A 72,089-nucleotide genomic window follows, 5' to 3' on the forward strand; every position below is an offset into this window, starting at 1 on the left:
ATTTGCACCAACACATGAAATAAACTTCTGTTTCTTAGAAGACCTTGTGAAATACACCTGGTAGGACCCTTTGCTGCAAGTTCCAAATACCCAACTAAGTAACTAAAACAATAAAGATCCTTTGCGCGGGAATGCAAGGTCTAGGGATGGAGGAGTCTCAGACACAACTGAGTAGGATGTAAGAAGCAAGAACAAAGCACTGGGAGATTGAAGGGGGTGGAGCTGAGGACCTGTGACCTGCACAAATAGAAAATGCAGAGGTAAGTTGAGGTTTGGAACCTTAATAATGCCAGTAAGAACTTGGGTTCTTTTATCTTTTCTACTCAGAGTCATCTGAAAGCTATTTCCCTCAGGGTGGCAAAATAGCTACTGTGGCTCTAGTCCTTACATCTTTATAACATACCATCCCTTCTAAGCAACAATCCTGACATTCCCCCTTGATGAGGCCAGCGTGGGTCATGTGCCCACACTTGAACCAGGAAATGGAGTGTAGTGATTGGCCCCTCGACCTGGGAGTGAGGTTCCCAGAAGCATCTGGGTTTTGTGGGGAAGAAAAAAACAAAATGAAAATCTCGGTGCGGTTAGGGAGGGAGAAGGCATGTGATTGGATGTCCCTGAAAGTCAAAATGCATGATATGACTTTCTGCACCTAGGACATATCCTCAGACCTTTGGTCTGTCCACTTAGAGAGAGAGATTTATAACCCCCACAGATCAGTGATGATGGGAACGACCTGGGCACGTGTTAAAGATGCAGCTCCTCTCATTCCTCCCCGGAGCTTCCAGTCAGTGGGTCAGGGATAGGGCCTGGGAGTTTGTAACTCAATGTGTTCTCCAGGTGATGCTTGTGAGACCACCTCACCCCCACAGCCCACCCCAGCCCATGCTCTCCTTGGTCCTACAAGCAGGGGAGTACATGGGGGCTGCAAAGATCTTCAAGCTGAGGGGAACATGCTCAAATGGTATGCGTTCTGGATATAGAAGAGATTTCTGGAAGGTGCTTCTGGACCTGGCCATTGTGAGTACTGGTCAAAAGTCTGTGGATAATAAAGAAAATAGTTGCAGGCCCTTGTTGGGCATGAGTTCTGCCAAGGGTACCGAGCTGAAGCGCTTTCCATGGGATGTGCCCTGTGAGTGATACATCTCCTTCTGCAGATTTTCTGGGAAAACCAGAGAACACCATCCTTCTAAAACATTCTTTTGAAGTAAAGAAACTTTATAATATGTCAAAATCCCCACATAGTGTTTTATTTGGTATCTATATATTTAGTATCTATATAATATCCAGAAGTCATTATTTTGTCAAAGTTTCTTCAGTTGAAGTCACCTTAAGCAGTTTCAATGTACTTAAGGAAGGATCCCTGAGGTAGCCAGAGCCTCCACACCTCTCCGAGGCCAACAGCAGAAGCTGGAGGGTGGTCAGGGTCCCAGCAGGACTCCCTGGGTTTGTGCTCCTCTCCAAACGTGCCCAGCTCTTCCCCCAACTTCACACGCGCGCTCTCCCTGCCTCACCCAAGAAGACACCGCCACCTCCATGGCTCCCAGTTACATCGCACCTCTGGCCAGTCACCTGCACCCAAAGACGATTTTTGCATCACAGCTGCAAATTCTAAAAGGGAGACTCCGGTCAGCTAAGCAAAAGGCAAGACGGCAGCCTCGTGTCCAGTTAGCTGTGACGGGGAAGAAGAGGGCTCAGTTGTACCAACACAGGACCAGAGCCAGTTTCTACTGGAAGAAGGAACTTCATTCTCAGGGGAAAAAAAGTCATTGGAGGTTGAGATGATGCCCCCCAAAAGGCCATTGACGCAATTACCGTAAATCCCATAGCTCTTAAGTGAATTTTTATTGTCTTCATCCCAGAGGCATCTGGAAACATTTAAAAAAACCAAAAAAAACCTTGTGGTGCGTATGTACAGAGCTGGACACACTCATGGCTGTTCCAACTGACTGCACTAACCCCTCTGTGCTCCCAGGTCCAAGGCCAGCACGTGGGAGCCAGTGCTCTAGAGGAAGAGAGAGAAACTAGTTGCTTCTTGGGAGTCCTTGACCTCTCTGGTGGCATCCTTGCAAAGAAATGGGAGGAGGTATGGTTGCTTGTTAGAGGTGATTAGAGAAAGAGACTGGCTTCTTCCCCCTTGGCATCTCTCCGGGACCACCCGGTCCCTCCCTGGCAGGGCCTTGGAGCCCACCGGCCACCGAGCCTGCGTGGCTCCTGGTACCATTTCAGCATTTCAGCCTTCGCAGGCAGCGGACGGCCTACTTCCTGGCAGCTCCAAGCTGCAGGAGACTAATAAAATGAGCCCTGATGAATGGATGGCTCTGCAGTCATATTGAGCTCTTGGATTTATTCTTGTTGATAATTTGAGTGGAGGAGACCACAGGGACTCTTACTGGTATATGGAGGAGATAAAATTCTGATGAATGAACCTTTACCTCGTTGCTTAAGGATTAATGCATAATTAAGAGGGCTGTTGACCCTAATTGAAATGATGTTGCCAAGGTGAGCCAAATGGTAGTTCTGGACCAGAGAGATAGAGTTTCCTGCCCACAGCAACTCTTCTGCAAGCAGAGGAGCTCACTGTGGTTTGGGCGAAGTTTAGAAATGTGCTTCACTCATGAAGGCTCTGTAACCTGGATTTGGAACTAGATCTGAGGAAGGGTGCCGATCAGATTCTGTCTTCCATAGGCCTCCTGGCTAAGCAGACGGGACCAAGAGAGACTCAGGAGGTCCATGCATTCCAGGCCTCCATGCAAGGTCTCTTCGCTGGGCACCTAGGCGAAGAAATTCCAGAAACTCCCAGGAAAAGGTAGCATGAAAAAAATATAGACTTGGGGGCCAGCCCTAGCTCTGCTTCTCAAGCCCTTATGGGACCTTAGATAAGTCACTTAATCTTTCTGGCTCTTAGGTCATCCAGAAAATGATATTCCTCACCTGGCCTCTCTGAAGGTCACATGAAATGTTAAAATGCTTCATAAATGTTGAAAACCTGTACAGGCACATAGGGAGGGCCCTGTTACTGGAAGAGTCATATGCAAGTGCCTGGAATCAAAGCAAAAGGTTTTAGAGCATAAAAACATTCACTACCGAAGTGTATAGTATGTATGATATCAGGCGTCGGTCCAGACCTCCTTACAATTTGTTAATACTCCTTTCCACCAAAAGCAAAAGGCTGCCCTTTCCTAATAGTCTGACCTCCGCAATATCTGGCCACATTTGCAAACCCAGTGCGAATGGATGGCAAAATGAAATTGCAGATCATGCAAAAAAAATGAGGGATTTCATGAGGTCAGTGGAAGTGATGTTGAAGAGTTCTAAATTCAGTCAACTAAGTCACTGACCCAGGAACAAGGCAGAGGTAGCCAATAACCAAATTAAGAGAGAAAAGCAAAGTTAGTGTTGCTTCGAAGAACACAATTTGAAGAGGAAAGATTTTCAAGTGGCACTTGGAGGACGTGATAAAACCCTTAAGTATTTTTTAAAAATTACTCCTTTTTTTTTTTTTTTGATTGTGCTACAAAGATTAAGTGGAAAAAATTTAATGTTAACAACCAGGCAGTTTTGTTGGAAAATTTTCACATGCAAGAAGTTTATTTCATTTATTCTTTAAGAAGTACCCGGTAGCTGGTATTGTTAAAGTTCAACTTATTTTTATAAAAAGCTTTTAAAGAAAGTTTATTTCTAGGCAAAATCACAAACCAGGCTGTGTGGCGTGTGTGGTTTGTTTGGCGTTCTTCCCTTCTGCCCCTCACCTTTATCTTTATTCTCAGATAAGTAGGACTTTTTATAATTGTTGAGTTATTACGGCTAATTTAACTATTTCCCCATCTCCCTCAAATGGAAATGGTGTTGACCGTCTTTTTCAGCTAAAGGGAGGGAAAGGAATGACTTTCGAAGCTCTTTGGAAACGGGAAGGCCCAGGGTGTTGCTCTTTCAGGGATGAAACCAAAATGGCTTGGAAACAATACAGTGAGAAGTGAGCCCAATTTTCTGGGCAGAATGGATGCTGGCGAGCCAAGCTTCGGGCCCAGAGACAGGATGTGGCGGGGACTGGCTGAGCGGTATGAGTGCCATGGCCTTCGTGCCCCTCCCGCAGCCAGCCTGCACTTGGCTACTCCGGCTGGCCAGGCAGATGGCCCACCGTGTTTCCTCCAGCAGCTCCACCTCTCCCTCCCCAAACTGAAGAGGACCAAACTTCAGCCGGAAGAGTCAGGGTTGGCGGGGGTGGGTGCTGGGTGTCTCAGTAGGTTAAGAGGTTAAGTGTCTGCCTTCGGCTGAGGTCATGATCCCGAGGTCTGGGGTCGGGCTCTGTGTTGGGCTCCCTGCTCGTCGGGGAGCCTGCTTCTCCTTCTTCCTCTGCCCCTTCTGCTGCTTGTGTTTTCTCTCTCTCTGTCAAATAAATAAAATCTTTTTTTTTTAAGGGTTTTTTTTGTTTGTTTGTTTGGTTTTTTAATTCACTAGTCAGAGAGATAGTAGAGAAGCAGGGGGAGTGGCAGGCAGAGGGAGAAAGAGAAGCAGACTCCCCACTGAGCAGGGAGCCTGACATGGGACTCAATACCAGGACTCTGGGATCATGACCTGAACCGAAGGCAGACACTTAACCCACTGAGCTACCCAGCTACCCAGGCATCCCATAAATAAAATCTTTTTAAAAAGGTTTTTTTGTTTGTTTCGTTTTGTTTTTTAAAGAGTCAGGGTTTCAGGACACCCTGGTTGACCCTTCACTGAGAATTTAACTTAGCTGTTCTCATCAGTATCCCTTGGAAATGAGCCCCTTCCTTACCAGTAAATTGGCTAAGGAATTTAACTTGCCAGAATCCTTGGTACCTACCCCTGCAGGTTCTGGGCCATTTGAAGATATGCAGCTGGAAGGGAAGATCTCAGGGTGCTGCCAGGAAGACCTGGGTTCAAATCACAATTCTAAAACCTTCCTAGTTGTGTGACCTCAGGCAAATTACTTGATCTGCCTAAACTTCGATTTTCCCTTCTGCAAAATGGGAAGGGGTTTCCTAATAGGTCTGCCTCATGGGTTTTGGGGTGTATTTGAGGTCAGACTTCCCAGAAGGGGAAAAAGAGAGGAGGACTCATGTACCGGTGATTTATTTAGTTGAGGAAGCAGGCAGGGACCGGGAAGTGTCAAAGTAGGAGATGGTTTCCCAGCCTGATCCTCCCGGGCACGTGGGAGGATGTTTGTACATTGGTTTGTCCTGCTCACAAGCAAACTGGGCTTTCGTGCACCTGCATTTGTTGCTCAGGGGCTGAGGGCCACAAAGGGAGGTAAACTCGAGGCACTCTGCACTATGGGCAAAGGATCTCCAGGCAACCTTTGCTGAGAGTCATATGTGTAAACCGTTGGCAGCAGCATTATGGCGGAAGGCCCAGGGATCTAGGTGGAGGACACATGGCATCTGACATAGCAGGGGTTAAATGAGATGATGCGTGTACAGCACCTAGCACAATTACCATTGCTGTTGCCCCCATAGTTCCAATGATGAAAATTTGATTGCCACCCTCTTGGGCATTCTGCTAGGGGATGTGCCCTCCGGGCCCATGTCGAGGAGCTGGTGGTGAAGCCTCCATGCAGGTAAATAATACGTTTAACTCACAGGAAAGAGAAAGGGCACTAACATTTATCAAACACCTGCTGTTCAAATGTCAGGCACTGGGCTGAGTGCTTTACATGAACTGTCTCTTCTACTTCTTACAACACCCCCATCAGATAGGATTCGTATCTTCATTTTTATGGTTAAAGAAACAGATTCAGGAAATCAAAATGAATTATTCACTGTCACGTGGCTAAAAGGCAATGGAGCCAGGAGCCAAATGTGGTTACGTCTAGGGGATAAAGCAATATGCTTTTCACCCAAGCTACAGAAGCTACCCCTAAAAGGGGGATATGAAGGAGCCTACCTGTTGCCTGCCCCATATATTCTAAGCAGCAATGTGCCCAGCTAAAACAATACATAGCTCAGTTTCCCTTGCAACTAAGGCTGGCCAATAAAAGTAAATGAAGTCATTGTGTGTGGCTCCTTTAAGTAAAATGGATCCTATCGGGAAGCATTCTTTTTTCGCTTCTCCCTTCATTCTCCTTCTCAGAACACAGATGTAATGGCTGGTGCTCCAGAAGCCATCTTGGGCTATGGAAGCTGGAGGCCTGTAGATGAACTCTAGGTATCTGGTCTCATTTTATGCCAAAGAAAATAAACCTCTATGTGACTGAAGTCACTTTTATTTCTGTTGTTGATTTCTAGCAGCTGGCCCTAATCTTAACAGATTCCGATTATAAGATAGCAATGAGTTCTTTTAAGAAAGACTCTACTATCTTGAATCAAAGTAAACCACCCACTTGCTCCAGGCCCTCTTTCCTGGATAAATGATACATTTTTGTGTCACGTTTTTTTGACATACTATGAAACTGAGCCCATTACGCCCCAAACCACATGTGGCTTTCTTAAGCACAACAGATAATGTCAGATAAACCAAAAGCAGCCTGAGGTTTCAGAATTTCCAGGGTAGGTATGATTTCCTACCTGTTGAAACTGGGGAAACTGGGCATATGCTGGGAGATAAGCCCTGAGCTGAGGGTTCTCAGAAAGCCTGGAACCATGCCCACTGCCACCTGAATTTCTGTACTTCCCCACACATCCCCCTTTTTTTGTTCTCTCATAGAAGCAGCAACTGGCTTCTCCCTGGGGAAGTGTTTGGCCCTGCATCTCCCAGCCTCCTACACTTCCCACTTTTGACACCTTTTTTCTCTGATTGTAGTCCCAGGAAATGGTGTGTGCCCGATGACCTGACGATGGCTTCAATCTATATTCTGCCATTTGCGGAAAGAGTTGACCAGAAGCTTCTGTCAATAATGGAAGCTCCTTGGTCTGGGGCCCAGCGGAAGGCTTACCTAATCAGGGATGGTTTGTCAAAGTAAATTTCACATGCAACTGATTCCAGCACCTTGGGACGGGCTGTTGGAATAAATAATCACCATACACATATTGTTAGCTATGCCTCGTTAGAGATGGATTTTTGGAAATGGCATCCTGAAGGCTGCTTATCTGTCAATGCTCCTTTTAAGCATGGTAAGTGGTCCAGATTGGCTTTTCTAAAAAAATGAGACTGTTGCCATGGCCAGGTGCAATTCATCATGGTCACTGATGTCGCCGGGGCCAAAGGGAGGGCTGTGAAGGCCCGAGTTCAACTTCGGAACTTGCAGCTTCAAGTGCTGGAGGAAATCGGGGAAGGTGTTTCTCTGCAAAGTGAAGGCTTGATCAGAACTCTTCCAAAGGAGGATATTGATGTCAGCGTGACGACATGCCAGCTTCGAGTCATTGTGACTTCCCACACCTCCTCTATGTGTCTCTTGCCTCCCCTACTCTTCAAGCTGTGTTTGACTAACTCTATGGGGCCCACCTTAATACAACAAAGATATACTGGCTGGAAAACTGCTCTGTCCCCATGGATGGACCAAAGAAGGTAGAGAGTTCCTCTTTATTGTCTCCAGGCAGGACAGTGACAGGGGCGCTCCCTCAGGGCGCTTTTTTTTTGCTCCCCCATCCCACCCCATGATGGCAAGGACTGACCACCGAGCTCTCCATTCCTTGGGCACAATACAGCCCTGGTTCATAGTAGATGCTCCAGACACAAATCAAGTTGAACTGGGATGGGCACACCCTCTGTTTGGGCTTCTTTTAACCGTGAGTAGTTTCTCTACCATGAGAATTACTAGCCAGGCCCTCTCACACACCCCAACCCAGCCTCATTGCTGCAGAAGACAAGCATTTCAGCTAACTTCGGCACGAGGCTGCAGGGGGATTGGAAGCTGCTGTCAATACTGTACTAAGGCAGGACTAATATCTCCTTGAGAGCCTAGCAAGTTAAAACCTCACAGCTGTCCTGTCAGGGGATGCTGAGGAACATCCCGATTCTGTTATTGGTGAGAAAACAAAGACACAGAGAGGTTACTTGATTCATATCTAAGAAAATATCCAAATATAGAGATTCTCATGAACTGTGAAAATCTAGATTTATCAGAAAGGCAAGTTAAACACTAACTGAAAAAAAGGAAGAAATGTTAACTTACTTTGCAAAAGGATTCCTTTGTATTTCCTTAAACCTGGCAGGTGTCTTCGTGTTCGTAAAATGTAGCTGTTAACCAAAAAAATTGCGAGAGACAACTTTCAGCATGATGTTTGGTCCACAAAGCAAGGATCGTGTGTCCACTGGAGGTTGGCCTTAGTCGATCTGTATCCGAGAGGTCAGTGTAGAGCTCATGGTCACATTTCCACAGAGGAGTCTGGGGGGGGGGGGGGTCACTAGAGTATGTCATCAAACGGTCTTCACCCAGTTTCACTGAGTGAAAAAAGGACACCAATCCCGAGTCGTTTTGGGAATGGCCCTGCCTTCAAGGGGCCCAAATTAGCCACAGCTGTGATGCTAAACTGAATAACTATTGGCTATTTTGTTCACCCTTCCGGGGGCTTGTTTTCCCAGGGAGGAAAAAAATCTAAGGGGTAAGATAAGGCAATTTTATGTTCTTGTCAGACCTGATATTCTAGGATTCTAAATCAGGAGGAACAGAGGCAGAGGGGTGGGAAAGGTTAGAATGGGCAGGAATGGTTATCGGGTAAAAAATAAAGAGGATGAAGACCTTTTATTCAAATTCCCACCAGTGCCCTATGAGTGGCTGCAGCATTACTCCTAAGAACACACTGGCCAAATGCATCCCATCCAGGCTTGCCTTGAATTTGGGAAGGGTGGTGTTCGCAAAGGGTCCATTGCTTAACAGCCCCCAGGGAAGTGTTTCCATTACCTGTTTGGTTTCTAAAGCACCAAAAGGAGAGGTTCCTCTTTCAAGGGAATTCGCACCGAGGCTGGGAATCGGGAGAGCTTTCAAGTTCTCTCCAAAAGGGAAGTTGCCCTCGTTAATGGTTTTCTCTGCAGAGACCACCCTGCTGGCATTCAGCGAGATGAACAGTGGGCACAGGGACACAGGGACAGTGTGTGGTGCTCGAGGATCCGGGATCCACTGAAACAGCCCTTGACTTACGTTCTCTCCCCTTAAAAAACAAAGGCCTGAAGTTTATGGATGTGTTCATGAATGTCCGCTGGAAAGAAAGATTCTAGGAAGTAAGTAATGGCCGGTGACACTAGGGTCTTCAGGGATTCCTAACAAATTAGTGCTCCCTGCATTTCAATCTGTCTGCTCAGCCCACGGCCGGCTGCCCAGACCTGTTCAGATTCTCTAGGAACAGAGAGAGAGAGAGAGAGAGAGAGAGCTGAGTTACCCCCAAGCCTCCACTCCTCAGTCCTCCCAGGAAGGAATTAGATGTGCTGGTTTGTTCAGGGGTTAGCCTGGGGGCTTTCCTCTCTGTAGAGAGTACCTTTTTCTGGTTCCTTGTGAGGACTAAGCATCCATTGTGTCTTGATTAGGAGTCCAACGAATGGAATGCAGGGCGATCAATCTCTCCCGTTCTAACCTGCTCTCCATGTTTCTGTGAATCCAAGGGATGTGGTGCGGCTACCATATTGCACAGCTCCAAAGGGCTCCATTCCCATGACGATCCCAAGCTGCGGTTTGGGATTATTTTTAACCCCACTTGGTACCTAGTACATCATTGAACCACAATCTACATTCTTGTTTTGTTTTTTGTTTTAAAGATGTTTATTTATTTACTTATTTGACAGAGAGAGATCACAAGTAGGCAGAGAGGCAGGCTCCCTGCTGAGCAGAGAACCTGATGCAGGGCTCAATCCCAGGACCTTGAGATCATGACCCGAGCTGAAGGCAGAGGTTTAACCCACTGAGCCACCCAGGCGCCCCCCACAACCTACATTCTTAAACTTAAACCTAGATCTATGTGTTTCCTGTCTACCTGGTCATTTTTTCTGCTTAAATTCTGAGACTATTGTGTACAGTTCTTGTTTCCTTGTTTCTTGTTACCAACCTCGAGAAGAATCAAGCTCTGGGGCTAATTAACAAGGTCACTGGCTCCAGACCGCACTCAATTTTGTGAACAGGCTAACAACCTTTACCTCACCTTCAAGTCATGCCTCCACCCCCCTGATGTCATATGAAGACCTTTGTCAGCCCTAGACTCCTCCTAAATCATGTAAGATACATTAAAACATGCCCACAGCTTTCATGGAGAGCTAGATAAAGAAAGAGGAGAAAGTGACTCACATATATAATTTTTATATATAATATTGTTATTTATGTTATATGTTAATTTTGCTGTAACTTTTTGAAAGGATGTTTCATTTTCATAAATTTGAGTGTATAAAAATAAATTTTTGTATGATCCAAACTTCGTATTTATTATAACTATATGAGAACTATACATAATCCATTATTAGATGACCTAATGTTACATTTTACCTACATTTCTTCATTTATTCTTTTAGCCTTGAAATATTCTGGCTATATTTATAGCGGACAAATATTTTTATGAAACCTGAAAAGCTTGTAGGCCTAGATGTAAGGACTCTAGGATAAACAGCCCTGCACTGCTTCCCACATCCCCGCACTACCCCAGCCAGCCCAAATCTCCTTCTGGTGAATCCCAAGTAACTTCTGCTCCCATATGGTGCCTCGTAGGTGGATATTGTTGCTAGGTTCACACTTCTGCTGTTCCAGGTTCCATGGTTACCTGAGATGACCCCACCCCAGAGAGTTGCTGATCTTTCTTCTCTTTCAAGGACTGAGGCTCCCTCCTATGGATAATTCATACTACCTTCCCTAAACATTGGGCCACGGGGTTACTCAAGTGGCTTCTCTCTGTGCCCCTCCCCTCCCCTCGTTGCCCAGAACCCATGTCTCAAGAGGGACCCCAGAGCTTGAACTGCTCCTACACTGGGGTGAATTCCTGACTCCCTGGGAAGTCTTTACCACCTCACTTTGCGTTGTAAGTAACCCCAGTATCTGGTGGCCTCACTAAAGACCGATGTACTTACTTTCCGAAGGGCCTTAGAAATTGGTCTTGGCATCCCACAATGACGTGCATTCGCACCCTAACATCATTTTATTTTATTTAATATTTTCTTTAAAAATAGCTTTATTGAGGGGCACCTTAACAGCATTTTACACTTTTCAAAGAATCATTAATAAATATAAAAAATGTTTAAACATCATGTGCCAACCAGACTCAAAAATAAAAGATGTTTTGACTCAGGAAGAGGTTCGTTCCTGAGAATATTTTGACTCCTAAGAGTACAACCATTTAAACCACAATTAATTCATCATGGACACATTTTTGTATCGAAGCTACTTTCTTGAACAAACTCCATTAAGTCAACTTAATTCCTTAATCAATTTTTTAAAATAGCCCAGTTAAAGTCTTTACAATTCTTTCCACCTTTATTGGTATTGAATTTTACAGAAGTTATTTTTCATCGGGATTGCTTCTTTCCCATGCAAATTTTATAATAAAGCTTTGGCCATTGATCAGGGTGATTTGTTTATATCAAATATTAGAATTGTAACTTCTGCCCTTGAACATATGTGTTGCAGACCTTATTTCTACAAAGTTTGGTTGTTCCCAAACCAGGCTTCACAGACTGGAGTTCCACATTGTAGCAGATTTTAAACACTATCAACTTTAATTTCTGTTGATCATTTCTCCCAGTGATATTCATTAGGAATGGTATAGAAAATGGAGAGTGGTATTTCTTTTCTTTTCTTTTTTTTTCCCTTCAAGGTTATTTATTTATTTATTTACTAGAGAGAGAGAGCATAAGCAGGGGGAATAGCAGGCAGAGGGAGAAGCAGTAGCTCCCCACCTGGGCAAGCAGCCAGATGAGAGACTGGATCCCAGGACCCCAGATCGTGACCTGAGTGGAAGGCACACCCTTTGCTGACTGAGCCACCCAGGCGCCCCTCTTTCACAGCAAAACCACAGACTGCTGTGGGCTCCTGCCCTTCCAGCCACCGGAGCAGGCCTCTTGTTTGGGGCTGGCTTGTGTGCAATGAGTAGCTAAAGCATGAGCTCTGGAATCAAATCATTTGGGTTAAATTGGGCAAGTTATTTAATCTCTCATTTTCCCCACTGGTAGAATGGGGTCGACAGTAATACCGAAAGGGAGGGTTCCTTGCAAAAATCAGAGCACGATGCACGAAGAGTGCTTCATGCGGTCCATGGCACGGAATCCGTGTAGGAATTGACAGCCCTTATCACCGCAGTTACCTGAAAAACTCTCTCCGTTTTCTGTTACCTTCCCCAAACCTAATGGCTTAAAATAACAGTCATTTACGGCTGAATAACAGTAACTCTGGCTGAATTATATTCTGTTGTATGTATATACCAGATTCTCTTTATCCCTTCAGTGGCTGATAGACATTTGGGCTGTTTTCACCTTTGGGCTACTGCGAACCCTGCCGCTGTGAACATCGGCGTTTCTTACAACTGTTTGTGGGAATGAAATGAAGTCCTGGTACCTGCCACCGCACGGGTGACTACATTATGCTAAATGAAAGAAGCCAGTCAGGAAAGGTCTGTCTCCATAGAGACAGAAAGCAGATTGGTGGTTGCCGGGAGCTAGAGGGAGGTGGGGAAGGGGCACGGAGGGCTTGATGGGGACAGGGTTTGCTTTTGGGGTGATGCTTTTGGGGCTTTGGAACTAGAAAGGGGTGGTGATTGCACAACACTGAATATACGAGATGCCACTGAATTGCACTCTTTAAAAGGGTTAATTTTATGTTGTGTGAATTTAATGTCAATTAAAAATTATAATAACAGTAATTTATTATTCCTCCTGATCCTGTGGGACATCTGGGAGGCTCTACAGACTTCTTCAGACTTCCATTTGGTGGGAGGGCTGCCTGGGAGGGCAGGACCTCTCCTTACCCCCCCCCCCCCCCCCGACTCCCCACTCTCCTCACCCACCCACTTCAACCCTCCCCCCCACCCCAGCCCCTCCTGCTTTCATCCTCGAAAAGCGCAGGCAGCCCAAACCTCAGGAACTCCCAGTGCTCAAGCACTTACTAAGCTTCTTGACTGTGTTACATTTGCTGACGTCCCATTGGCCAAAACAAGTCACATGGCCAAGCCCACAGCCAATAGGCGAGAGGACCAGACAAACACGTGACCACCAGGAGGGTTGACTCCCTGGGAGTCGGCCCTGTGGCAGTCGTCCGGGTCATCATTCTCATCCTCTACCCCACCTCAGACTCTGACCTGAAATGCCTCTTGGTTCCTGACACCAAGTGGAAAACTGGGGCCTTTTTATGCAAGGCTTGAGAATGGGGGGATGCAAGCCTTCAGTATATTCAGAGATCATCAAATGGAGTGAAACCCAGCTTTCTTTAACATTCTTTTTTCCTGACTTCTCCGTATTTAATGTCACTGGTCCTAATCAGAAGCCATGGTGCTCTGAACTCAGACTGCCATTTAATGTGGAGCAGCAGAGACGACAAAAGGATGGGCTTCCCAGCGCTCAACCTGGAGGGTTCTGGATTTCCCACGCTGACCTTCTCAGAGAGTATCCTATCAGAAGGGGCTGGTGTCGGCTTTACCCAGTCGCTTCTCCGAGGGAGGCTCCGCCAGGGAGAGCCCGCGTCTACATCCAGGGGTGCCCGGCAGGGGCCGTGCCTAGAGCCCACGGAGACAGCGGCTGTCCGTTTACAAAGGCTGTGCACGCACCCATGATCCAGCTTTGGCCCTGAGGAACTCTACTGTTATTAGCCCCATTTCGCAGATGAAGAATGTGGTGGAGCAGGAGGTGCACTGCCCAGACACCACTTCGGGGAAGGACTTCCAGCTCCTTCCCAGCGTGCCTGGCTACAGAGAGTTGCTTCATCTAAGGGCATGCCCTTTCCTTTCTGGACAGCCCATGTACAACAGCTGAAAGTGGCGGGGACACAAAGGCCCAGGCCTTCCGACCCAGGACTGGGCAGCTCTGATGGGCAGCATAGGCTCCAGAACCTCCCACGGGGGTTGCTGATCACCCTCTCCCCTGTCCAGTTCTATTACTTCTGCCTTCCAGGTCGCACATGTTTTGGTCCACAATAAACATCCCGGACCCCAAGTTCCATCTCTGTGTTTCTGCTTCCAGAAGTCCCACCTGCTGCAAAGAACCTGAGGCTTCTCAACACCCAACATCCAGAATCTGAGACGCAGGGCTGCTGCTGCCAAAGCCTGGGCTCCTTTTACCAAATCCTCCTGCCTCGTAAACCCTAGCCCTCTGGCCAGGAAGCCCATGTCACTGCAGAGAGTGTGGTTCACTCTCGGTGTGGTTTCTCAGTAAAAGGTTTAGACACAGCAGGGAAGTTGCCCTGAGATACTTTCGTATCCTCCAAACGCATGACCTCTCACTGACAGGGTTTGTAGGCTGTAATTCTGGCCTCTGTGAGAATGATAGGCCGGAAGACCCTTTCCCCAGGCAGGTTTGGGTAGGAGCAAGGAGAAAGTGAGTCTGTAGGGGTAGTAGCCTCTTGAATTTAGGGGCTGGGGGAGGTCCAGACCGGCTCCACAGTGTGCACTGGCAGGGTCGAGAGGGCCAGAGACGGTAGAGAGGGGAGCGCTCAAGACCGACCTCACACTCTGTAAGTGGCGGGCTGTCTGCTTCCTGATAAACTCTGTGGAGGCTGGGCAGTGGGCAGAGTGTGGGCACATTCAGGACACCACCCAGAATGCTTGGAGGCCTTGCTTCAGTGTCCTTGTCCTCAGTGCACAGTGCCCCCAGGCTCCCCTCAGTGGTCCCCTACCCCTGCTGGCTGCCCGTGATGGGGCAGGGGTGGGCTCCGAGCCAGCAAATTTACTCCCAGGGAGGGGATGGGGCTTAGCTACGAGAAACACAACCCAGAGCAGTGGTGGCTTCAACAGTGTTCTTTCGCCCATAAAAATGCCGAGCAAACCAGTCCCAGACCGCTAGTAAGGCGACTCTGCAGACTCCTGGGGAGGCCAGGCTCCTTCCAGCTCACAGCTCCATCATCCCTGGCCACAGAGGCCACAGCCACATGACCAGTGGCAGGACAGAGGTAGGGGTAAGGACGAGGGGAGTAAAGAGGGGGCACTGACTGACTTTAAGGAAGGTTCCTGGATCCCAAGGAACAGAATTGCCTCAAACAATCACATCTATCTGCAAGGGACGCTGGGAAGTAGTGCCTTTCTTCTGGGGTCACACTCCCCAGCTAACAATTAATTACAAGGAGAAATTTTGGCAAACAAGGGAATTAGATACTGGCTAACACCGGCAGGTCCCAACCCATCTGGGGTTTCAGTTCTACCCTTGTCACTTCCCAGTAAGTGAATCTGGGAAAGTCACTCTGTCTATGTAAATGGGTGACAGAGTCTGTCCTGACAGAGTTCCCTTGAGTGTCCATGAGACTTAGAAATCCTTGTGAAAATAAAGCAGGATATGTGGACCCTGATGCTTGCTCTTTGTTCCACCAATGTGTGAGTATCTTTTCTTGGATTCTCAGATGAACTCACTTGATGTTTTCCAATGGGTACAGATAACAGTAACTGTGTCTCTTTACTTAGAACTCATAAAAATGCTATGAAATAAGCTGTCTTTCAGGGTAGACTGGTGATTTGCTGTTCTACTGCTTTCAAAGACATTTCGATCTGTTGAATAATCTTAAAAGTGTGGGTTTGTGGGGGCACCTGGGTGGCTCAGTCAGTTAAGCTTCCACTCAGATCCCGATCTCAGGGTCCTGGGATCAAGCCCTGCATTAGGCCCCAAGCTCAGCGAGAAGTGCCTGTCCCTCTCCCTCCTCCTCTCCCCCCCCCCCAATAAATAAAATCTTTTTTAAAAAGTTTGGGTTTCTGGGGCGCCTGGGTGGCTCAGTGGGTTAAACCTCTGCCTTCAGCTCAGGTCATGATCTCAGAGTCCTGGGGTCCTGGAATCCAGCCCCGCATCGGGCTCTCTGCTTGGCGGGGAGCCTGCTTCTCCCTCTCTCTCTGCCTGCCTCTCTGCCTAATTGTGATTTCTCTCTGTCAAATAAATAAATAAAATATTTTTTAAAAAGATGTTTGGGTTTGCAATAGGGGGGAGCAGGGAGTGGAGCAGACAAATCTGCAAATAGAGGGAGAAAACTTTCGAACGCTGAGCAATCTTGGAGGACAAGAGTGAAGAGGTGTGAGGAGAAGGAACTAGAAAAAAGACAAGAAGCTGCTTGTTCAGTGTCCCAGATCGCATGTAAGTTATACCAAACTTACAAAGTGCTCGCTTAGTGTGGATTTTATAGAGCTGAAAGCCCCCTGAGTTCTGAGTGTGGGCTGTGGTGCCAATTGGAAGCTGGAGCCAAGGAGTCCACAGAACATAAGCCCACTTCTGGAGAGGGACTGGGGTTTTCATAAACCATGGTTTATGGTCTGAGTCTAAGGCATCAGTTTCAAATTGACATTGTGGGTGATGGAGTGGGGTGGGGCAAGAGGGGTCCTGAGCCTTTATCTACAGGAAACATGATTATCACTGTACTAAAAATCAAGAAATTGGTCTCCGAGAACTCAAGCTGCTGTCGCAGAGCCAGTAAGTCTTGGCGCCAAGACTCAAATCCACTTCTGTCTTGTTGCAAGGCCAGTGCTCCCAGGCAGTACTCCGACTACCCCTGTCCCTTTCCCCACTCACCACAAGCACCCTGCCCGGGGCCCACCCATGCTCTGCCATTCTCACAGCCAAGCATGGTTTTCTCTCCAGACCCTAGCACCATCGAGGAGCTGAGCTGTCAGCCTGCAGACCACCACCACGAGGTTAAGAGGCATGGGGTGCAGCAGACAGGTCCCAGGGCGCCTCCTGTGGCTTCACCTTTCATTGCAGCCTCCAGTGGGCTTCCTCCCTTTCCTGTCCACAGCCGCACCCCCTCCTGTGCAGGCAGAAAGAACCCCCTGGTCCTCCCGGCCCTCCCTCCTGAAGAGAGGCAGGAGGAAAGCAGCAGCACCTTCCTTCAAAGGCAAAGGGAGATGATGGCAGATGCCCAGGACTGATGTGCAGCGAGAGCCCCGCAGCAGTGGGGCCCAGAGCAAGGGCTCTGTGGGAGGGAGGGCCTCACTAGCAGGAGACAGGGAGGGCTCTGTGCTGTGGGGACCGCAGCCCCCAAGAGGGGCCACCCCAGCTGCGTCCTCATCTTCAAATAAACAATGTTGCAGCCTAGGGCCAGGCTGTGGAGCGGAGCTGCCAACAGCTCCATCAGAAAGCCCTCATTTTGGGGGATGAAAATGTAGCTTTCAGTTTATCCTGGGTTGAGATTTTTCAGTGTCCTCTTGGGAGCCTGTTTTAAATTTTCATTGATTTAGATTTTGCAGGGATGAAGAAGTCCCCCCTCCACACCTTCCCCCCAACATAAACCCTTCCAAAAATAACCAAAACAAAACCACCAGTTGTTTAAAATGGTTTTACTTTTTGTTTTGGACTTTTTTTCCTTCTGTGCTATGGAATCAGAATAAAGCTCAAGAGAACAAATAGTTTCTTTAGGTTGGGCCGGAGCCTGGGGTGCTCTAGGATTTAGAAGTGTGTGTAGGGGCAGGAATGGAGGGCGGGGGATGACCTCAGAGTGGTCCTCCTGCAGGGCAGGAAAACAGGGCCCAAACCTCGCCTGAGCCCAGAAGCAGGCTGAACATCCCCCAGAGGGCTAAAAGGACTTCTGGGGGTCATCCTGTAATTCGGGTCTCCAGTCCATGCCTAGCAACCACCTCCCCAGCATGAGGAAGAAGAGATTTCTCTGCTGAAGACCTCAGTCCTGAGGTCTGGGCTTTCCCCTCTGGCCCTGCATCGTCTCTGTCACTTCATCACCTACCCTCCCACGCCTGTCCTCACACAGCTGGCTCCAGTACAGCGCGAAGCTGGAGCACGGATGAAGGAAACAGAGGTGTTCGAAGGTCTGAGAGATTCTATGCAGTCTCCTGGGTCTCCCACCTAGGGACAGGAAAGGCTGCCCTCCTGGGTGGTCTCTGCTTCCTCTACCCCAAACCGTCATCCTCAGAGCAAAGCTTCCTTGCTTCCTGCTTCTCACTCTGGCCCAAGGCTGAGAAGCATCCCCCCCACATTCCGCCTAATTGCTAAAGGAGGAAGTGTTTTCCCTGCTTGGCTCCCAGGCCCAGCAACTTGGGACTCCAGGGTGAAATTATCTAGACGCTTACCTACCTCAACCTAATTAGCTCCTGCCCCTTCTATGTCCTGCCTCCTTTTCTCTTAGTCTCATATTTTGAGCAATTCATCTACAATTGTCTTAGTTCTCTCACGGGCTTCCTTACTCCCCACAGCCCAGCCTAGAAGGAAGGACACAGAACCCACTACCATCACAAATAGAGCTCACCTCTTTCTCCAACTGATATCCTTGTAATAAGTTTCTGTGCAACATTTCACGGGAACAATCTTCCCCATGTTGTCATAAGTTCCTTCCAATTCTGTTGGGCTCTTTGTCCTAAGGTAAATCCTGCCGTCTCCCCGAGCCTCAGGGACTTCATCCGTGTGGCCGTCCAACATGCATCCGTTCACAGACACCAGCCAGTGTTGGAAGACACTCACCCGCCTGTGTGTCCCTCTGCCACCCACACTCACAAGGGGTGACTCGTGTGACTCATCCACAGAGGAACACACCGCTGTGTAGAGAAGAGGGATTTACAGAAATGGAAGCCCTGGAATGGGAACCAAGAGGAGGAATGAGGGTAGGCCCCTGGCCCAGGAAAGGAGGAGTAAAATCTCCCAAACCTCTCGGAGGTACATGGAAAGTCACGTGGCTCCCAGGAAATCCCAGAATCCCCTCCCTGGATTCTCTGAGGGACTAGCCAGTCTCATGTGGCTCCCAGCAGCCCCAGGTGAAAGGCCCCACACCTCTGCCCCCTGAAGGAGCCCTCTTTGTATGTCAGGAGTAGCTGCGGGCCCTGCTCTTCCCAGCCTCACGTGCCCACGTCAGCAATCACTGTCTGGATTATCTGCAGGCAAGAGACACACCCTAGAATACAGAAGAAAAATACCAAAACCTTGAGAGAATAATAATAACAACAACAATGGCAACAACAACAACAAGGCTTACTGCCTTGAGAGCTTAAAGCAATGTGGGTTATAGGTCACATTCAAGCTGTGACCAAATTTCTATAGTGTAAAGACTGTCAAACTGTGAAGACAGACAAGATAAGGAGTTGTTGGCACTTGATCTTCGTAATAAGTTTTTTTGTTCCTGCCCTTCCCACTTTTTTAATGAGGATGACTGGGGAATGAACTGCCATTCTGTGGGCATCTGCTGGCTTTGCCTGCCCAGCATCCATCCCCCTTTCTCTGGTACTGGTACCACTATTTTCATCTGGGAAAAAAACTCATCCTTTCTCTATGGTCAGTCCTCGGAGCTTGGGTGGGACTGATCCCATTCCGGGCTCTAGGGCTGGGCAGTAACCCACTGCTTGGCAAGTGGTTCAAGTGTACATAATGACCAATGAACCGAAAGAGGCAATCGCAGGACTTTTTTTTTTTTTTTTTTTTTTTTTTAGGCAGAGAAGGGGAGAAATACCTTTTTCTTCATTAAAGTTGCTGAAAGGGTAATATTTGTGGGTCTAGAGCATCAAACAGCCAGCTTGCCACTAGGAGGGGAAAAACCTGCCTGAGAATGAGGTTAATACAGAAGAAAGAAAAGTTGAAAGCTGAAAAAAGAGATCGTTTGAGTCCCTGGATCAAGCTCTATCTGAAGCCCAGATTGCCTGCGGACTTTTCAGTTGTACATACTAAAACAATTTCTTTAATTCTTTTCAGTCTTGTGTTTTGACTTCCATCTAACTCAGAACTTTTGTCTCTATTTTACAGATTAAAAAACAAGAACAAATGGAGCTTAGAGAAGCTAAGTACCTACCAAAGTGGCACATACTAATTAGTAACTATCAGAGTTTGGATATGAACCCGGACATGCCTGATTCCAAGTCTTAACTACTGTACTCTACAACCTCCCATTACACATCTTTCCCACAACTCTGTAGGCCTCCAACCTTACTTTGGTAAACATTTAGTGATTAACCATTCTGGAACATATGATGTCATCGCCAAGTACCCAAAGCCAGTGACTCTAGTCAGCCTTGCTTAGACCTCAGCGCATACCTACTGCTCTTTCTTGGGTCCGCTGAAGTTCCAGTTTTGGTTTTGAAGACCTTCCACTGAAGCTCGGAAGGCAGCCATAAGATAAGCACGTTCTGCAATCTGAGTCTTACCCTTTTTCTTTAGCCAAGAAAGCTACAACACTTTCCCCAATTGCTCACTGGCCCAGAAGCTACTGGAGTACTCAGACAACAACGCATAGATGAGACTGTTTGGCACTCTTTAGACTGGCGTGGATCACTATGGCTTTAGCTCAACTAGGGCAGAGGAACATTTAAGATCTGCAACAGGGTGGAGTGAGGTAGCAAAGCGCGTAGAGCCCATTCTTACTAGAACAGTCCCTGAAAAGGGAGCCTGCAAAATGACTACTGGACGTGATTCCAGTCCCCAATCGAGAAGAGGCTGGAAAAATTAAGGTACGCTTCTCTGAGAAGATCATATAACAAAAGCCCAAAAATAAAAAGGGTGGGAGGCTGGGGGGCGGTTCCCAAATGGTGATCTTAGCAAAGTGCCTGTGGGGAAAGTCACTCAGCTGGAACTCTAGAGGAATGAGGGTCCACATTCTGAGTCACCATTTGGAGTTAGGAGTTTGGAGTTTCAACTGGTAACTACCCCCAACCAATTTATTATAGAATCAGCACACAATTATCAGCAAAGTATGTGTTTGTGTCTAATCTGTTCAAAGGATTACTCTAGGAACTGAGGCCAGATTGAGAAGATTGCCTTTAATCAGAGACCAGATTAAAGTTTTGGCTGTTGTGGCATTTTGTTAAGCATTATTCCAATGCCTCTAATGTAACAGTTGAAATGAATGTTCATGCTTAATTTGAATACTCCTTAGTTCCACGGGGAACCCTCCACAAAAGGAAAAAAAAAATCATAAAATGTCAACCTTACACAGTGAAGCTACCAGAATTCGTACCTAAGTTTATGACTGGTACACATCTCTTGCTGAAGCACCAAATATTTTTTCTGGGTGGCCAGCAATATCGTATTCAACATCTAAAAATAATTTCCTTGGCCCAGAATATCCTCAAATCATTGAAAAATTTAGGCATTTTCTTTGGAAGGAAACAACAGAAACCAGCAGAGGATACACTAATAAATCCCACTGGCTGAAAAGTGTTTACAATGCTTCCATCCAGTTATGAATATAACAAAGAAACTCACAAAACACTTTCGAGAAGAATCTGCTGAATTGCCCTCTGACCCAGAGACCATTTGATCCTATGCTGGCTTTTGTGAAGCTTTCGGTTCATGCTTTTATTTAATTGTTCGTTGTTATTTCACTTCTCCCCCAGTTAGATTATAAAGTACGTGCAAGCCTATATCCTATCATTCTTTCAACCCACCACGGTGTCTAACTAACACCTGAGATCAGAAAGGGAACAAAACAGGCCTGCTGTTCTAATCCTGCGAATACTCAGTAAATGTCTTCAGTTCTCCTAGGTGTTTTGTCCTGGCTATGGCAGTCATGGAGCCTGAGGAGCCCTTGGCCTTACTACTATGGGGCAAGTGCCTACCCCACAGCCAAGTTCCCTTCTTCCTTGCAGGCAAAGTGGAGGAACTAGTCCTGGTTATGGTTAATCTGAGTGAGTCATGGCAGTAATGTCCCCCTTTGCCAGGAACTGGTCTAAGTGGGAATACACACACACACACACACACACACACACACACACATGTCTGGCCAATGAGATGTAAGGGAAAGTGCACTAGAGACTTCAGGAAATATTTTCTTCCCTGGTCAAAAGAGAGTATTGTACTGGAGAAGCTCCTCTTTTCCGGTTTTGCTACTTCCCTATTTTGGACACTGTCTCTGAGAATATGATGTCTGGAACTGAAGCAGCTGGAACTGAGACCATGAGACAAGTTTGAGGACAAAAAGTCCTTGCCGAGTGTATGCCAAGATGTTAGAAGAGAAGGACTGGAAAGACAGAGTGAGTCTTGGGACTTGATAAAATAACTGAACAGCTAAACTAACCATGGGACCCCCTGCTTCCAAATTCTTTATTACGGCAACAGTAACTGCCCCTACACTCTAGGTCCCCATTAGGTTTTTGTTACTTGCAGCTCAAAGCAACCATGTCTGCCGCCTTCTTCTGGGAGGGAGAACTATGACCAAATGGAAAGGACAGAAGTTCTGGAGCCAAAGAATTCTGGCTGAGAAAACCTGAGCAAGTTTCTTAACTTTCAGAGGGTCAGTATTATTAACGGTAAAATGTAGATAAAAATGGACACTTCATAAGCTCATTACTGTAAAAAGAAAAAAAAACAAAAGATGGTGAAAATGTTCCATGTGTCACAGTTGAGCATGTAGGAGGTGCTCAGTAAGTGTTAGCTGCCTTGCTTTCTTTCCCTCCCCACGGTCCCTATGTGGAGCAGAAGGGTCAGTGAGCTTTTCGGGAATAGGGAAACACCCCTGTGGAATGTCAAGAAAGAATGACTTGTCACCATCTTTCCTAGCTGGAGACAAGAGCAGAGATAGAGACAGCTGTCTGTGTGGGAGGCTGAAGCTCAAAGAACAGCTTATGACCTGCAGGCCTGTGTTGCCTCTACACAAACAAATCCCCTCCGTTAGTAGTTGCGATGGCCTTTTGTTGCGCCTGCTGCCTCCTGTGACTCAGCCTCCCCGCCTCACCATCTGCTCAGGGCCTTAATAGAGGCCTACTCCTTCTGAGCTGCTTCAAGCCTAGAGAGTCTGTTTCCCACAAGCTACCCACAGCTAGGAGTCTTTAAAATGCTGACTCCTCTGCTGAGTGGGCAGTGATCCGAGCAAGCACACGAGCCCTGGCAGCCTCTGGGCACTGTGGGCCCGTGGACAAGCAGCATGCAGACTACCCCTCTGTGGGCTTATTCCAAAGCTGCCTTGTTGGCCACTCTTACACCCTCCCTGGGCATACACAGATGTGCCCCCCCACACACACACACATTTCCACTCCCTGGACAGTGATAACTACTCCCTGAAGAGCTTGAAGTCTATCTTGAGTCACGCACCCTCCTCCCTCTCTTCTGAAGACAGGAGACCATGTTTGTCCAACTCGCCAAATCACACCGCAAGTCCCAGCCTGAGAGGTAGGACAGAACAGTGGCCAAGGCTCCCCTCCCAGCTCCAAGAATTACAACTGACATAACATTAAACAAGTTATCTAAAGTCTCTTGGGCTCTTTCATCTCATCTGGAAAATGAGGATAATAATAGAACTGTTGTGGTGATGTGTTTAAATGTGCCTACCACTGTGCCCAGCATGTGGTATGTGCTCTACAAGATGGATTCTCCAAGTCTCAATGCACAGTTAGGAAGAGACAGCTTCTGCCATGGGACAACTCCAAGATATGGTCCATCCAATCTGCCATCCTAATGAGCCATGGCTCATAAGACCAATACTTCCACCAGATCAAAGTCTTTGTCCATGTGTACGTACCTGGGATTCAAGAATGAACAAAGATCCTTAAGGGTTTATAGTAGAGAGGAAGAAACAATCTCAAAGACACAACCATAGTCACCAATTATGACAAATCCCATGAAGGATGAGGGAACTGTGAGGATGAATAGAGTTAACAGTAGGGGTGGGAATTTTATCAAGGAGTCAGAGAAGACCTCTTGCTGAGAATGACGGGGAAAATGTGTAGGAGCACAGTGTTCTTCACATCAATGCTAGCTGCATGAATAAATGCTCCATAAGCCAACGGTGGCACTGATGGAAAGACGGGTCCTCGGGACAGAACTGAAGAGCTCTCTCCATGACACAGCAAGGCCCTACAACCTCACTTCCTGAGGAAGGGTCTGCTCTGTGATCACGATCTCTAGAATGTTATGAGGTTTCAAAGGCCTTGTCTTATACCTTTCTCCCCCTAAGTGCTCTGGATTTTCTCATGAAGTGTCTGGTGCTACTCCACCAGGCAAAGCAGCAGTGGGCTTTGATGACCACATTTTCCCAACAGTCCGGGACTTGAGGCTATCTCCTACTGAAGCTCAAGCTAACGTTCTGCTAGATCCTCTACTGGGTTCCATTTTGCCAGTTTAACTTGTCCAGCTTGCTTTTCAGTGTTATCACTCTTTTAGTGATTGTCTTTGTTCTAACCTAATCTTTTGAAGTCCTTTAAATTCATGGGACCTCTTAGGAGAGCCCATACTATGTGTATATATCCATATATAAAGAGTAAGAAAGGGAGCCAAAGAATTCTGGCTGAGAAAACCTGAGCAAGTTTCTTAACTGAGCCTGGGTGGCTCAGTGGGTTAGGCCTCTGTCTTCAACTCATGTCATGATCTCAGAGTCCAGGGATCGAGCCCCTCATCGGGCTTCCTGCTCAGCGGGGAACCTGCTTTATCCTGCTCCTACTGTCTGTGCACTCTTGCTCTCTGTCAAAAAAATTTTTGTGAGAAAAAGTCACTGGCAGAATCAAATCAGCTTCGCCTTTTCTTGCTTCTGATGAGCATCATGTGTGGGACATCACTAAAGCCCACCACATGTGGTATATTTCCAACATAATTCTTTTGCTTCCCTGCTCACTTCCATTTTCCTGCTTGCTTTCCAATATGCTGCCAGAGTAATTCGGTACCACTAAGATTCTTGCCTGAGGCTTTGTACCGGTGATAGTCCGCCCCCACCACCACCCTTTAACCCATTTGTATTCGGTTCATGCTTCCCTTCACCTGAAATTATTCCCAACCTCTGCTTCTGGGCACTTCCAGCCTCTCTGTAGTTTGCCACTGATGCCTTAAGGAATCTTTAAGGACCATTCATTTGCTCACTCATTCAACTGGTTAATGAGCACCTACTATGTATAAGTCCCTGAACTATAAGAATACAAAAATGACTAAGACATACTACTTGTCTTTATTACTCTGTGGTCTCAAGGATCTCACAGTCTCTGATAAACAGACAATAGCAAGTCACTGCATTAGAGATCGTAAATTGAAGTGTGGACAGAATATTGTGTGGACATTAAGAAAAAGGAAGGAATAACTCAGATTAAAAGCTACAACCCAGTACAAGAATATCTGAGCCATATTTGAGAAGGGCTGCAAGGTCTTTCTTCCTACACTAACAACTTGTGCAAACAATTCAGTGTGTCAAAGAGCACAGTGGGCATCCAGAAACCCGGAAATGATTCACACTGATTCACACTGGCTGCCTCACAGCACAGGGGTGCAATGGGAGAAAATCAGGGACAAGGACAAAGGAGTCTGGTAAAAAAAGTTAGTGGCAAAATGCAGGTCAGTTGAGTATCCAAAAGAAAAAATGGCTGTCATTGATCATAAGACATTAAATAAATAAAACCCCAGAAGTCCACAGTGAAAGTAAAGAGAAAAGAAAAACATGCCCTTATTTGAAACCATTAGAGACAATTTTACACCAACTTCTGATTCTGAAAATAGATAATAAAAGGAATAAACGAAGCATTTACACTGCCTTTCAGAAGGAAGTAGAGTTCATTGCTAGATGATGAGAATAAAGTCTTCCTTAAAGAAAAATACAAGATAACACATGTAAAGGAAATGCCAGGACTAGAAAGTCACTACTTCACAACCCATAGTGAAATAACGGGTTTGGGCAAATGTCATCAATGGCTGTTAAAACCTTGGGATGAAAGTTTAAGGCAACAGTATCCTTACAGTAATTTCCGAGATTTCCTGCTAAACTGGGAGAGAGAAATATGGTGATCACCATCTTAACCAAGAGAGCAAACAAACAGCATGACAGTGGGACCAGCTGTCACTTCGCCTTCCAGAGAGATGCACTGTGAAGTACCTGCGTCATCTGTGTACTCTCGCCAAAGGCATTCCATCTGCATCCTCGGCTTACAAGAAATACGGGAGACAGAGGAAAAAGTTAACTGACACCAGGAAGATAAAGTCAGAAAAATCTGGAATTGGGGATATCCTTTAAGACAACTGACCCAACTTCTTCAGAAAGTCGATGTTATGAGGGGGACAAAAGTGAGGGGATTTTGTTCAAAAAAGATTGAAGAGATCACTAGAAAAATGCCTGAACATTACTGTAAGATAATCTTGGGAACAGTGGAGAAATCTAAATATGGACTGGATACTAGGTGGCATTTAGGAACTGTGTTCTGCAGTGTGATAATAGTCTTAGGTTTACACAGGAGAAAATCTTTATGAGATGGATGCTGAGTAATTTAGGGGTGAAGGGTCAAGCAAGATATTTTCAAATTGTTCACTAAAACATAGATATATATATAGAGAGAGAGAGAGAGAGACAAAAAATATGGCACAAGGTTAAAAATCATTGAACTTAAAAAGTATACTTAAAAAGTAATCATTGTGGTTTGTCAATTTTTATGTATACTGAAATTCTTCATAATAAAAAAGTTTGAAGTAGAAAATATTCTTCTTAGGATTTCGAACCTTACTCCTGAAGGTTTTGAACAGGTGACTGACATAATCAAATTTACATTTTAGAAAGATTACTGACTTACTGCATTTGCAGTAAGCGTTTATCGACCACAGGCATCAGATGTTGAGTGAACCCTGAGTGAGACGCTATGGGAGACAGGAAAACCAGAAAGGCATTGCGTGGCAGGAGGAGCACTTACCGTGTAATGGAGGAGATGAGACATGGAACACCAAGCACTGGTAGAGCCTTCTTGTCAGAAGAGGTGCCCGGGGAGCTGGGGCAGGGACAGCGTGCGTACACGGTGCTTCCAACTATTAGGTGATATGCGTGTCAGCGGCATAGCCACACAGCTCCAGAAAGGATGAGCCTACAGGTGACTAACATCTCCCATTCGTTCCAACCACTTGAGCTCTCCTTATTCTCTGATGGCAGCACTATGCTTCCCTGAAATAGAGTGTGAGAGTGTGACCCATTCCTGGCCCAAGGAACCTAACTCATGTCTCCTGAGATCCAGCAGGGACTACTGGCAAAGATTTTCATCCCTGAAAAGGACAGAGACATGTGAGAAGATCTCCCTCTCCTCCTCCCTGCCCACCTTTAAGTGAGGCTGGGGAATCATAAGAAGACAGCCAAGAGAAGAGGAAGAGCCGGAATGGACCAGCGCCCTCATATCACAGAGCCACTGAAGCAAGCCTGTTAACTTCTTGTTACACCAGACTTCTTGTTACGGGAGAAAAATTATCTCCTTTTTTCCAAATCATTCATCTTCAGGTATTGAAACTTTAAGCCGAGCCTAACCGTAGAACAAAGCAGTTAAAGGAAGCCTCAGCCGCTGTTCTGGGTCACCCAACCTCAGCCAGCCCTGCTGCTAACTGAGCTCTGCGGGCGGGCTCTCGTTTGGATGGTCAAGAAGGTTCACACCTACATGCCAACTGCAACTGGCTGGGACTGACCAGAGTGCTGCGCTGAGGGTTCTGATGCACTATGCGAAGGCTTAATTACAGGTTCTGTGGTAAGAAGTGCCTAGATTCGTAGTACCAGGTATCTATCTGCTTGGGCCACCTGTTTACCATTCCAAGTATGGATGAAGTCTGGATTTGGCAGACCTGAGTTTGGGTTCTGGCTCTATTGCTTACTACTACTTCAGTGGTTTTGGTCAAGTCATTTAAGCTCTTTGAGCCATCTTACCAGATAGTTGTTATAATTGAGATAATGTAAGAGACTACGTCAAGTGTCACACCGATGGGAGCTATTTTGTCTTATTTCTCAAGGCTCAGCTGAGAACCAGGTTGACAGGAGGCAGGGAGAGAAGGAATTCAAGGTTGGAGCCTTGTAGAGTATGTAACCGAACACCCAACCAGAGAATGTGGATCTGGGGTCCACAAGCACAAAGTCAGAGTTTCGGGTGAAAATGAATCAGCAGAAGTGAGTTGGGACCCCGAATGGTGAAATATGGCTGCAGAAGATTCCAAAAGCAGAAATGAAGATGCTAAGGACAAAGAGAGATAAAAGCCATAGACTTAATAGCCTGGATTTTCTCTCTCTCTCTCTTTTTTTTTCATTTGTTTATTTTTATTTTTGGTTTTTTTGCTGCCCCAACCCCTGAGGGGTATGAGCCACCCATCAGTAACAGTGGTTCACAAAGGCCCAGATCTCAAGGGGTGAGAGGGCAGGAGGAGTTTCCACAATTTTCAAAGGGACAAATGAGGGCAAAGTTTCCTCCCTAGGTGAGGCCACCCCTTATCAGTGTGCCTCCCTGCCTTGTTGCAAACTGGTGTAGACCAGAGGCAGGAAGCCCAAAGTGTAAGGAGAGACAGTCCGAAGCGGATAAAAACTTGCCATAAGCTATGAGTAGTAAGACTAGTTTTGTCTCCTCCCTCACCCATGGCATAATCAAACTCCTCATAACTCCCAAAAAAGCCCACCCAGTAACAAGTTTAGAAACCAGAAAGCGGCCTTTTGTAATAAAACTCAAAGTTGAGGAAAAGGTGAGGGATTCAGTCTAACAAGAATTACTGCAAAATGCCCTCACTTTCCGGGTTATTAAAAACCTAACTGCCCTGTGAATTCTTAGAAGTCAGATAGCAAGAGGCTTCCTTTAGTTCCCATATGGACCTAAAACACTCAGCAGCCCTATGCAGGAAAAGGGAAAAAAAGAGATTGACTGACAATTCCAGGCAAAATCTGAGAGATTGAAACCTAGAAGGGGGGCAGAATTCAAAGTGCTATTTGTTCATAGCTATGAACATAGTTCATGTCTACAACTGAGAATGGCACATACAGGAGGCAATGAATGAATGAGCCCATGGGGAGGTGGTGAACCCCAGATCAGAGAAGATCTCCAAAGAACCAAAGAGAGGGGCATGAAAGGGGGGCCAGGGAGTGAAGGCTTTGCACCTCTGAAGACGCGAGTGTGTGAGCTGAATTGGGCAGAGAGTCCCTTCTAACGTATAACCCCAGAGGCCTCTGCATGAATCCCAAGATGCTTGAGCATCAGATAGAGGCGGCTCTCCAGACCCTTTCACACTCCACATATCACTAATGGGTATTTTAAAAAAATTTGTTTTTTAGTTGAAAGCATTCAAAATTGGGAGATTCTGCATAAAAATCCTGATTCCTCCCACTGCCCTTCAAAGATGCAGCTGCACTAGGCCTGCACTCCCAAATAAACAATCTAGCTCTGCAGACCAGTCACACACCATCTCCACCTCGGCCCACCGCTCCCAGGCTCACACAGAGGGAAGGCCGCGTGTAGACAGAGAGAAGAGGACCACCTACAAGCCGGGAGAGAGGCCTTTAGAGGAAACTAACCCTGCTCACAATTTGATCCGACACTTCTAGACTCCAAAACGGAGCAAGTCAATTTCTGTTATTTAAGCCACCCCATTGGGGTTCCTTCAGTACGGCAGCCCCAACAAACACATACATATACCCTCATGAAACAAATCTGGCCTGCTTTTTTGCAAATTTAATTACCAGACTAGCCCTGAGGCATTTGACCCACTAAAACCCTTTAAAACTGTGTTTTAAACTCATACAATCGTTTAATATTTGAACACCTACTATGCTCTGAACACTGCACATTTATTGAATCATGCCCTTTATCCCATAAACCAATTTGGGGGGGGGGGCATTTAACAACCCACTTCTAATTTTTTCCAACTGTTTTCTGCTGGGCAGCTTTTCGTGGCCTTTTGTTGCTGTGGCTGCTTCCCCTGATGAATAGAATTAGCCTTCTTATAGATGCATTATGAACAGCATCAGAGACCCTAGTTCTCAACCCTGGCTAGACAACAGAATCATGTGGGATGTTTCTAAAACACCTAGACCTGGACCAACCCCTTCCCACATTCCGATTTAGTTGGCATTTATGCAGAGCTCCGGCTATATATTTAAGCTTCTCGGATCATTCTCAAGTGCAACCAGAGCACTATTACTCTAGTCTGAGTGGGACTTGAATGTCATTTGCTCTGCTACTCGAAGTACAGTTCACAAACCACCAGCACTGGCATCACCTGAAATTTTGTTAGAAATGTAGAATCTCAGGTTCCACCCTGGACTACTGAATCGGAATTCATAGTTTCACAGGATTCCTCACACAATTCAAAATTCAAAATTTGAGAAACACTGGATTTCCACTAAAATCATCTGGAAAACTCGTTAAAAACAAGAATGACCTGTCTTCCTCCCAGAACGAACCACAGAGTCTCAATTTCTGCTAAGGGCATGAGAATCATTGTTCTGTAGCTAGTCACACCAGGGCCTTAGACCTACGAATCACTCTTTGAGGCCAACGTATACATCCCCTCAACTATGCAGCCTCAGCTCCACCTTCCAACTCTTTTTTTAAAATAAAAAATATAACAGAGATACAGGCTTTTATTTTTCCATAATGCATGCAAGCTTACAACTATTTATACTGTTTGGGAACAAAGGAATAATTGCATTATTACCAGGGTGTCAAATTACCAAGACAACCAGTAACTGATTGCTTTTGGGAGGTTATTTTCACAGAACACAGAAACAATTTCCAAATTATACTTCCAAGACCAGTTATATTATGAAACCAGGACAAGCTGATGATATTTCTAACAGTCACACAAGCCTCCATCTTTCTCAGGCAAAAAAGACTGATATTCTGGTGAAGGGTCTCAGGTAAGCACCTTATTCTATCAGTCTTTGAAAGATTTACAACAGAACAATCTCTCTCTCTCTCTCCTTTCGTGGATACAGGGGAATGGGAGCATCTTTTCATCTCTTTTTGAGATTCCCTATTTATCCTGAAGACTTTCACTTCTAAGGCCCATTTCTGGAACTTCATTAGTTAACATTCAGAGCAAAAAGCAAAAAGCAGACCTGATGTGATCATGATAGTGCGGCCCACCACTATCACCACCAAAAGAGAGTCCTGATCTCCCAAAGTAGTCAAGGTTGAATTGGCACAGTGTCGGATTTTCCATCAACAATACAGGTGGAGAGAGGAAGATACCAGGCTGATCATAATTGATGTAGCTAGGTGACGGGTACACAGGGTCCAGGTACCATCCTCTCCATTTCTGTGCTTGTCTGAAAATGTCCATAATAAAGAGCAAAAAGTAAAAAAAAAAAAAAAAAAAAAAAGCAGACCTATACAGCTATATTGTCCCATTAGGCAAAAATGGGGGAAGTGGTAAGATTTTACTTATGGCAAAATAAGCAGCATATAGCATCAATCTTCCACATACGCAAGGCCACACCTAGAACAAAAGAGAAAGCATCCAAAGTAACATTATTCTGCTTTGGATTTGTTTATGTGATTTATAAAATCCACTAATGATGAACTAATGATTGGACAAAACCGTGGGCAACCCTCACCCAGGCACTGTATTGACCCATGACCCCTTAATTCTCCCCTCCTTATTCTGGGGAATGCCCCTTCCTGTCCTTGCCCTCACTGAGAGAGAGGTATACTTTCCCTGAGGCTTCCCAAGCCATTTCTACCAGCATCTCCAGGCCCTTCCACACCAGGCTCATTCCTGCCCTGTTCTTGCTCCAAGTCCCCCACCTGTCAATCTCTCTCTACAAATTTTGAATCAAGGCCTCCCCAGCCCTTGCAGAGCTCAGAACGAGGTCTCCCATAAGGAAAAGGAGATTGGGGGAAGGAATGTGTAGTTACAGTCCTACCCCTCCACCCTTAGGCATGCAAAGGAGAAAGAGGGCCCAGCTCAGCTTTTATACTCACTGGAAATGAGCCCTGGAGATCCAGAATGGATTCTGCCCACCCTGTCCCCATGCCCCAAGATGGAAGCCTATCCTAAGGGTATTTAAAGGTAGAAATAAAGAGAGCAAAGGACTGCTGAGAGTAGAAAGCTGGGGAATGAGGGCCAGACGGCCAGAGGCTACCACAGAGGAGGAAACTCTATGAGCTAACTGGGTCTTAAGGGGCATCAAAAAAAAAAAAAAAGTTGGAACAGGAGTAAACACTAGTCCACAACACTGCTGCCTTAGGGCTTATAATTCTAACACATGTGTAGCCATGAAAAGAATTTTAAACATGAGAATTATACAGTGAACCCAGGAGTCAGAGCCAAGGTCTGACCACAGACCAACTTGGCCTTCTGGCTTCCTCTACCCTCTGTTTCCCCAGTGCGTGAGTGTGCACAGCAAGTCCCACCTGTCTCTCTAGCTGTATGCAGAAAACCCTGGTTTCTCAGTTGTTTTCTCTTTCTGAGCTGTGGTAATATTGCGACAAAAAAGGGAGGGAGAAGTGGAGGAAAAAAGGACAGGAGAGGAAGGGAGGAAGGAAGGAAGAGAGGGAATGAAGGAAGGGCAAGTAAGGTATAGAGGAGTAAGATGAAGCAGACGCAGGCCCACAGATAAGAAATATCACTTCCCCAGCAACCCTGCTATAGCACTCTGGTCCTGTGCTAGGAAGGAATAAGTGGAGTTGACAAAGGTACCTAGGTTACATGTGGGTCCATTCCCCACCCTCACCTGGAGCCACGGAACGATGACAGTGAGCACACGTCCACACACCCGCCCATCGGTCTGGTAGGCAGCAGGGTTCCTGGAAGGTGTGTGTCTCATGCACTGGCAGGGGGCCTGGGTCCACAGGCAGTTCTTGAGGTCTTCGCTGACCCGGAGGTCAACTGGGGCCAATAGCAACGCAGACAAGTCTCAGTGGCCTGACAGTGACGGGGCACAGTATAGACCTTGATGAATGTTCAACAGTAGAAGGGCCCAGAGGCAGGAAGAGACACATGATGGTATAGAACACGTGGCATAGTGCTTCTCACCCTTAACCTCATCCATGCCTAGCAGTCAAGTGCTATTCTGCATATCCAGCAGGGCAGCAGAGGCGCCTGGCCAAAGTCAGAGATCCAGCAGGTGATGGCAACTAGGCTGGTGACCCCAGAGCTTTGGAACAATTAGTTTTGGCTGATGGCCAATAACATGTGCGCTAGCTTCATTATGCAGTGGCAACAGAAAAACTGGCCCTAGGTGGCACGCAGGGCCAGCATGAACACAAAGCTCAGCAAGTCACTGGCCTTGAAGTAGCAGAGCTTGAGGATGCACTGGTCCTCTTGGAGGATGACTCACGAGTGTCCATGTTAAAGACAGCTAGGAAGGGCCAGAGCCAAGATCATGGTCCAGGCAATGTAGACAAAGGCAGCACACACTTGAAGCATGTGCGCTGAACATATAAACAGTAGGATTGAGATCATTTAACATGTAACACTAATGTGAAAAAGCAAGAAGGCCACAAGGAGGCTAAAGAACATGATCATAGATACCATATTCTTATAACTGAAGTCCAAAGGGAATACAGTGCAGAGGCCAATATGAAGAGAAGGCAGACAGCCAAACACGTGTTGTTAGCTAGGCACAGGTCCAATGGGAGGTAGTAGGGAGGCCAGTGCGGGATCAGTTGGACTTGTTTGCCCCAGGCTCTGGGGTCTCCACTGGCTGCCTTGCTGGACCTTGCCTGCCTTCCTTTCCTTTCTCAGCACGGGCCCCTTCACTCATAAGGTAGTACTGCAGGGGATTGGGCCACAGTTCTTCGTTGATTATCTCCACAATCTTGTCAGACTCAATGGAGCTGTGGTTTGAAAACCACCCAAAGAAGCTACGGCTGTTGTCGGGGTTCCCCTGGCTTAAGGACTGGAGATCATGCCCTGGGAGCCACTGGATTGGAGTAGAACGAGACACCACCTGACCCGAAGGCCCACACCCATATTCCTTGATGAGCACCTTATTTTGGAAATAGGGGTTGCGCCCAAAGTAGAACTTGATTTTGTAGCCCAGTCTGGCAAGGCCAAGCTCTTCCACTTCCAAGCTGTTCAGGTAGCTGAGAACCTCTTTGTCTTGGTTGTTCAGAAAGGATGATAGCTGGGGGTGGTTCTGAAAAGCTTGTCCCCAGAAGCCCGGGATATTCTGGATGAGGAGGTTCCTGCGCTCTAAGTGATGCAGTCGCAACTGCCCAAACTTCCGCGAGAGCCGAAGGTAGGCCCTGTCTGCCTGGGCGTTCATGGTCTCCAGCTTCAGCTGGACGGTCTCCAGCGTATCCATGCTGCCATCTGTCGCCGGGGGCCCTGACCCTGCATCCTTCTCCACCTTCTTTTCCTCTACCACGGGGACGGAGACATTCTCGCCTGTGGCCCCCTTCTTCAGCTTCCCACCGGCTATGGCCTGCGGCCCCCTCCCCGCCGTGCTACAGGTTTCTGGGGCCTTCTTCCCGGCAGGGCCACGCCGATTTCCAACGCGGGGGCCATTTTTAGGCCTTCCCACGCTTCCCACGGTTCCCACGAAGACAGTGTCTGTTGCTAGGCGCTCCGAGAGGGATGTGGCCTTCCCTGGGCCGGACCTAGTCGCGGCCTGCCCGCGATCCCCCGCAGCTCGGGCCCGGAGCGCGAGGCCACAGTCCAGGGGGAGCCGGCAGGCAGCGTCCTCCCCGGGCCGACGGGATGGCGCGGGCGCAGCGGTTTCCAGGCCACCCCAACCCGCGCCAGCCTGCACCTGTGCCGCCTGGGTTTCCTCCCCGAGCCTCTGGCACTGTGGCGGGTCCGGGTCGCGGGGGGCGTCGGCAGGAGCAGCGCGGACTCGGGCCTTGCCGCGGCCTTTGCCCCGGCTTTTGGCGCGGGAAGACTTTCTACCCCGACTTCGGCCGCTCATGGTGGTAGCGGAAGCGGCTTCAAAGCCACGCTCCGATCCCGCCGCCCCTGGCGCCAGCTCGCGGTCCCCAGCGAGCGGGCCTCTCCATGGCAACCGTCGACGTCACGGCTGTACGACTGTACCGTCGCGCGAGGACGGGCTGCGCGCGGCGATTGGCTCCGCGGCCGCAGCTGCGCAGGAGCCGACCCTCCCAGACACCCCCTCCTCCATCGCACCGTGCCTCGCTGTGTCTGTTGGAGGCGGGCGTGCTTTCCTTTCGTTGCTTCCGGTGGGTCGCAGCGTGCCGGCTGGATCTCGTAGAGCACGTCTGATCACTCTCACACAAGACAATATGACGACAGCCATCACGTCCATCCCCATCCCCCTCCCCATCATCTTCTTTCTAAACTAAACATCTTCCGTTCCTTGATTACCTCTAGTGACATTTGCCTCGAGGAAACTGTTGTTGGCCCCTCTGTTTTGTCTTTGAAAGCCTTTGCGGAGGGGTTTGCCACGGTGCCTGAGCTCCGAGAATGTAGAGGTGGGTACCGTCGGGCCAGGTCACAAAGCGATTTGATAGGTGGTGGGATGTTACCCGTGATTATAAAAATAACCAGTATTTTGTGAGCATCAGTATGAACCAGGCACCTGACTCCATGCTGTATCTGCATCCTCTCGATAAATGAGGGTAGTGGGGGTGGTGTTCCTACTTTCCGGATGAGAGAACTGTGGCTCCAGGACCCCAAGGAGTATTCCTGATATTACACAGTAAGGAATAGAAGCACAGTTCAAATCCATCTGGCTATCTGGCTTTTGACCTTGCTTTATATTCACAAGTAGATAGTCCTCCCAGGCCTGCTCTGCAGAAGGCCAGCCTTGCAGGGTATTCTCTCTTCTACCTAGGAGCATAACCCACATCCTCTAAGCTGCCTCAAGCCTAGATTACAGGGCTGGTCTTTCACTCAAAGTATATAGGACCAGGAGTGAAAGCCACAAGTCAGAACTTCTGTAATTGGAGTAAAATAGGAATGTGGTCAGAGCCTCCACAGTGGCAGCGGGGAGGCCCTAGAAACTTCTTAGATCCTGCATGGAAACAGCCAGACAACCTATCTCTTGTTCCTGGAGGGAGTTCTAGACCATGCTCTTACTAGCCAAGTGATAGGACTTTGAAATGGGGAGACCAGTGGTGAGACCATGAGCAAGAGGAAAGTGAACCAAAACCTCTTAAGGTTGTCCTTTCAGGCTCACGAAGAACAAGAAAGCCCTTGTACCCAGCTAATGGAGAGGTAAGTTCCAGAGCCCCTGGGAACTCAGCACCTCTTTACTCTTACTGGTCAGTGTGTGGCTATAGACCAGCAGCCTGGCATCACCTTGAACCTTGTTAAAAAAGGCGAATTTCAGGCCCTGCCCCAGACCTACCAAACCAGAATTTGAATTTTAGCAAGATCTCAGTTTATTTGTATCTGCATTAAAGTTGAAGTATAGGACACTGGGGAAAAGAGAAATTATTTTGATACCCGCAGGCCTAGCTTTAAGCCCGCCCAGTGCAAGTGACCACTGACTTTCTCAAAACTTCTACAGTCCTGCGAGGCTTTCTATGATCTAGCAAGTTTCCTCCTGCCACTTACTTCTCTGACCTCATCATCTAGTCTCTCCCCCCCTCTTCCAACTATACTGGTCTCTTAGCTATTCTTCAGACTCACTAGGTAAGCTCCTGCTTCCGGGCCTTTGCACTGGCTCTTCCTTCTGCCCTAAATACTCTAGCCCCACTTGGGGTTGGTCATCTTGGCTGGCTCCCTTCATACTTTGCTTAAGTGTAACCCTCACAGTGACCATCCTATTTAAAATTACCACCCATCTCATCTCTCTTACCCTGTGCTACTTTTTCATTATCCCTTAGCACTTACTGCCTTCCAATTCTTAATTCTGTGTATTGTTTAACTGGATCTCCTCTCCAGAATGTCAGAGTAGGTATCTTTTGTTCATATGGGCCAACCAGTGTCTGATACTAATGAAAAGCACTCCTCCTTAATTGCTGAGTGAAAGAACCAACAAAGTAGAGTTTTAAAAAACTCTACTTTGAGTTTGTAAATTGATTATCTGAAATTCAGAATACCTATTTTCCCCACAGAAGCAATTTAACAGGTGAAGGTTATATACTCAAATGAACCTATGAAAACTTGTTAAACTCATAACTTAGACACAGAATTATCTTTCAAAATGAGCACCAGTCAGGGACAGGATGTAGGGGGAAATCTAGAGTGATAAATTTTAAAAATTAAGTTAGGGGATGGTGTGCCTTGTTGGCTCAGTTGATAGAGCATATGACTTTTGATCTTAGGCCCCACATTGGGCTTGGGACCTACTTAAAATTAAAAATAATTAAATAAATAAATGCATTCCTCCTTATAAAAAATTAAATTAGGGGAATTAATATTTGATTGAAAGGGGATTAATCCAAAGATTACCTTAAATTTTTGTTGAAGGCCCTTTCATAACCACTTCTTCCCTAGGCCTTCCTTGAACATCCCAGACCACAGAGAGCAGTCCTGTCTTTTATCTCACAGAGAAGTTATTAACTGTAATATTTATCTGGCAGTTAGACATGCAGTTTCATGCTCGTCCTTGTACAGAATGACCTCTTAAACTGGATAACCACAGTCTGGAATTGTCTGTAAATCTCAGGAAAAAAAAAAAACAAAAAACTTAAAAATCCGCTGAAGTAGTCACTGTTCCTCTGCAAACAGAAATTGGTGTGCTGGCCTGCTTCTCAGAGCACTCTCAGCTCAACCAGCCTCTGTTAAGACCCTTAATCCAGCATCAACAGCTGCGTCATGGACTGCTTGCCCGGCCCACGGTTAAACCACTGCAAGATTGACGTAGGCGGGGCCCCTGCAAAGGGTGCATATTATACAATGTGCCTTGAGCCTATTTTCATCATGTCAGAGAGATAAACATCAGGTGAAGGGAAACAAATGTGAGACTAAGTCTAACATTTTCTATAAAGATATTCCTCTGGTCCAGGTCACCAGCCCTTATGGCTTCTATATTTAAGAGGTTGGTCCATGCAGCTAAACTGAACAGTTGATTTTCGTCTCAGGTATGAATATTTAACTTTATATAAGACCATAGCTTGAGTTCCCCACTAGACAGTAAGCCATATAAGGGTAAGGACTGTCTCTTTTAACCCCCACAGCTGCTCGCACGGGCCTTGCATATACCAGTAATATTACTGAAAGTTCACATTTATTTTGTACTTTATACAGTGCCATGTTCTAATTTACTTAATCCCCACAACCACTTCATGGGGCAGATGCAGTTATGGCTGCCATCTTAGAGATGAGGTTATTGCTATATGAAAATCTTCAGTATCTTGCCCAAGGTCACACAACTAATTAATGATTTTAGCTGGACAATCAAAGTCCAGCACCCACACTCTTAAACACTAGTCCATGATGTAAAATTATCATTCGAGAGATTGAAATATCAAACTCTTTCTAGTGGGTAAAAATACCTTTCAATGTTGAAAAATTGTGTGTATATATAAAGTTTTAGATACACATGCATATACATACACATTCTTACAGATGTAAACATAATACATATGTCAGTCAAGAATCCTTTTTCAGTGGAGTGTATACTGGTGTGCTAATACTCAAAGAAAGGAGTTTCATTTCAACTGTCCATGTTGGGAATAAAACATCTCCATTCGCACTGCATTCTGTGAATATTTTGAAAGAAATACAAGTTTACTATCATGAACTGAAATCTGGGAAATCTGGGAATTTTGGCCTCTTCCCAATTAGGGACTTAAATCCATGATAATATAAGCATTGATTCTTTTGAATGTGATGATTATGTCATCAGTTGCAGTGTTTATGAAAAATTCATAAAAATGTTTTTTAACATATTAAAGTAACTAGTGTTCACCTCTGTTCTCTAAAAATTATACTTTCTGCGTTCTTTTTAAGGTTTGTCTTCCTTGAATCATAGACATTAACAAGCTGGGAAAAAGACATTCCAGTGATCCAACCTATTTCCCACTAAGAGACTAACTAACATTCCCCACAGTTTCTCTGGTAGAACTTTAAGATCCCAGACTTGACATTTTTAGCCACAGAGTTTTGTCTTTCCCCAAGGAGATAGTGCAAGGCTCTTAAATGGCAGTAAGTCTTGCTTACTGTATGGAATTTTGCCAGCTAACCCTCCCAGGTTATGGAGGATCATGAAAAAGAAGAGGGTGACATAAGGAATATTTTCAAAGCCAAGAAGGAGAGAAAAATCTGCCTCTTATGGTAAATTTTGAAAACCATTTAAAGTTAATATCTTTACACATGTGCCTAGATTCTTTCCGATTCCTCCCCAAAGAGGAAAATTTTTTACTAGACCACCTAAGTCATTTAGTTCATATCATATAAGTAGCTGTAAAATATTTTAAAATATTGACAGATGTATTCTTACTTCTTGGCATTTATTTTTACCCTACAACATTTCCACCATTAAAATTAGATCTTTAGGCTAAGGCTTTTATCCTAGAGAGAGAAAAGTACTGAAGAACCTAGCAAGAGCTGAATTCAGCAAGTCAAATTCTTCACTTTGAATTTCAAAATAGTCTCTTGAGAGGGGAAGATACAATGGTTTTAAAGAAAGAGGAAAAAATTAGCTCTTCAAAGGCAAATCCTGGAGCACTAAGTGCATAGAGTTTATAACATAAAACATAAGGAGGAAAAACATATGATGATGTATAAGCCATTTCTCCACCACACAAGCAATAAGAATGTTTTCTGAGCTGGGTTTAAGGATCTTGGAGAATATTTAGAGAGTATATAGCCAGTGCAGGATCTCTCAAGAAAAGGATTCACACAATTACCCCTCCAAGCGTCAAAACTCTTGGGAAGTTGGTAGAGACCATCCTCCTGGAAAAGACAGACATCTGAGAGTGGGGAGAACTAGCTCCCAAATTGAAAACTGAAACCCAGACAAGAAATCCTTTGAGGGATTCTTTCATCACAGGGCAGCCAAGAGAGTAGAAAAGTATGTACAGAGTGTTAACTTTAAAAATATTTTACAAGGAAAAAAAGGATTTATTCAGGAATAACAAAGAATTGTAAATCAGAACATGCAAGCTGTAGCAAAACTATAGGCAAGTTCAGAGAACAAAGGAGAGGAAGGATCTTCCATATAGGAAAGGGGGAATTGGGAAGGGCTATTACAAACAAAAGTCCATTGAAGTAAACTGAGAGTTTGAAGTATGGTGGCTTTTCACTGGCTGAGTTGTAGGTGTTTCTCATTGGCTGGGTAGTTGCTGGGCAAGAAGAAAACCTTCTTCCTCCTGCTGGGGTGATAAAACCTCTAAAGCAAGGTATGATTCTTACTGTTATGGTTGCAATTGTCAACAAGTGGTAGGGCATAAGAGCTCCCTTTCTGGCCTCCTGACTTTATTATATACAAGGTTTCCCTGCCCCCCCCCTTTTTTAAAGATCTTATTTATATATTCAAGAGAGAGAGCATGAGCATGGGAGGGGTAAAGGGAGAGAGAGAAGCATGCTCCCTGCTGAGCAGCAAACCCCATGTGGAGCTCAATCCCAGGACCCCAGGGTCATGGCCTAAACTGAAGGCAGAAGCTTAACCTACTGAGCCACCCAAGTGCCCCACAGGTTTTTTTTTTTATCTTCCCAAGGTTAAATGTTGCCAAAGGCATTTCTGAAATGGCCTGTCCTATCCTCCAGCCACCCTACTCTCAATCTCTCACAGCCCCAGGATAAAGTGCAAGAGCAGCCATACATTTCCCCATGTTTAGTAGACAGAGGTGTGGAGGTTAGTTAAGAGCATTTGGGGAATTTGAATGGGCTTGTATTGTTGGCAAAGAAGGTGCAGAGTGAAGGACTCGGTGACTAGAGACCATAAGGGGCACACTTCCTTAGCGGACGCAATGGTAGTAGAGGCAGATTTCAAAGAACAGGCAGGTCCAGCTAAGCCTCAGCATGAAGATAAGATTCACACCAGACCTTCCTCCATCAATGAGAGGATGGAGAAGTCTTAGCCCTGGAAAGATGAGAAAACCAACAGGGAATGTCCTGCATGATTAAGTATTTACCTAAGAAACGGGAATTTTAAATGCTAAGTTACCAAGTCACTTGAATTGCCATGTTAAGTTATCTGAACTTTATAAGTTGCTGGAACCATGAATAGTCATACTCACTTCAGTAGTATTAACTAGTCCAGACCCAGGATCTAATGGGTTTCGCCATGCAGCTCCGAAGCTGGAGAAACTTAAGAGACAGTATTTTAAAACTCCTTAGAAAATAAGTTGCATTGATAGTTTTAGAACATAACAGAAGGTATGAAAAGAAGGGCCGTAAGACATGGTTGTAATTATGTAAATTATGAAATCCATGAAACTCCCAATCACCAAATATGAGCATTTTCACTACAATTTAAGGAGGGTACCTAAAGCAAAACTAAGTGCTCTCCAAGAAAGTCTGTCATTAATTGGTTATGGGTTGAATTTAGAACTGTGAGTGCATTTATTGCAGTCTTTAGTTTTAATATGTGAGGTAGTAATTTATCACACTCTTGAACTTTTCCCTAGTTGGGCTACATAGGCAAGCCTTTGTCTTCAACCAGAAAAGAAGCTCCATGAGTTGCAAATGCCAAACTTGCCTTATATGCCTTGTATGTAAGCTGCACAGTGCCTTCTCCTGGAATCACCCCACAGCCATTCCTGTAACAAACCACCCTCAATTTCCAAACCCAAACAAGTTGTCCTCAATCAACACCGGCCCATGCTGTCCAGTGCAGAGAACAGCAGGATGCAAGGTCTCTCTCTTTTTGTGCACTCAGGAATGTTTTGTTCATATCACACCCATAATTTTAAAAATCTTCATTATCCCCTCTCCTATGTAGACATACAGACACACTTAATATCCATACTCCTTCTTTTCCAACAACACATTAATAGTATAGAAGTGTTCTAGAAAAGGAAGTGAGGTTGGTAGATTTTCACTTTGGAGATAAACTGGAAGGAAAATATCCCAACAGGACTTGGATTCAAATCTTGACATATCCCAGAAAATAGTCATTGACAAAGGGTAACATGAAAAACAGAAATTGGAATTCCCTCTACTTCATATAAACTAAGATTCTGCATGGTTTACACTAGGTTCTGAGATTGAAGAAGGCCAGGATCTTTACGGAGGATGACCAGAGCCTGCCTGGAGGTAGGGTCCCTGGGGTGGGGTAGGACAGAGGATCCTCTCATATCACCCAGCACATCTCAGACACCAGTAACTATAGTGAGAGACACCAATTAGAAGACCTACCCTCCCTATTTTATCAAACAAGTCCTAAATCTTGATGAAACTAGGAATTTACATCAAAGACTTGGGGAAAATGAACAAAGATAGAATTAAATTGAATTTTAAATTAATGGGCAGGCGTTGTGTGGTTAAAATGTTCAACTATATGTTGCAATCAACTAGTACCCATAAGCATTTCCTTTTACCTGAGCTAGTTTAACCAAAGATACTCCTTGCCTTCTGGAATGCCCACTTTGGTTATTCATTCTGTATTTGTGTAATATCTGATAGCAATAAGACACTTTAAAAAGCACTTAAAAATTAATAGTCAAGAAAAAGAACAAAGGAAAATTAAAGTCTAGGAAATTAAGGAAAAAAAAAAAAACAGAATGAAGTATCCAAATGTGTCCCTTCCCACTATGTCCCCTGTACTTGATGGAGGCTGGCCATGGATTTGATTGTGGCCTTTAACCCACCAGTGCAAAGAGAGAAATCAGATGTGGTATAACCTTTATGATGTTTGCAATGTTTAAACACACACACACAAAACAGCAACAAAACAAAATAATCAGGTTCTCAGAGAAAACACGTGTATTCCCAATACTGAATCCAGAAACCCAATATTAGGAGTGAAAGCCCCAGGACCATGCTGATGCTGAGTCCAGCACCACGGGCATGTCCTGAAGCACCAGTCTCGTAGACTGGCAAGCAGGACAGAAAGCCACTTAGTAAAAGCAGTTCTGCCGTGGTTCGGGTCCAAAGCGATAGTGACTTCATTCAAGGAAATAGAGTTTGTAAAATTTAGAGGAGAAAGTGGACATATCTCCAGAAGTTAGCCCCTGCACATGGGGCCTTCTCCAGCTGACATTGCGCTTGGAGCCTGGGTGTCATCTGTGGGTCATGGCATCACGGAGAAATGGGCTAGTGAATTTCACAATGTCTCTGGCTACCAAGCAGGCATAAAGCCTTCCCGAGAGCCATGCCCTCCCCTTCCCTTTCGTCACTGATGTCTCCAACTCCATCACTTTCCTTCCTTTGCTCCCGCAACACATCGGTGTGTTTAGAGAAACCATTCCAGATGCTTTTAAAAACTATTCTGCCCACTTTGTGTCCTCTCCCATTCACACACAAAGCTGAGTCGTTGGGGATGTAAGCTGTGTTTGCTTCTCAGAGTGACTTTGTACCTCATTTTCCCCATTGTGTGAGAGGTGGTTATTCAGGTATCAGGGTTCAAGTGTAGGACCAGCAAGGTGGTATAAGAGGATGAAGCAGGCCCCTAGGGAACTAAAGAGTGTATTACACCCTTCACAGCCTAGCAGTTGCCACTTAACTCCAGCTGATTGTAGCCATGGAGAAATCTGCAATTTGTGTGTGTGTGAAATTTCTTAAAGATCCTGTGAGAACCAAACAAAATAATTCTGCTTATAGACTCCACTTTTGAAACCCTACTCTATATCCTTACTTCTTTAAACTAAGTTTTTAGATGAAATCATGAATGAATATCTGGAAATTATTTGAATCTCTCCAAAGAAGAGAGATTTTCATGGCTGTCACTCAAGAGAAATCTTTGAAAATAAAGAACGGTCACATGATCGAAGGTCAGACTCTACCCTGCGCCAGTAAGGCAGACTAGGAATTGATGGCAACTAGGGGACAGCTGCTACTCAAGACGGACACAAGTGAGGGCTTGGATTCTTGTCCAGCAAGTTTTTTTTTTGTTTGTTTGTTTGTTTTTTTTTTTTTTTTGCATTTTGAGCTTCCAAGAGGATGATCATTATTTTTAATTGGCTTTATTTTTTCATGCATAGAACCCCATGCTCCCTCTGATTTCTTAACACATGTAATTTAGACTCCCAAAATATTTTCATCTTCCTACAACATGAAGGCTTTGCAAGTCCATCTCAGAGACACATCCGTGCTGTTCACTTCCCCTGGCAGCTGCATCTACAAATCTTCACCGGGCAACTAACACACTTCTGACATAAATGGCAGACTTGAGTGACTAACTATGCCCCTCTGGATCCTTTTTTTCCTCCCCTTCTTCATCGCTACACAATTGATCAGGTGGGCCATATGGCCTCTCTGATTCACACATTAAGACAATTAGGACACCAGCCAGTTCATTGCTCAAGCTGGCATTTTCATAACTAAAACAAGAAAACCTAACACTTTGTCTTCCCCAGGAAAAGCCAACTCCATCTGGTTGCGGGTATGATTCCGATACTAATTCATATAATATCTAGCTTAAAATGGGTATAACCCTATTTAGACAAAAATAGTGAACGAAAGTCCATTATGTGGCAGGAAGAATTCCACTGCAGGATCCAGGCTGAAATGTAATAGCAAAAATCTAACATGAGGAGAATGAGTATACTCTATGAATTAGATTCTACACACACTCCGAGAGGGAGATGCTGGTCACTGGAGAGCAAACAGACCACCCTTTCTAGGACCAGCTATCAGACAGAAGGGGAGTTTGGAGATGGGAGGTGGGGAGGCTCACAGCTATGACTTCTAAAGTGATAGAGGGACACCTAGAAGTACAAGGCCAGATATCAAGAAACCTCAAAGGCTTATTTTCTGGCACTGGGATTTATAGAGGATAACTCTTTCATACTGCAACCCTATTTTAATAGTAGAAAATAACTAAAGCTAGTCAGCATGTTGTGGTTGAAGAGATTTCTGGAAAATTGTCTGCCCCCAGCCTGGACTCTGTGAATGGAGAGCCAATGAGAAGAAAGAAAGAAAGAAAAAAAGTAGCAGACTGAGCACAGAATTATTGTTTTACTTAGAACAGAAATAGAATATTTACCATGTTGTGGCTAGACCTATGAACTGTAGTTGGAGGGATCAGGAAATTTACACTTCCCACGTGACTCATTCTCCCACCACAGGCAGGAGTGGTGAATGAGCCAAGAACCCCTGAAGCAGAGATTGTCCTACAAATGACAGCACACTGAGCACGCTTCTTGCAGAATGTTTGCAAGCATGAGGGAGACCCCTGACCTACCTGCACAGCCCACCCACTGTAGAGGGCTGAGCTGAAATTTTTGAAAAGTGCCTGTGGGAAAAGGATGACAAACATTCTTCCTGTCTTTTGTCTGCCATCACTGAAACTAATAAAAAGGGAAACAGAAGGGAGGTTCCTAAAAAATTAACAATAGCACTGCCCTCTGATCTAGTAATCACACTATTGGATATTTACCCCCAAGATAGGAAAACACTAATTCAAATGGATACATGCATCCCTATGTTTATTGCAGCATTATTTACAATAGCCACACTATGGAAGCAACCCAAGTGTCCATGGATGGATGAATGATGAGAAAGATGTGGTATATAGACAATGGAATATTATTCAGCCATAAAAAATAGTGGATTCTTGCCACTTGCAACAATGTGGATGGAGCTAGGAGTATTTTGCTATGCAAAATAAGAGAAAGACAAATACTATATGGTTTTACTTATCTGTGGAATTTAAGAAACAAATGAACAAGCGAAATAAAGAGACAAACCAAGGAACAGACTCTTCACTGCAGAGAACAAACAGATGGTTCCCAGAGGGGAGGTGGGTGGGGGACAAAATAGGTGATGGGAATTAAGGAGGACACTTATCCTGATGATCACTGAGTAATGTAGAGAATTGTTGAATCACTACATTGTACACCTGAAACTAATATAACACTGTATGTTAACTATACTGGAATTTAAGAAAAAAATTAGTATCTAAAAGCAAATAACAACAATCAATTCTCCCTGTTTAGGATCAAACAAGATTTCAGCAACCAATGATGTTAAAAAAAAAATTACTACCATATGCCTCATGTATTACTCTAGTAAATGAATTCTTTCATCATCAAGAGAGTTTATATGACATTCTCTTGATGATGAAAGAATTCATCCGCTAAACGAGAATTCTGGAAAAAGTCATGTTAAGAATCATACTGGCATAATTCGGGTTTATCTAAGGATCTGGCCTTCTGGCCTTAATTTTATCCTTTAGTAGTGACTGGAAAAGATTACAAACCACCCCCCAAAACTACACACAGTGAACAAAGTATAACATGTCATTTTAAAGTTATAATAGAAAATTCCTTTTATGATTTGAAACTATGCATGTGGGATTCATAGAGTGAGAACCTGTGAGATGGGGGGATGGTATTGGCAAGAAAGGATGGCCACAGTCAGAAGCCTAATTTATGAATCAGCAAGCATTGGGATCTAAAAAAATCCTACCCAAATCTTTACGATTTTGGACTCAGGAAAATGAGACTATCTGTTAACAAGAAGCAGCAATGCTAAAACAACAGAAAAAGGAATTGGGCCTGAATTCGTTTCCTATTGATGCTGTAACAAATTACCACACATTTAGTGGCCTACCAAAACATAAATTTATTTTTTTACAGTTCTGTGGGTCAAAAGCCCAAATGGTCACAGTGGACTAAAATCCAAGTCTGTGTTCCTAACGGAGGCTGTAGAGAAGAATTTGTCCTAATGGCTTCTCCATCTTCTGGAGGCTGTCTGCATTCCTTGGCTCTTCCAGCCAGAAATTGGATCCCTCTTAACCCCTCCTCCCGTTTTCTTCTCTCACTGACTCTTCAGCCTCCCTCTTTTACTTAAAAAGCCTCTTGTGATTGCATCAGTCCTACCTGGATTATTTGGGATAAATTTCCACCTCTAAAATCCTTCACTTGGGGTGCCTGGGTGGCTCAGTGGGTTAAGGCCCTGCCTTCAGCTCAGGTCATGATCTCAGAGTCCTGGGATCGAGGCCCTCATTGGGCTCTCTGCTCAGCAGGGAGCCTGCTTCCCCCCCACCCCCACTCTGTCTGCCTCTCTGCTGACTTGTGATTTCTATCTGTCAAATAAATAAAATCTTTTTAATAATAAATAAATAAATAAAATCCTTCACTGAATCTCATTTACCAAGTCCCTTTTGCTGTACAACATATTGACATATGGTGACATATTGACAGTTTCTGGGAATTGAGATTTGGACATCTTTGGGTACCTTTATTCTTCCTACACAGAGTCATAAATATTGAGCATTATTTTTAAAAATTAAATGTTAAAAGATTTATGACCAATTATCCTACTTCATAATTGTTCATCTCTTTCCTATACACGCATATTTTTATTCCTGTGCCCTAATATGTTTTCTCATAATCATAGGTAACATGTGTCAAGTGTTTTTTTTTAAGTATCTGGTACTATGATAAGCAATTTACTTGTATTTTTGTATTTAATCCTTTCAGCAACCCAGTGGGTAAGTGCCATTATCATCCCCATTTCATGAATGAGAAAATGGGGGCTTTGAGAGGTTTAGTGATTTGTCTTAGGTTATACAGCTGAAATGCAGATCCAGGTCTCTCTGGCCCCTAACCCATGAGAAACAATTCAGCTAGAATGAGGCTTACAACAGCAAAGGTCTATTTCTTGCTCATACTCTGTATCTACTACATGTCTGTCTTGGGTCTGTTGCCTCTTCACATCCCTGTCATTCTGAGACCCAGGCTAAAGAAGCAGCCCTTGTGTGAGATACTGGACTTTTCATATATGGCCCTTTGTTAGAAGAGAGAATAGTGAGATGACAGAACTTCACATAGACTTTGTGTGTTATCTTGTAGGTGGCATGTATCACTTCTCCTCACATTTCATTGGTCAAAACAAATCAGTGACTAAGCTCAACATCCCTGTAGCCAGGAGATCTTCATCTATCACTAAGTAGGACAGCAAATATTTGGAAAGAATAATACAATGTATAAGAGCTTCAAATATGGTGTTCTACCACTCATGGAGGATGAGAGGAAAAGTAGTTATTTGTCCACAGACCCAAGATGACCTGAGACCTCCCTTAGTGACACAGCTCTCATCTCTATGCCAGCTGGACTCTTGGGTCTATGTATAAGAAGTCACTGTATGAATGAATGTTCTCTGATACTGAAATGTTCCTTCATCCATGTGCCTAGAGTATCTCACACAGCACAATGGAGCTCACCTGGGGAGAGCTGTGTGGTGCTAGAAGCTATGAACGGTTCCTCAGGTGGAATTTCTCCCAACTAGTAAGATGCTAGATGGGTGCAGACCTCCCTCAAAGCAGCAGATAAGAAAGAGTGGGGGAGTCTCCCAAAACCCTCTCTAGTCCAAAAACTTCCTAGGATTCTAACCCAAATGAAAAATATTTTTCTTTGAGTTTTTAGGACTCAAGGATTGGGAGTCACCAATCAAAATGTAATCACACCTCTGATTACATTTTATGCAGTGGTCCTCAAACTGTGCTTTAAGGAGCTCTTAAGTTTCAATAAAGTTGTCTGAGAAATGGTTAGACTGAGGGACACACATCACACTCATCCTTTTCTTCATTTCTGGGGCTTGCCACACAAGCTAGGGTTAGGAGCAGAAAGGGGACCTTCAGTAATGAGACCCAAGTGGAAGAAGAGAGAGAAGAGCTCCCTTTGATACAATACACAGAAAATCTGCTAAGAGAGGTTCCATTCAGATACATATGCCAAGGGTTTGCTTCTGTGGTTATAAATGGTTGTGTCCCATGCTTATTCTTCAGAGACGATGGAGCTGAATGATTGGCCATCCAGCAGGAAGCTGAGGAGAAGGAGGTAATAGAAGGGCAGAGGGGGTGGAGGAAGTTGTATTGGGTCAGGGAAAGAACAAGGAAGACAGAGTGTCAGTGGAGGGGCTTAATCTCTGAGCCACTGAGAAGGGTAGCCATGTGGCTAAGTCACGTGACTTTCAAGGTGAAGTGAGGATGCTTGAGTGGTGGAGAAGCACACCTCTGACTCCCTCCCCCTGGGTCTCTGGACCCTTTGGGACCCAGTGTATGCTGGACAAGCTGCCAGTTATGCTATTTCCCAGAATTCGGTTATCACCACCTCCTTGTGCCATAGGATTAAGCACATATACATAAAAGACTTCCACTTAAGATTTTATTTGAATTTTAAAAAAGCTTGAAACCTCACAATTTAACCCAATCTTTAAATGTTGTGGAAGAGGGAATAGGATCCCAGGTGAAAAGGCTTGCCTAGGGTCATGAAAAGAAGCAGGAGAGAGTTGAAACCAGAACCAGGACTCTGACTCCCAGTCCAGTGCTGTCGTCTCTGATGCTCACAGCCCCATCACTTAGGGGTGACAGCCATTTGCTTTCACCAGGCCACCATGCTTCCAGTTCACTTATGGAAGAGAACGGCTTCTTTGGATTTTGCAACAACACCATCGTGCTTTGAAATGAATCAAACCCTCATCTTCCAGTGTGACTAGACTCATCTAAAAGCCAAGCATGGGAGAGTGTGAGCTTCTGGCTTCGCCTGGATTGCCATCCCCACTCATGCCCCTTGCTTCAGTCTCACCTCCAACTCCTTTGCAATGCCTCCCGGGTCCGTCAGGATGGTACAGCCCACCAACTAGCTGGCAGTTGAATTTTTTATTTTTTTATTTTTTGCAAATTTTCCACATTGCCGTGACAAGACTGCGTTGAGGCCCAGATGCTTCAGCATAAATAAATAGCACATCTGGGATCTGGAAGGAGTCCAGCTGCACGTTACAGAAAAATCTGGGGTGGAAACAGAGCCAAACGATACACAGCTGGAAAGTGTTGAGTAAGAAGCGAGGTAGAGAAGACGTTGAAGAATAGAGAGAAAATGAAATGGAAAGGGAGAAAAAGAAAGATTAAACCAGGGATTTCCGTTGTCTGGAGGCTCTGAGTTATCACTGCTGAGAAACAGCCATTGATTATGCAACCATTGAACTAAGAGCATCCTTGCAAAAATGATAATTTATAATAATTGACCTCAAAGCAGAGAGGCTGAGCAGGGCTGGGAAGCTTGACTGCTGGATGTCTGGCTGCCTCGGAGGTGTCAGGTCAGTCACCTTCTAGCTGTCTGAGTCTATAAATGGCTTCGTGTTGAGCAGGGTGAAGGAGTTCATTCCCGCACTGGTGAGAACCCCAGGGCTCCCTGCCCAGGATCACCCTGCATTTGGGAAGCTTCATGAGTTCCCAGGCCCTTGGGCAGCCTCAGCTGAACCCGCCTGTTTCAAACATGCAGCGTATTAGAGGGGAGGCTAGGGAGGAGGAGGAAGATACACAGTGACATCATTCTCTCCCAGCCCAGAGGCCCAGGTTGATGATTCATCAGGATGAATCAGCAGTGGCTGCCCAGAGAGCACCACTAACACCCACCGCCCAGGGGCCAGAGACTAAAAGCTACAATGACATCACTGAGCAGAGGAGAGGAAGTTTAAGTAAAAGGGGAAATCAGGACAAAAAAAAAAAAGAGCGAGAAAAAAAAATCTGTTCTTCTCCCTCTTAATGGAAATCAAATGCATGGATTAACTTCTTAATGGATGGCTTGGTTTAATCTCCTGGATTAAAAATACCCCCAAATTAAGCCATCATTAAGAGATGCCAGAAGGCAGGCTTTCTAAGCAAAGAAGAGTATCACAGGGCAAAGCTTTTCTCAATTCTTCTAGCCCCTCCCACCTCATCCTTGTCTTGTGGCAGGTGATAGCAGGTGAATCCCGTTGCCCTGGAGAGAATCAAAGGCTCCTTCCAAGCTAGTTGGGGCTGAACCTTGGATGGCTGGAAGGTGCGGCCTTGTCATTTTTAAAGTAAAACAGATGACTAAACTCTTAACATTCGGTTTGGTCAAGACAGCAAGTTCTCTGCGTTCACAGGGATCTGAAAGGATAAACGGCATTCTTTGGGTCTTAGGGAAAATTTTTAATTGGCAATAATTGCACTTTGAAGAAGAGGGACCCATTCGACCTTCATAATATCATTTATAGTGATTCTGAAATCTTTTAATAATACAGACTTAGAGAATATGGTCAGAAATAGGTATGCTTTGTTCACTTATCCAAGAAATATTTATTGAGTACTTTCTCTTTTTTTAAGATTTATTTATTTATTTATTTATTTGACAAAGAGAGAGAGAGAGAGAGAGAGAGATCACAAGCAGGCAGAGGCAGGCAGGCAGAGAGAGAGAGAGGAGGAGGAAGCAGACTCCTTGCCAAGCAGAGAGCCCAATTTGGGACTCGATCCCAGGACCCTGAGATCATGACCTGAGCCAAAGGCAGAAGCTTAACCCACTGAGTCACCCAGGTACCCTTGAGTACTTTCTAAGAACCACACATTCTGCCAGAAGCTGGGGAGAAGTTATGGAATGAGACACAACCCCTGTCCTCAGGGAGCTTATAGTCTTTTTTTTTTTTAATATTTTATTTATTTATTTGACAAAAATCACAAGTAGGCAGAGAGGCAGGCACAGATAGAAGGGGAGGAGGCAGGCTCCCTGCTGAACAGAGAGCCCGATGTGGGGCTTGATCCCAGGACCCTGGGATCATGACCTGAGCTAAAGGCAGACGCTTTAACCCACTAAGCCACCCAGGTGCCCCCAGGGAGCTTATAGTCTTAACGGCCAGAATTTCTGCAACCACTGTGACAAGACCCAGCTGTTAATCCTGTTCTAAATTAATTTCTTGGAGTACTGATCAATTCTAGGGTAAGAGAAAAGAAGGCTGCACAGCCCTGAAAATGTCCCATACCTCCCAATAAAGAGAGTTGTAGTTAGGAAATGCTTACCTTTGTGGCATTTCAAGAACACAGAAGTGGCATAAAGTGAGGTGAGCCAGAATTCTGTCTTTCAGCTTAAAATCTCTTAAAGGAAGTGAAAGACCCGCGGATCCCCTTACCCAAGAATCCAACACTGCCACTGGATGCAATCAGCAAGAGGTTCTTTATTGTTACGCAGGCGCCTGCGGGTGGTCAGCGCGCGCCTGCGGGTGGTCAGCAGCTCCTGCTAGCTGAGCACACCTGGCTGGGGTGGTGCCGGGTTTTTATAGACAGGTACAAACAAGTTTTGGGTGGGGCGCAACTGATTGGTGGACAGTTTGAACTTTTGAAAAAGGCATACTTGGAGTTTGCGGGTTGGCTCCAGGGACCCGCGCGCGCGAAGAGAGCGGCGGGGAGGGGGGAGTAAGCTGATTGGTTATGAGGGCCCGTGCGCGCGAAAGGAGAGGTGGGGAAGGGGAGCAAGAAGGGGGAAGGGAGGAGTGCCATCCTGGCGTCTCTATTATTTCTATAAGCCACACGGCTAGAGAAAGGTAAGAGAGCAATTCACACAATTGATAACCTAATTTCATACCTAAAAGCCAGCGGTTTACCGAAAAGCAAACAAGCAGTTACATTGAATTCAATCCTGGGGGAAGGGTCTTTTCACTGCAAGGGGAGGAGGGGTACTCTTACACAACAAAAGAGCAGTTAATTATTTAAAGACTGGGGGGGGGTCTTTCAGAAGACTCCAAACCAACATGGTATTTTGCAGAAGAAGGGGGATTGGGGAGGTTAAATTCAACGGAAGGCATGTTTCCTCAAAGCATCTTATAATTCAAAATCAATAACAGTTCCATCCTGAGCATGGGTAGAGAGTTTGGGGGACAACGAATGTGAGGGCTGTTTACCAGCGGGAGCGACACCGCCATGGGCAATATCAGAAAGCCCATTTACAATGTGTCCTACCACTGGTTTGAAATGATAGGATTCTTGGCTCAGACTTTGGTTTAGTGTGGGGTCCTCCAGGTTATTCACCCTGCTCCCCGCAGGGAGTCCATCTACATATACAACCTTGACGTCTGGCTTCCAGCCGGGTTCTCCCAATGGGCAGCACCTGCAAGAAATCAGGGAGAGGGAAGGAAGAGGTTAGGGTATCAATTCCCAGGGATCCCACTCTACTGGGCCACCACTGGTCAGCTGTGTCCCTCTCCTGAAGGCCCAAGTTCCCACCCAGTACCCCTCCCCATTTAGCTGTCCTCCCGAGGGTTCAGGATCCACTCACTCCCCTTGTCCCTGGAGGTCTGGAGCAGGGATTGTACCTGTCCTGGCAATTTCCCTACCCCCTGGCCACACCTTGTGAACAGTCCTTTCACCCAGTTTAGGTGTACCATCTATCCCCTGCTGGGAACATGACAAAATGAGGGGAATTTATATTATCCCAAATGTTGAACCTAAAGGGAGGCTTTATTATTATTTTCATATTAACAATTTCAAATTTGCATGGTTCAAATTTGCGTGAAAAAGTAATAAATTTCCAAAGATCCACAGGCCCGTCTGCCTCAGGAACAGGGTGGAAAATCAAAGTTTACAGCAACCTACCTTAGATTTCCCTCTACAGCTTAAAACATTATCCTTGATGACTTTGGGGACCTTCCTTTTCTGCTTGACTTTTAGCTTAAATAGTAGATGTTGGGTTGTTCAATAACAATTCCTTCTGCCTTAGCTTCATTAACTCCTTGGCAAAAGGACGAGCAGGATTAATGGGCAGTGCATCAGGGCAATCATCTCTCTGCTTTTCCAGTCATTGGAATTCCATTCCCGGGCAATGATAATCTCTGAGATATTCAGCAACAGGCATGTGACATCTCTTCGTCTTCCACTGCAGCAATGCCCAGGGTTTGATTTTTATTTGGCTTGATTTAAGAATTTCAGCCCATCTTGTTGGGTCACTCATTCAGTAGAAGACAGTTTGGCTTCCACTGCAGCTCAGCAAAATCAAGACAGACAGCTTGGCCATGGGGTAAATGGGTGACTGTCACCAAGAGCCATGCACACCTGCTGATTTACGAATACGACCCATCATTTCAGCATTTCTCACCCCATCTGGAACTCCCTATTCATCTACTCACTCTTACCCTTTTCCACTTCATCATTTGCAGGGAAACACATTCTGGAAGCATCAGTGGAAAGGGAAGCCAACAATTTCCTGAGACTCATGTCCGAGGAATATGGATTTAAATGAAAAGATAGGGATGGACGATGGACAGTGACCCACCTTTTAACAGGCAAATGATGAGAGCACTGCCTTTAGAAACAGATCTGGATTTCAGTCCTAGTTCCACCTCCTGCTGCTGGTATAACACAGATTGGTTGCTTAACCTCTCCAATTCTTACTTTGCTTCTCTGTAAACTGTGGATGTTATTAATACCTACCTCAGTGACTATGGTGGAAATTAAATGAAATAATGGTAGTAGAGCTCTTAACCTCCAGTTTGTCCTGAGTTTGTTAATTACCTAAATTCTGGCCCTCACTTTACAGTTCAAGGTTGCTAACATCGATGACTTCCCAAAGGGTGGTGGATTTCAGTAATGCATGTATCAAGAGGAGTAGAAGCCCGTGTTTCATAAGAATGTTCCATCTTCCTGGGTTTAGATAAAGAAAACAAATAAAACAATCCCCCCACCACAGATACACCAAAATGTTCAGTGAAATTATCAACCCAAAAGTTAAGAAGACAATGTAAAGGCCTTATCTTGAAAGAGTATATCTGGAAGCAGGTTTGCTCAGAAACTCAAGCAGGAATGGATTGGTTGTCAAAATATGCTTCTGTGCTATTATCTAAATAGGAGCAGAAAGAGAATGAGAGACAAATGAAAGCAGATGGTCTGCCTAAGCAGAAGGAAAAGAAATGTTTCCTTAGTAAAACATTTGGGGTTTTAGAGACATGGAAGATAGATATAAAGGGAATAGAAAGACATACCCAGATCTAGTTGCTCCCAAAGAGAAGATTAGAAACAAGAGCCAGCAGGAATGACCCCTCCCCTTCCCACATCTGCTAAGGGACCTCAAGTTTAGGAAAGCCATCCTCTTCCATCTCCAGGAAGAGAGTCCCTAATAAGAGCAACTGAAGAAACCACAGGCAGGACACCGTGGCCGATCTGCCAGTTCATTACAGAAATTTTGGACAGATTTGAGAGGGGAAGATCCATCCAAAATATTTAAAAGAGTTCCTTGTTGGATTTCTAGGTGGAACCATTATTGTAAGTGAACACTCAGATAATACCTGTGATGGGAAAGAATGTGCCCAAGAAATCCATGGGAAGACCCAGTGAAGAGGAGACCTTTTAGAAAGAAGCAAAACAGGACAAAAAAAAAAAAAAAATAAGAGAAGGTGCAGCCTTGGGTTATTGTTCTAATGGAACTACACCTCCGAGGTTGGATTATTCAACCCAGGTGAGCAAAGATGGAAAACATTTTCTTGAACAGCACATGCTAGAAAGATCCAGAAATCTCTGACTTCTTGATTTCAGCATGAGGAAATGCCATGACCAAATCTAAATATGGGGTATAGTAGAAAAAACAACCCTAACATTTTTTAAGTCTCAATTGATTTCCTGGGAGAGAAATACACTTTGAATTAGATGTGGCGCCTGGGGTTGCCACTGCTGTAACTTTCTAAATTTGACAAGAAAGAGGAACATCCATATCTAGTCTCTAATGAAGCAAATGGCATTTCTGTGTGGATTTCACTCCGACCCAGGCATCCCAAGTACGGCAAACTAGTGCCATATGTAACCACTTTAAGGAAGATGCCTCCAAACTGAGTTTTGGTTCGTGGGTGGTGGATCATGGAGTAGTACCTCGTTTGGGCTGGATGGCATGCTGGTCAAAGTGACTGAAAGTTTCTCTGTCTGCCCTGTTTCCCACAGTCTCTTCTGGGATCTCCATGACATCAAATACAGAGTGGTAGAGGAATCCTCTAGCCAGGATGCCCATGCTAGAAGATGGTAATTTCAGTTATGTTCCTCTAGAAGATGGTCATTTCTCTAGAAGAAAGTAGTGATAATGTTGGTGTTCTAAAAACTCCTCAGGTTTACTTTTTTAAAGATTTTTTTATTTGTTTATTTGACAGACAGAGATCACACGTAGGCAGAGGGTCAGGCAGAGAGAGGGGGGGAAAGCAGGCTCCCTGCCGAGCAGAGAGCCTGATGGCTCGATCCCAGGACCCTGAGATCATGACCTGAGCCGAAGGCAGAGGCCTAACCCACTGAGCCACCCAGGCGCCTGACTCCTCAATTTATTAAACTAAGAGACCTCGGGATGGATGAATTCACTTCAGAGACACCAAAGGAACAGCACTTGAAGGAACCGTACCTACACACAGCCCTGAAAATCCTTCCAACCCAGCCTGAGCCAAGCATGCCTGGGCAGTGCAGCTCCTGCCATCACACTAGAAAGAGCCCAGCAGACTTATGAAGTACATTATGTCTCAGTGACTTCCTGCCTTCCAGCTCTCCTCCCCAGTCCCTGTTCCTAGCCACTTTCTTCCCACCGCTGGCTCCCTGGGGTTCCCCCACTGCAGTGCCCCTCCCTTTTGCCTTCCCTCTCTCTTTCCCCCCCTCTCTGCCCACTGGCCTTCTAGATCTGTGCTGCCCAATATGGTAGCCACATGTGGCTGTTGGACACTTGAAATGCAGCTCCTCTGACCTGAGACTTGCTATCAGATTAAAATAGACACTGGATTTTGAAGACTTAGCATGCAAAAAAAATGTAAAAGATCACACTAACAGTTCTTATTTTAATTACCTATTTAAATGATACTTTTTAATATATTGGGTTAAAAATATGAAAATTGATTTTACCTGCTTCTTTTACCTTTTTCAATGTGACTCCTAGAAATTTTTTGATTACACATGTGGTTGACATGATGTTTCTAATACGAATCTGGTGCCCAAGGTCCCAAGCATCTCACTTCACCCTCTCTTGCTCCAGGCCCGCTAAAGCAACCTAACTTTCCTTCTTCTGAATAAGCATAGATTTCAGTGTTCGTAGTTGGAGAATTATTTTATAAGTGAACAATCCTATTATGTTAATGGTTGACAGTGCTTAGTTTTGGCTTTCCATGTAATACTGATTAAACGCCTACCATATGGATAGAGTATATGTAAGCCAAGGGGGCATTCTTGGAAGCATAAGATAGCTCTGCCGTCCAGCAGCTAACAACCGAGTGGGGTATCACCATTCAATCAGAGTAATCTGAAATGTTGACATATCTTTCCCTAAAGACAGGAATCACACAGGATTTCTAGGTACAATGGCAGAATAATGGAATGGAAACTATTTATATTATGATTATAGAGGAAGTTTCATGGAGTCTTTCAATTCCCAGTACATATGTTCATGTACTTCCAGCCCACCATATTGTCAAGCATTTGAAGATTTTTTTTTTTCCTTTCTGACAAGAAATACAGTATATACGTTTCTCTGGTGTAGGTAGCTTTGCGAAGAAAGGTAAGCGACTTGAACCAAGTTAGAAAATTGAAAACAAAATGTCAAAATACCTCTCAGGTTTTTTTCTTCTGTTTAAAGAGGAAGGAGTCTGGGGGCTCTGCCTTGACTTGTCCGTCCTGCAACCTCTTCTCCATTTCTGCTCACAGGAAAAACTGAGCCAAACCAATCAAACAGGAGCCTCACTCAGAGAAGAGATACATTGAGGAAATGGCTCTTCCTTCGACTTGCTCCTCTCATTGAGGAAGCTAGTCATGATGGTCGAAGAAGCCAAAGATAATTTCATTTATAAATTTTACACTTTGGCCACATGGTTTGTAGCACAAATTAGGGATGGGATTTAACTCCAATTCTCTTTCTTTTGCGTTTGATTATTTTCATGGAAGAATGTTTTCCTTGAAGCATTTTGTATTTGCGGCCCAGACGTTGTCTGCTCGTTGCTGTGTACGGGGTTGTCTTTTGGATAGAAATGTCCCTAATAGATCACAGTTAGGGACTTAAAATGTCTTTGTTTATCCCAAAATGTTTATTTCCTTTATCCTTCCAAAGACACTGTAGTCAATTTCTTTTCCCACCCTTTTTATCTCAAAGAAAACTAGTTTTATCATTTGAAAGTATCTTATACCATAAAACCAGGTCAATATTAAAAGAAGGGTATAATCATATAATTAGTCTCAGACAAGAGATGCAGGATTTAGAGTGGAGAAAAATAAGATCTTCACAAGCACTGTAATCAATTGCAAAGAATGAAGAAAGCAGAGCCCAGGCTTCAGTGTAGGGATCTTACGTATTGGGCACTGTGCACTGGGACTGGGCTCCCCCCATCCACGAGCAGAAAGGACGCTACTCTGTCAACCTTCAGTTAAGTTGGAGTCCCAGGTTGTGATGAGAATAAATCTTTGATTTATTTTTCAAGTCATGACAGACAACACCAGCCCTGAGCCACACCACTCCCTGCACTTTCTCATGTCTCCTTGTTCTCATGGCCATACTCTTCTCTGTGCCCGACACACTTCTCCTCACACCACCACTACACTTCCCCTTTTCTCTCCACGTCCATGCCTGCCAACCCACATACCCTCATCTCCTTACTCAAGCAGTAGCCCTTCTGACGAGACTTCCCTGACCAGCCTTCCAACCACCCACACTCTGGCCCCATGAGGACGGAAGTGCTCCACTGTGCTCCCTCCTATTGTTCCTTGTCCAGACCCCATGGTGGCACTGCTCAATGACTTGCTTATTATTTGCCTGTACATCTGCCTCCTCCCTGGGTGGGAAACCCTTGAGGTAAGAAACCGAATCTTGTTTAACATCGTATCAGTAGGGCCTAGCACAGCACCTGGAACTAGCAATACTCAGCCAATTTTTTTTAAAAGATTTTATTTATTTATTTGACTTAGAGAGAGAGAGAGATCACAAGCAGGCAGAGAGGCAGGCAGAGAGAGAGGAGGAAGTATGCTCCCTGCTGAGCAAAGAGCCTCAATCCCAGGACGCTGAGATCACAACCCAAACCAAAGGCAGAAGCTTATCCCACTGAGCCAGCCAGGTACCCCTTAGCCAATTTTTGTTTTGAATGAACAAATTTTTTTATGGGCTCAGGATGATGATAGGTCCCAAGGATGACTAGACAAAATCCCTTCCTTATGGAGTCCAGAATATGGAGAAGGTGTACACACCTAGCTTCATGATGGAGTGGGTGATGGTTAAATTCTAGAATAGGAGGGGAAACACTGCAGTATTTCAGAGCAGAGAACTCATTTGGAATAACAGCCAGAGCACAGTGTGAATGTCCTTTCATTCAATACATAGTTATTGTGGGATGATGCTGATTAAGGAGGTGCGATACATCAGAGAATAAAACAGACAAAATTTGGTGCACCTGGAGTCTCAGTTGATTAAGCATCTGATTATTGAGCTCAGCTCAGATCTTGATCTCAGGGTTGTGAGTTCAAGCCCTGTGTTGGGCTCTACACTGAGTATGGAGCCTACTTTAAAAAAAAAAAAATGGACAAAACTCTTAGCTCTCATGAAACTTACTTTTATTGGGAGGAGAGAGACCAACAAGTTCAAACAACCACCAAGAAGGCATATGCTAGCCCCATAAAGGGAGCAGAGACACTGAATTTTATTAATTCACTTCTTTATTCTTCTTGTATAGTATAAGCCGGCTGGTGCATTCAGGAAACAAACAAAAAAAAAAAATTTTTTTTAAAAGAAAGCAAAAAGAAAAAAAAAACAACAAAAAAGGAAGCAAATGCCTCTATGAGACACGCATTTGCAGTTATCCTTGCACGAATCCTGAAGAGCTACTTCCCATCCACCTCTCCTTTCCTGTCCCAGTGAGTTGCCCAGGTGACCAACCTGCCCAAGGTCAGTCCACAGGCAGTCATGGGATTTGGGCTGCACAGTGGTCACTGGTCTTCATTTTTAGAGCCCAGGCTCTGTAGTGTTGCTAAATCAGGTGAGAAGTTGAATGTCGTGTGATGCCTGTGGCAAGCCTCTGGCTTCTCACTTCTTTCGACATATTTTTGAAATCCTAGTGATCACCACTGAACACACCAAGGGAGATAAATAAATAAACCACTCACTCATTCAACAAATATTTAATGAGCACCTACTGGAGTCCAGGCAATAATAAGTCTGCCTCTGGAGATCCGATGGTGAGCAAAACAGATGAGCTTGTGGTGTATAACAGTATATTCAGTAGGAGGGACAGACATACAAAAGAAAACCCAACAGTATATTCATCACACAAATGAGCTCCTTGACCCTTGGGAAGCTCCAACAAGAAAAACTAGAATAAGAGAGGTCTCCCTCGACTTCCTCCTCTCCTCGAAGGTACACACCCCTTTTCACGTCTTTATAGCCTCTTCCCCCCTTCACAGAAGACCTGCTGCTCCCCCCACTTCCCAGCATGAAGCTCAGTACTTTGTGTCTCAGTCTTGGCCTCTTTTTCTGAGGACCGGGAACCTTCCTCTAGCCCACTTCTCCAATCCATAAGCCTTCCTCTTACTCAGCTCAGTTTCCCACGTTGTCCTTGCTAGCAGTGTGTCTCTAATTTTGATGCATAATAGAATCACCTGGGGGAATTTGGATGGCCCTCCTGGCTAGACACTCCACAGACCAATTAAATCACGCTCCCTGGAACTGAGACCCAGCAAATTCCAATGTGCAGCCAAGTTTGGGAACCCATGACTGATACATCTGTCTCTCTTTCCTTACCTTCCATTCCTTCCCCTACCACAGCACAAGCCCATCTCTACCCGCACCGTTCCCCTGGGCATATAGACTTCTCCTTTCTATAAAACCCCCTGGATTTTTCTCAGTGTCTGTCTTACTTGGCATTTCTCTGGAATTTGACACTGGCCCCTTCTCTTCTCTTGAAATAATCTTCCCTTTGCTTCTGTTCCCCTCTTCTCCTATTTCTCTGGTTGATGGCTCTTTGCCTCCTTTGTCCCACTTTTTTGCTTTTAAAGTGTGGGTGTATTCGGAGAAACATCTCATCTCAGTCTGCACACTGTACACCCACTTAGAAGGTTTCAACGGCATCTCTCTGCTAAGGCCCCTTGGATCTCTCCAGGTGAGACCTCTCCTCAGAGCATTTGGTTTAGTCCTATACATACAACCGTGCGCTAGAAATCCCCACCTCTGTGTCCTTCAGGATTCTCAAATGTATATGTTCAAGTTGAATGTATTATCACCTCCAACCCATAACACACATACCAACTACTTCCCCAGCCTCAGAACCACCTTATTAATTTCCTGTCTCGGTGGCAAAAATGTCTATCTGCCTTGACACCCATCAGAAACTCAAGAATTGGCCTTTCCACCTCCCTGTGTCTTCCGCCCCACATTCAATCAGGCTTTAAGTCCTGTGGAGTTTGCCTTCTTAACATCTCCCAACCCCCCCCCCCCCCTCCCCCCCCCCCCGCCCCCCGCTCTGCATTCCCTTCACTACCACGCTTTCCATTTCTCATCAGGATTATCCTACGTGCTCTCTGTTTCATCCCAAGCCCCCTGATGTGTCCCCCCATGGCCACCAGAGTCATCTCTATCAAACGCAAATCTAAGAGGCATCTTCAGTGCCCCTGGGTTATTTCAGGATACACTCAAGGTTTTTCTCATGGCACACAAGGTCCTATATTTCTCTCCAGCCCCACCTCTTGCCAGAGCCATACTAAAATACTTGTGGTTCCCTCGATGTGCTACTCTGTCTGGCTCAGTCCCTTCGGTGCCTGCCTCATCCACTTCTTTGTCTGGTTAAGCCTTATACACTCTTTAAAGACTCAGCTCAGAACTTCCTTCAGGAAGACTTTTGTATCAATTTTTTTCAACCAAAAAAATGTCAAACTAGAGATTTAATGCAGTATGATACAGAGACTTCTTATCCCCCTAGCAAGAAGCACACAGCAGGCAGTTCCAGAACTAGTTAATTTCGCAGCCTGATGATGTCTGAGCTGTAGGCTGCCTTCTCTTTGTCTCGGCGTTCCCCATATGGTCTCAAACTGCATGCCTTGACTCCAGACATCAGATCCACACAAAACCACATCCAAAGGCAGAGAGAAATGACAGCTTCCCCCGCGACATCTTCTTTCTCGGAGAAGAAAATGTTTCCCAGCAGACTTTCCCACTGGTCCCATTAGGCAGGTCTAGGTTACTGGCTTACCCTACAGCAATCTTTGGCAAAGGAAGAAGGATCACTATGGCATACCTGTGACTAGGGGAAAATCCCTCTTCTCTGAAGGTGTTCTGCCTCATATAAAACAAAAGGTTCCTTTGGAAAGGAGAATGGGGGATATGGTGGGTGGGTGGGTAGGCTATCAATGGCTTTAGCCATGCTTTCTCTCCTAGCGTCCCCCGCTCACCACTCCCTTACCGGTGAATGCGGTGCCTTTCAAGTATTCTGTCATTGCGCTTTTCAAGCTATCTTGTACTGCTGGTTTATTTGTCTCCTTACTCTGGCCTCCATACAGTTTCTTCATCTTTGAGGCCTCATGCGTAGTCTCAACAGAAACTATCATTTGATTGATGGGATGATTGAATTAATTAGTGAAATGTTCAGGACACTTTCCGCATAGTCTAGAACTGTGGTTGCATTAATGCTAATAATTTGACCCATCTATATAGTAATAGTTACCCATCTAAAGAGATTCATATATGACCACACAGTTTGTGCTATTTGTTCCATTCAGTTTCTTTCTTTCTTTTTTTTTTTTTTTTATTGCTCTTGTGACAGTCCTATGGTTGGTTATCCTCTGCAGCAGCAACCAAATGACCACTTTCTTCAGTAAACAGAGTCAATGTCTCTGGTTCCCCCCAAAGGACCATGCTGGTGTTGAGTTCTTTTATTTTTTCCTGTTGCTCCATTAGTGTCTGCCAAGCCAGCATAGATCAACACTATCTATCCGTGTCCTATCTTTGGAGTGGAACTTCAAAGGCGGGGTTTCCTTTTCTGGGTCAAATTGACCTGTAACTTCCGTCTTCTTCACACTAACCCTCAGTCTGTAGGACTCTCTGCGAAGTGGTCAACAGCTTCTCATCCAGTGCCTTTGCAAATATTTATTGAGGGAATTATTGGATGAATCATTTAACTGACTAGCATGTAATCTTCAAAAACAGCCATAGCAGACAAGAGCTCTTTTTTAAAAGGTATCTGCCTCAGCTCAAACATCTTTAAAAATAACCAAATTAGCAGCTTTTATCAATGTTGACATTCTGTTCTCAAACTAATTACCTGCTTATGTAACTGGCCTTATTAAGGGCTGTTGACACCTCCTTAAGTTATCTTTGGAAATCGAAATCAAACCCAAATACAATTATGATCTTGCCAGGTTCAAAACCTGACATTTTGATACGGCCAGAATTCCCTTTTGAATTTAGAAAACTAAATTCAAACCCTTAAGTTGGAAAAAGAAGGGATGTAAATCAAATCAATAAGTGAAAAATGAATAAAAACAGCCATTGGTTAACTTAGGCATGGAAATAAAAAAGAAGTGTCAGCTGAAGCACGCATTGCTATTATTCTAATATAGAATGAACATTAGTTGGAATGAAAATTTTGTTTTTGACATTTGCATGGACAATGGCTCCTTAGCAAAAAGAACTGTAGAGCTCTGTCATGTCAACATCCCCTGTGACAATAAGCATTATCCCTGTGACAGAAATCATGGCCAGTATCCTAGTGGATCTCCTCAGAGCAATCAAAACATCAGAGAGGATGTTCTATTAGATGTCAGGGTCCATGAAAGCAAAGTCATGGCATCACGCCCCAGACTGCCAGGCAGGAGTGCGTCCTGTCCCAGGTCCCCCAAGCAGGATTTGTCAGAGGATCAATGAGACCGAGATGGTTAACTTAGCTGTTAGACATAGTAATTCCTGCTGGAATAGAAAGAGTATCCACCCTCATGAGAACATGCTCAGGCACAACTTCAAAACTTCAGCTGTCAGAAATGGGGCCCATTTGGCTCAAGATATAAATCAACCTCTGAAACAAAGGAACAGAACTCCCAGCAAACATTGCCCTGTCACAGCAAACCAAAGGCCCATCCTAGCTCACTAGGTCATAAATTCCCGGAAAGCATAAACAGCTAAGTAGTGACAATATTATTTATGAATAATACTCAAGTTTGGGCTGACTCTGAAATGCATATTCACAAAATCAAGCGAAAGTGAGCTTTAGAATTTATTTAACCCAAACTCCTCATTTCACTAAAGAAGAAGTCAAGTTTTAAAGAGGAGTATGGTCTTGCCTAATCTCCTATGACTCTCTCTCTTTCTCTGGGACCCCCAGACCCTTAACTCCAACCGATGGCTCTTCTCACTTTATGCCATAAAGCCCCTACCACAACACCCTGCCTGCCGTTGGCTTTCAGTAAAACTTGATGAAAAATCGTGTCATCATGATTATGATTGACAAGGCCAGTTTCAGATTACATAGGGCTTAACATATAATTTGGGGGAAGGTCTTCTTTAAGAAAAAGAATACAAAATGAGGAATATAAAATTTGGCACAAAAACGAATATTTCTTTAGACTGAGAGAAGAAAGTAAACACATTTCAAATAATAACAAAGATGACTAACACCACCATTATCACAAAGTCCATAAATAACATATTCTTATTAAATAATTGCCTGGCACATCTCTATAATACATTCTTCCCACACAGTTTTGGGCTCCATATGCTGTGATTAACTCTTCATACAGTTACAATTGTATAATCTTTTCTAAAAAACAAAATTCAGTCTTTCTTTTAGTAAAAAAGTTTTTCTTTTAATTTCACGCTATTTAAATGGTTTAGAAAAGTTACTTTCTGCTTCATAAGTTATTGTATTGAGCTACCTAATTTGTACAATACATTACTCTTATGCTACTCAATGATTCAAAGAGGAATATGGGTAGGACTTTTGTTCAGGGAAAAGTCTTGTCTTTTCAAGACGAAAGTCTTGTCTTTTGTCTCATCAGGCTGTGGGTCAGATGCAGGTTCATCTGTACCAAGCATCAGACTTCATCAGAACAAGATATGGTAAAGTCACAAAAACATGACCTGTTGTGCATGCAGAAAACATACAACTTCACATTCAGAATGGGCTTAGCCCTATAGACCTGTCTATAGGAGAGGTCTGTGTCCTAAAACACAAGAATTCAGACTAAATTCTATTTTGTGGGACTTTCCATCATAATACAAAAGAATGGAAGGCGTGTTAATCTAGGTACAGGCTATACTACTCAAGTATATTGCTGACAGAAGAGAAGTTCGATCTGACGAAGATGAGCAGAGAATTTCTCCAATTACGGTTTTATACGTCTGGCGATTTAAAGAATGCTTCACAGACTCGCATCTGGATCCACTTGGAACCTGTGTCTTTTCACTTCCCCCTACTGTCAGAGTGGGTGTGGAAGGACACAGGCATAGCAAGACACAGCCTCTGGCCTCGCACCCCATGTGACTCTGCTGAGTCAGCACAGGGAGGGAGAGGAGAGCTGCAGAAAGTCCTTTACGGTGGGAGAGCTAATGCTAACTTACCTCTCCATCCAGGGGACTGGAAACTACATCCATCTATCCCACTAAACCAAGCTCACGTATCTCCTGGGTAATTTATATCCTCTTAGCAGGATGCCTAAAAGTTCCCAGCCACGGCAAAGTCGCCTGACTCAAGAGCAGAGGAAAAAGACAGCACTCTTCATTTACTGTGGCTACAATACCATGCAAAAAAAATTAACAAAAACTTACAGTCATGGGAACGCAAAGCTGGCGACCCTCCCATGCCCTTGAGAATGAGCCTCATAAGGGAGGGGCCCTTGAAGATTTATGAGTTTTGTGGTCCTTGTGCCTCTGCATGGTGACCTTTGTACCATCGTGTGCAGAGACAGGGAGACAATCAGCAGTCATCTTTCAAAGGATGGGACCGATCATCTGGTCTGATGGAAAGTGTACTTGTTTTGCCAGGCTCCCCTAAGACTATCACGCACTAAGTGTCTTAAAAGGACAGAAATTCATTGACTCACAGTTCTGAGGCTAGAAATCTGAAATCAGGGTGTCAGCAGGATCATGTTCTCCCCAGTAGCTTTAGGGAGAGTTCCTTCCTCACCTCTTTCAGCGTCTTCTGGCTCCCGGGAGTCCTCGGTGTGCTTGGCCTGCCAATGCATCTCTGCCGTCTCTGCCCCCAGTGCTGAACGGTCCTGTGTGCGTCTGTCTCTGTGTCTTTGCTCCTCTTAAAGGACATCAGTCATCTGGGATTAGGGGCCCAACTTAACTCATTACCCCTGCAACAATCTTCTTTCCAAATAAAACTACATTCTGAAGTCCTGGCAATCAGGACTTCAATATCTCTTCTTTGGGTAACACAATCAGACCGTAAGAGAAAGGAAGCGATACTGTCCTCACTACGCATTAACCCTGCACGGTGTGATTAAGCCACCGAAACTTACTTGGGAGCAATCAGTGGCACCGCGCCTGTGCTGGGGGGATCTGGAGGAGGAGGAAAAGGCAGGACTCTTAGAAGAGCTTCCAGCCCTGGTAGAGAGACAAGGGAGCTAACGAAACGCAGGGTGGCCCTTGCTTTACGGGAGACCAATGCACACGCTCAAATGGGCTTCCTAAGGACACAGCTTGCAAGCACCAATGCGGCCTGTTTGTGTCCTTCCTAAGGACACAGCTTGCAAGCACCAAAATGCGGTCTTCAAGAATGGCTAGATGGTCACCAGATGGACAAGAGAAGGAAAGAAGTTCCAGGCAGGAGGCACAGTGCATCACCAGGCCTGGGTTCTCCGGAAGCAAGGCTTTCAGGGAGAGTTCTGTGTAATTTTGAGTGGTTGGAAGCAAAGCCCTATCTGACAGAATGGAGGAATAGACCAGGGAGGTAGGGGGATCCAGGTCCCGCAGGCTTTACACACCACGACAAGGAGTCTGGTCTTTACCGTGTAGAGGGGGGCAGGCCGGGCACGAGGAGGAGAATACTCGGCTGGGTTTGCATTTCAGGAGGACTGCTTTCGCGACAGTGCGGAGAGCGGGCTGGACAGAGAAGGAAAGCGGGATGCTCTCACTGAGACCCCCCCCCCCCCCCCCCCCGGAGCTACACGGGTTCGTGTCTTCTTCTCTCAACTCAGCAGCGCCCCCGGATGCAAGTGCGAGCTGCGGGAACTGGAACCCGGGAGGGAGGAAGGCTAGCTCAGGGGACACCCGCCGTGGCCACCACCCCAGGAAGAGGCCACCTGAGCCTGATCTGAGGCAGGAAGCAGCGCGGTGAGGCGGAGAGGACAGACTCCCAACGGCCTTCAAACTCGATGCCCGTGTCGGTGTGGAGTGTGAGAGACAGGAGGAGTCCACTGCCTCTCTGGGTCTTATTTGCACGTTTGTCACCGCCAGGTCATCGTCCCTGCGGCCTCAGGTCCCGCGGTCTCCCGCGACCCGAACACCTGGCGGAGTCGCAAATGCACGGCACCGCCTGAGCGTCACCTTGGAGAAGGAGAGGTTTGTCCTCATCTCCATTTGGCCTCTCTTTCTGGAGTCCTCACACCGTAATAAACTGCAACCAGATCATTCCAGAGCTCTGCCAGGGAAAGAAGACGTTCCAAAGAGGGAGGATGAGGGCAGGAAGGAGTCCAGTGCCTTGGAAATGGGTCCGCTTGCGTGTGTGCGCGTGTGCACATGTGAACCAGAGTTAAAAGAAGAAAGACTCGTTTTGGGGGGTTTTGTTTTTGTTTGTATGAGCCAAAATGAAGTCACTTTTCTTTTTTCTTTTTCAAGACTCGTTTTTTCTCTCGGTTTTCCTTGTGTTTTTGTTTCTCTTTTCTTTTTCTTTCCTTACCTTTCTTTTCTTCTCTTTTTCTTTCTTTTCTCAGGTCCATGCCTTTCTGGGACATTCTCTAAAAAGATCTTGTGTGAAGGGATGGGAGTGTCTTCCCAAAAACTAGTCTGAGTGTGAAAGGTCAGAGTCCCCAGACCCAATAAGGCAGAGAGGACATGGGGGTGGGGGTTGGGTCCCTGGACCCCTCCTCTGGAATTGCCTAACATTTATACCTTATTAATCACCTAGTCCTACCTATACATAGCAAAAGCAAATCAACCCCATTATACGGTTTGTTATATCATGATGATATATTATCTTCTTATTTGTTGCTCATAGATTCATCTACTCACACATGCCAAGAATAGGGAGACCTTATTTTCTGTCCCAGTCCTTCATCCATAAGTCATTCTTCATTTAACAAATGTGTATTAAGAAATGTGCTCTGCAGGGCGCCTGGGTGGCTCAGTGGGTTAAGCTGCTGCCTTCGGCTCAGGTCATGATCTCAGGGTCCTGGGATCGAGTCCCGCATGGGGCTCTCTGCTCAGCAGGGAGCCTGCTTCCTCCTCTCTCTCTGCCTGCCTTTCTGCCTACTTGTGTTCTCTGTCAAATAAATAAATAAAATCTTTAAAAAAAAAAAAAAAAGAAAGAAATGTGCTCTGCTAAGATTATGAAGATAAAATAACTAGATATAAAGTGTGAATTTAACAGAAAAGGCAATGAACTTCTAAACCCTCTATAAATGTGTTATTATGTGTTAACATGTTTTCTCTTTTATACAAATGATGGGATTCTCAGCCTCCCATCGATGATAGATGTACCTGGAGCAGCTTTCTGGGCATGGCCTGGGGATCTAAGCCCTTCACCCCATACCCCAGGCCCCTTGTGGCCCTAGATGCGCGCATGCTCATGTTCTGAAACTCCATTCACTCATGGAGGCCTGAGTCTCCACACGTGGTGGTTCCGGTGACTTTCAGTTTTCTTTCAGTGTTCAGGTTGTCTCTTATTTATTCTCTAAAAAGTAGTTAAAGCATCTTTCCTTTAACTGAAATAGTCAACTGGTTATGTATGCTAAAACCATTGGTTTTCCAGCCGTAGTGTCTGCATTTAACAGTGAAAATAGCCCCTTAATTGCCACAAAGCCAAGCTCTCTTAGGAGAAGCCTGCCCAGTGCGGTGCAGCTGATGCTGGACAGAGGGACTCTGGGCGCAGGCCCCATGTAGCAGGCAGACCCCCTCTTGTGGAGGACTGAGCCCAGACAATGGGGGAGGCCGCACACTGACGCATGACCAAAACGCAGGGAAAAGAAGTCTGGGAGCAGAGAACACTCAGAAACAGACAAGAGGTAAGGCAGACAGAGGCCAAGCAAAGCTGCGGGGGCAGGAGCCAGGCCTTCAGAGGATGGCAAAGGAACAGCTCACCTGGGGAGACAGAAGAGGGCAGTGATAAGGAGTGTGGACTATGGAGGCCTGGAGACGTGGGTTCAAATCCTGATCTGGCCACTAAGTAGCCATGGAGGAAACTGCTGGCTGATTCCACCCCAATTCTCTTCTTCCACACCTTCACAATTATGCGTCGCAGGACAGTATTCCTGCTAATGCACCCTGAGCGTGAGTGGAAGGGGAGCCCAGCTGGTAGATTAACATTCTCCACTCCCAGCCGTGTCTTTGAACTGACCTTGGTATGGAGAGGTCATAAGTCTAAGAGGCCAGCGCTTGGCCTCTGGATCCCTGCTAGGAGGAAAGTTCTGGCCAGTCAGAAACTCCTGCTTTGGTTTTCCAGTGCACAATACATGCATCTCTGGCATGTTAGAACCCTGACATTTGGGGGTTTATCCGTTACTTAGACAAGTTATATAACCTCTCTAAAATTGACCCTAAAAATGAGAGGAATATTAACCAAATGATTTCCTATCAATCCCTTATTTCCTACCAGTATTTCCTACCAGTCCCTCATAGCCTGGAATGTTCCTTCCTGCATAACTTCCTGTGCCATTCCTTTACTTCACGCAGACTCTGCTCACGTACTGCTGCTTGAGAGGGAGTGTCATGGCCATAATGTTTGAAATATTGCTCCTTTTCATGTCAGCCACCATTGTTTTTCTTCTAAATTTACCTCCCACCTCAAGTTTATTGAGCCATAATTGAAATAGAGTAAACTGCACCTATTCACACTGTGGATTTAATCATTTTGACATATGTAGATATGCTTGTCCTGCTTTAATCTTCTTCTTGGCATTTATTACTGTTTCATTTATTTGTTTAGAAACCGTCTCCACCACTAGGATAAAAGTTCCATTATAAATGTAAGTACTGTATCTTTGGGGCTTAGCATAGCATCTGATTTTTAGGAGGCACTCAGTCAGTATTTGTTGGATGGGTGGGTGGGTGGATGGGTGGACGCAGGAAAGCCAGTTATAAGAAAAGGAACGCAAAGTCAAGGACAGACTAAGCAGCATGGACGACTCCATATGGAGCCCGTCCTAGGCTGGCTATCTTTCGGGTCTTCTATATCCAGTTGGTCCAAGTGTAGAGAAGCCAAATACATTCCTGCCTGCATACCAGTCCTAGGCCATTGGAGATAGCTGTTAGAAGCCCTGAGTTGTAAAGGATTCTAAGGCTGCGGCTCTCTGGGTTTAGCAGAAAAGAAGGTGGTGATCCATTGATGACGTCTATCTTGGGAAAGGAGGTAAGTAGTGGCAGGCATATCTGCAATCCTTTTCCTAGAAACCACTTGGGGCTACACATGCTGGTGCGGGTTAAATCATCTCAAAGGTGGATGGAAGCAAGCCACAGAGGCTGGGGAAAGATAGGACTTGACAGTAAGATTTTGAAATGCCATTGACCACCTATGCTGGCTGTGATGACACCAAGGCTGACAGTCCTGTGATTAAATACACTGAGACGATTAGTCTGGATAGGCATTGGGCTCCTGGCTTCTTTCCCATTGATTTTCAATGGGCAGTAAGAACACCCTGAAAAATTCTACACAGTAAAGGGATACAAGGACACAAGAGGACTTTCACGCCCACCTTAACCAGACTGGTGTTTATCCATGACACTGGCCACGTTTCCCTAAGTTAGTACTTGTGCTAGCCCCCTTTCCATTTCTTGGAAATGTATGATTTCTTTTCAGTCGATGGCTTGAAGGAAAGCAATGGAAGCCTGATGCAGCCTCATCTGACAGTAATTAAAGATAAAGATGAAGCCTTCAACTTTTGAATCTTGCTATGAGTAATTCAGCCTTGTTATAGCAAGGTGTAAAGCTAAGGGGTATGTTATTACCATGAACGTGCCCCTTGCAAAATTGTTTCGTATTTTTCCAAGATTCGGCAATTCTTTCTCTATTAGAAAGAAGAGAGTCACTTTCCTCCAGCCAAATATAAAGCCTGGATGCTGCCTAAAGATCTTGGGATTTGCACAGTTGGGAGCCTGAAACAATACAGTTTGAGGTGTTTAACTTCTTAAGGCTCTCCCCCAAAGGTCATCGAGTCTCTCTGCTGTCCAGCTCTCTCCCTGGAAAAACAAGAGACTTGCTGGGACGCCCCGCCAGTTTTCAGCATTATTTGCAAACTTGTAACCTTATGCGGTGGCCTTACCTGTGTACTCTGTACCCCATACCATTGTCAGGATGACACCAGGCCCAAGCCGGTGCATATGTGTCTGCGTCTTCATATCCACATCCACATCCGTTTTTAGGGCTTCTAACTGTCTTCAATACATCTTTATTCTATTTCCCATGAAAGTTTTATATACTGAGGTCGGGAGACGTTATTACTTGTTACTTTAACTTTTGGATGATCTTAGATAGATTTTTTTAATTTCATTTTTTGAATGTATTTCTGGGAGATATAAATTCAATTGCTTTGTTCTTCTTGATTTTTCTAGCTGTTTATCCAGCCACTTGGCTAAACTTTTTTATTGAGTCTAATAATTATCTGTAGTTTCTTTTGGATTCTCTATGGAGACGATTTTAAATTCTGTTATGACTTTTAGGATCCTTCCATTCCGATCTTATTTCTTCCCCTTACTGAACTCGTCAGGATACGACTACAACATGAAATTGAAGTAAGAGGATAAGCCCTCTTAGTCTTATTCTTGATACTAAAGGGAATATTTTCAATATCTCTCTATTACTTATGATGTTGGTTATTTGGAGTGCTTTTGTAGATTTCCTGAAGTTAATGAAGTTATTTTCTTTTGAGAATTCTTCCTGGTTGCTAGGCATTTCTAGCTGAACACATATTGAGTTTTAGCAATCCATTTTTCTGTAACGATTGAGATAATTGTATATTTCTTCCTTTTAATTTATTAATGTAGTGAATCATAGTAATTAACTTTCTAATGTTAAACTAACTTTACATTTTGGGGATAATTCCAACTGACAGAGGATATATTATTAAATTGCATATGTTGCTGAATTCAGTTTTCTGATATTTTTGTGTAGAATGTACCTATGTTCATAAATGACATCGGATTAATTTGCATTTCTTATACCATACTTGCCAAGTTTGGTATTAAGATTAGGCTGCACTCATATGTTCTGGGATAATTTTTATAAAACTGACATTGTTTGTTCCTTGAATGTTTGAGATCACTTAGTAAAACTTCCTGGAGCTGGGTTATTTTTTGTAGGGATATTTCTTGTTAGTGATTGAATATTTTTATTGATTATAGAACTATTCACATTTTCCATTTCCTCTTGAATCAGTTTTGGTGTTCTATATTATTCTAGAATTTCTTAATTTCATCTAATTTTTTTCAATATGTTGGCATTAAGTTGTTCAAAAGACCATATTTCCTTTTTAACATATGTAGTCATGTTTTTTCCATTTTTACATTACACGATTTTTACATTTACATTAGAAAGTCAATTACTGTTATTAAGTTGTACCTCCTCTCTCTCTCTCTCATTAATTTCGCAGAATGTGTTTATTT

General features: G+C 45.0%; 1 protein-coding gene and 1 long non-coding RNA gene across 2 annotated transcripts; both read right to left on the bottom strand.

Annotated features, from left to right (window-relative positions):
• Nucleotides 1-17,309: 17,309 nt before the first annotated feature.
• Nucleotides 17,310-27,149, bottom strand: LOC132013204 (uncharacterized). Its single transcript, XR_009402917.1, has 2 exons — nucleotides 26,568-27,149; nucleotides 17,310-18,883 (listed from the first exon to the last, which is right to left on the bottom strand). It is a non-coding gene; the product is annotated as an uncharacterized LOC132013204 (long non-coding RNA).
• A 3,080-nt stretch (nucleotides 27,150-30,229) lies between these two features.
• Nucleotides 30,230-34,636, bottom strand: TSPYL5 (TSPY like 5). The gene is made up of 2 exons (XM_059394906.1): nucleotides 32,342-34,636; nucleotides 30,230-31,104 (listed from the first exon to the last, which is right to left on the bottom strand). The coding sequence occupies exon 1, from the start codon at nucleotides 34,517-34,519 to the stop codon at nucleotides 33,272-33,274; it is 1,248 nt and encodes a 415-aa protein (XP_059250889.1). The 5' UTR covers nucleotides 34,520-34,636; the 3' UTR covers nucleotides 30,230-31,104; nucleotides 32,342-33,271.
• Nucleotides 34,637-72,089: the final 37,453 nt, after the last annotated feature.

This window comes from Mustela nigripes, chromosome 3 (assembly GCF_022355385.1).
Source record: "Mustela nigripes isolate SB6536 chromosome 3, MUSNIG.SB6536, whole genome shotgun sequence".
Classification (NCBI taxonomy): domain Eukaryota; kingdom Metazoa; phylum Chordata; class Mammalia; order Carnivora; family Mustelidae; genus Mustela; species Mustela nigripes.

Bases quoted from the DNA above. Each gene is read 5' to 3' on its own strand.
- TSPYL5 (XM_059394906.1), bottom strand. From the start codon at position 34,519: ATGAGCGGCCGAAGTCGGGGTAGAAAGTCTTCCCGCGCCAAAAGCCGG.